The sequence below is a fragment of the Protopterus annectens genome, chromosome 11.part0 (assembly GCF_019279795.1).
Source record: "Protopterus annectens isolate FY-2018-M chromosome 11.part0, PAN1.0, whole genome shotgun sequence".
Lineage (NCBI taxonomy): Eukaryota > Metazoa > Chordata > Ceratodontiformes > Protopteridae > Protopterus > Protopterus annectens.
This window is the reverse complement of record NC_056745.1, coordinates 1,036,542,285-1,036,614,373: the sequence shown is the minus strand read 5'-3', so window position 1 is coordinate 1,036,614,373 and position 72,089 is coordinate 1,036,542,285.

Sequence of the window (72,089 nt, the reverse complement as noted above, 5' to 3'; positions counted from 1 at the left end):
AGTCTTGTTTAAATTTGAGAGTAGAGGGGATGCATACAGAAGGGTTGAAAGAAGGTGAGAGCGAGCTATGGCAATTTTAGCTGGAGGGGTTAGGAAGGCTTTTATTCTGTAAAGTGACCCTAGTTTTTTATTGATGGTTTTGATAGTTTGGTTAACATGTAGGTCAAATTTTAGATTATTGTCTAGGTTTACTATTAAATGTTCGGGACCAAACACCGAAACCATTTCGAAAACTCCGACGATCGACATTACCAACACCTCCACATCCATGCTACCAGTCGGATGGGGTTTGCCGCTCGCACAAGTGTAGTAGTAAACCTATTGTCTATGATGACACCTAATAGTTTTGTAGATGGGTCAGGGGAGATTATTGTGCCATCATTTGATTTTATGGTAAAGGTGAAAGTGGTAGACCTATGTGTTGGTGAAAATAACAGCATTTTAGTTTTTTTGGGATTTAGGATCAGATGATGTTCAGAAAGCCAGTTTTCTATTGGATTAAAGGTGGTCTGGGTAGCTGACCATAACTCTACTGGAGATGTGGCTGAGCAAATCAGAGTAGAGTCATCAGCATATTGGATACAGCTGACTTTTGGGATGACAGTATAAAGGTCATTAATGAAGATGGAGAACAGCAAGGGCCCTAGAATAGAGCCTTGTGGTACTCCAAGGGTGTTAGGTAGAAGGTTAGAGAGTTTGTTCTGCCAGAGGACAGCCTGCTGTCGACCATTCAGCTAGGACTGAAACCATTGGAGGGCTCCAGTATCTAGTCAGAATGTTTGCAGGGTGTGGATTAAAAGTTGGTGATCAACCATATGGAATGCCTTGGAAAGATCCAAAAAGAGGGCTGAGGATATATAATTATTGTTCATAGGTTCATAGGTTCATACTAGGCTATCTGCCCTAGGGCATTTATAAGCCTAGCCAGAGTGTGTTTGGCTTTCGCCACCCATTTTAAATGAATTTTGCTATGCCCTTTTTCGAGGTTAGTATACTGTGCCTCTGTCTAACAGTGACACAGAAGTGATACCTGGGGTAAACCTACGATCTCCCATCCACTTATCAAGATTCCTCTTGAAGAGAGTCAATGAGGGACTCTGCCTAACCTGGACTGGGATTTTATTCCAGAGTGGAGGGAGCCTCTGGGTTATGAATCTGTCCCTCCAGCATGTCCTATTTATTTCAGTGCTGAGGTTCAAGTCTCTCAAGTGCATAGCTCGATGGGATTTGGATTTTCTGAGGTGCAGCATGTCCATTAATTCTGGGTTGGACATGGCTTTATACATCAGGCACAGATAGCTTCTGAGCAGACGGTATGCCACTGAGTAGAGCTGGAGTTTCTTTAACCGGGCAGCATATGGCATCTGTTTGAGCCCTTTGATCCTCTTGGTGAGGTACTTTTGGGGTCTTTCCAGTTGTTGCAGATGTCTGGTAAGGTACATCCCAAAAGGGGCACTGTACTCAATTATGGGCCTGATGAGGGATGAGTAAAGAGGCACGATGATCTCCCCTGATCTAGATGTGAATCCCTTCATGATTAGGTGGGCTATATAAAATGTTTTTCTAACCACTTTGGCCACGTGGTTGTCAAATGAGAGATTGCTATCAACTTGGGTCCCCAGGTCCCTAATTACTTCTTCCGTACTTAATGGATTACCACCTATGTGGTAATTTGTGGGCACTTTGATTTTGCCAAAGGGGATGACTATACACTTTTGGCGTTTAGCTTGAGGCCATGGCTCTGGCACCAGTTGTCTGTTTCTATGAGGCCCTTTTGTAGGATGCTTGTGTCGGCTGGAGAGTCGATTATGGCGGCTAGTTTGCAGTCATCTGCGAACTTGTTCAGCCACAGTCCTTCCGTGTTGGCCTGTACCTCCGGGAAATATATACCAAACAAGAGAGGTCCCAGGACTGAGCCTTGTGGGACGCCACTTGTAACTGGTTTGGAGTCTAACATGGCTCCAGCAATTCTAACCTTGTGGGTTCTGTCCTTGAGCCAGTTTGCAACCCATCTAGTGACATAGGGGTTTATATTTAAGCTGGTGAGCTTATCTATAATGCCCGAGTGGGGTATTGTATCGAAGGCTTTTGCGAGGTCCAGGTAGGCTGTGTGGACCACCTTCCCCTTGTCAATGGCCTTGGTGACTGTTTCAAAGAAATCAACCAGGTTTAAGAGGCAGGATCTGCCCTTAACAAAGCCGAACTGGGTAGGATCCAGTGTCTGTAGGTCCCCAATATCTTTATTTATAAGGTCCATGATGATCCTTTCCATAGCTTTGCAGACCAAGCTAGTCAGGCTTATGGGGTGATAGTTTCCAGGATCCGTTGAGGCACCACCTTTGTAGAGAGGGACCACTGTTGCTGCATGCCACTCTTTGGGTACATATCCTGTAGTAAGGCTGAGATTGAACAGTAGTTTTATGTTTGGGTTTAGCTCTTCTTGGAGTTCATGTAGGACGCAGCCCGGGACACCATCTGGTTCCAATGATGCTGTGTTTTTTGCTTTGGAGAGGGCGGCTCTTACCTGAGCATCTGAGATGTCAGGGGGGCAGCACTCTGCTGGGATAGATATTTGCCCTTTTGTTGGGGAGGGGGGGAGAAGTTTGCGCTGAACCTGTCAGCTAGGATGTTGGCAATGTCTGTGGGTTCGGTGTATTTTTTGTCATTTTGGACTAATTCTGAGCATATCTGGGAATTCCCACCCAGGTTCCTAACATATCTAAAGAAAGCCTTGTGATTATCCTTAGTGTCCTGTGCAATTTTTCTCTCGAAGCTGGCCTTAGACGATTTTATGAGTGCCCGAAGTTTTTTGTTAATACTGATTAGAGATGCCTTCCCTTTTTGGGATTTTGCTCTATCGTGTAGTAGTTTCCTCCTTCTATTGTATAGTTTGTTTATGGCTGGAGTACACCAGGATTGGGTCTTGGTTTTATTTGGGATTGCATGATCCATGCATTCCTGAAGGTGTTCATAGAATGCGTTTATAAAGGATTCTGCGGTCTGGGCCGTATTTTCCACAGGCCCGGGGGCTTTGAAGGATTCCACCTTGGTTTTGAGGAGTGTGAAATTTGCTTTAGAGAAGTTTTTCACTGTGGTTTTCTGGGCAGGGGGTGGGGTCGGGATGTGAATATCCAGTTAGATTAGTTTATGGTCTGATCTCACCAGTGAGGGATACACTTCTGGTCTGGAGCAATGATGTTGGTGATGATCAGGTCCAGTATGTTTTCCCCTCTTGTGGTAGTGGTAACAAGTTGTTCCATAGCATTTGAGTTTATAAATTCTAGGAACCTTTGGGCTAGGGTGTTGGAGCTAGAGTAATGCTCCCAGTCTATGTTTGGGTAGTTGAAGTCACCCAATATAATGGTGTTTGGAGAGACCTTCATATTTTCCAGTGTTCTCAGGAAGGCCAAGTGGGGTTCTTGTGTTTGGGAGGGTGGTCTGTAGCAGGCTATAAACTGGAAGGCAGTTTTACCCACTATTAGTTGCACATGGATAGTCTCTGATGCTTCGCGCTGTGCCACCAACCTGGAGTTATGGGTATCTTTGACGAATATTGATACTCCCCCTCCTTTTGTGGTTTGGTCCAAGTTTTGGGACTGAAAAGCATGGTATGAGGTATAACCTGGTAGTGCTGGGGTGCTCTCGGCAGCCTTGAACCAGGTTTCTGTTACTGCACAGATATCGATGTTCTCCATGCTAAGGAGAGTTTCGAGTGCATGCATCTTGAGGTTTAGACTTCTGGCGTTGAGTAGCATTACTCTTAGTTTCTTATCCCTTGTGATACCTATGGAGGTGGGCTTGTCTTTGAGCCTTGCCTAAAAAGGCACTATGGGGTGGCAAGAGCCTTTGCCAATATCCAAAGCCCAGGGGTGACAGGTGCAAGTCAGTTCCTAGTGAAGCATTATGGCTTGTCGAAAGCATGTCATCCCAGGCTGACAGGCATATGATCCCCTTTGAATGACACCAATAATTAAGCCAATTGTTGAAATTGATCATCTTGTCTTCATATTGTGGCATCATTCTTGGTGAGGGTAAGATGCTACTCAAGGTCAGGGTCATACCGGCCAGGAATACATGCTCAGAGAGCTCCTCTGTGTCTCTTTTCATGTAGTCCAGGGAGGTACGTCTCAGGTCATTCACACCAGCATGGACAATGACTGAGTCATATTTGTACTTGCCTTGGAGTGACCTGAGTGCTTGTGTTATGTGGCAGATCTTAGCATCCAACAGGCAGCTCACCGTGACCTTCTCCTTGTTCAGCCTGGTGAGCGGGACGTCAGTGTGCCTGACGATAGAGTCACCTATTACAAGTGTATCAGGTGTGTTGTTTAGCCTTAAGGGCTGTGACTGTTCGGCACACTGGCTTTGTGAGCTATGTGTTGCACATGTTTTGTTTTGGGGTAGCGGTTGCTTGGGTGTCTGCTTTGGAGGTCTCTGCTGCTTAGGCAGATTTTTATTTAGAGCCTCCGATTATGTTTTTTGTGTGTTTATGTGTTTGGTTTGCTGTCATGGTAGGTCTATGTGAGACTGGAATTGTAGTGAGTGTGGTTTCCTTCTCCTCCTGACTGGTTACGCCAGTACTGAGTTGAGAGAGCTTAGCCTCCAGTTTGGCTATATGGTTGCATCTCTCACATGTGTTGGAATTTGTTGGGAGGAGGAGAGGGTTGCCTGTGTACGTGAGGCAGTTGTAACATTGCCTCAAGATTCCCAGATTCACAAGCTGGACCGGAGAGGAGATTGACAACTGACCTTTGGACATGCTAGAATAGTATTGGGAATTCCTTTATAATTGAAAAAAGGGCCAGTGGGGAACAAGGTACTCAAGGGGAGTTTGTGAGGGTGTAGTGCTTTTAATTATTTAGTGCTGACTTATATAATTGCTTTAGTAAGCAAGTGCCAGGCTTTAGAGTAGGAATAGGGTGTTTATTATGAGAACTAGATCAGTTCTAAGGGAAAAATGTGAAGAGCAGACTTTGTGGAGCCAAGAATGGTTTAAACCTAATTAATCTGCCTGATGCTGCGCTATGTGCAAAATCGCACAAAGCCGCGCCAAAGCGGGTTTTATACAGGGGGACTTGAAAGAGATAGAAATTGGCCCAAAACGGCCAATAGACTACCAGATTCTTGTGCTGGGAACACTCCTCCAGGGATAGATAGGCTGCTCTAAGCTCCCCACTGCTACTGGTGAACAAAGAAGCCTCCCTTTATCCAAGGAAGGAAATGGGCAACACAGGAACTTTCCAAAAGTCCAGAATACAGCAAAGCCTGTATTTGGACTACTCTAGGTCAGGAAAGATGGGAAACAAGGATATTTTTTTTTCTTTTTTGCAATAAACAGCAGGAAAATGCAATAAATATGTAACACAGGCTAGTGCACTTGAGTGTGTAGCCTCAACAGGCAAATGCAACAAACAGGACAAACTTTAAAAGTGCATGTGCAAAAACAACTTTAAACAGTTTAAAACAGTTCAAGAAGCAGAAATACTTGCAGTTTAGCTACATCGGACAGTCGCCCAGGTAGTAGCAGGAAAAAAACACTTTTATCAGGTCAGCAGTCGCTCTTTTAGTCTCTCTGCTGCTAGCACCACTCTGCAGGACCACGAGGAGCTTGGCTGAGTAGTAACAAGCACAAAAAACGCGCCAAAGCAGGTTTTATATAGGGAGACTTGAAAGAGCTAGAAATTGGCCCAAAACGGCCAATAGACTACCAGATTCATGTGCTGGGAACACTCCTCCAGGGATAGATAGGCCGCTCTAAGCTCCCCACTGCTACTGGTGAACAAAGAAGCTTCCCTTTATCCAAGAAAGGAAATGGGCAACACAGGAACTTTCCAAAAGTCCAGAATACAGCAAAGCCTGTATTTGGACTATTCTAGGTCAGGAAAGACAAGAAACAAGGATCATTTTTTGTTTTTTTTTTTTTGCAACAAACAGCAGGAAAATGCAATAAATATGTAACACAGGCTAGTGCACTTGAGTGTGTAGCCTCAACAGGTAAATGCAACAAACAGGACAAACTTTAAAAGTGCAGATGCAAAACAACTTTAAACAGTTTAAAACAGTTCAAGAAGCAGAAATACTTGCAGTTTAGCTAGATCAGACAGTCGCCCAGGTAGTAGCAGGAAAAAAACAATTTTATCTGGTTAACAGTTGCTCTTTAGCCTCTCTGCTGCTAGCACCACTCTGCAGGACCACGAGGAGCTTGGCTGAGTAGTAACAAGCGCAAAAACTGTGCCAAAGCAGGTTTTATACAGGGGGACTTGAAAGAGCTAGAAATTGGCCCAAAACAGCCAATAGACTACCAGATTCTTATGCTGGGAACACTCCTCCAGGGATAGATAGGCTGCTCTAAGCTCCCCACTGCCACTGGTGAACAAAGAAGCCTCCCTTTATCCAAGAAAGGAAATGGGAAACACAGGAACTTTCCAAAAGTCCAGAAAACAGCAAAGCCTGTATTTGGACTACTCTAGGTCAGGAAAGACGGGAAACAAGGATAATGTTTTTGTTTTTTTCTTTTTTGCAACAAACAGTGGGAAAATGCAATAAATATGTAACACAGGCTAGTGCACTTGAGTGTGTAGCCTCAACAGGTAAATGCAACAAACAGGACAAACTTTAAAAGTGCAGGTGCAAAAACAACTTTAAACAGTTTAAAACAGTTCAAGAAGCAGAAATACTTGCAGTTTAGCTAGATCAGACAGTTGCCCAGGTAGTAGCAGGAAAAAAAAAAACACTTTTATCAGGTTAGCAGTCACTCTTAGCCTCTCTGCTGCTAGCACCACTCTGCAGGACCACGAGGAGCTTGACTGAGTAGTAAGCGCAAAAACCGTGCCAAAGCGGGTTTCATACAGGGGACTTGAAAGAGCTAGAAATTGGCCCAAAACAGCCAATAGACTACCAGATTATTGTGCTGGGAACACTCCTCCAGGGATAGATAGGCTGCTCTAAGCTCCCCACTGCCACTGGTGAACAAAGAAGCCTCCCTTTATCCAAGAAAGGAAATGGGCAACACAGGAACTTTCCAAAAGTCCAGAATACAGCAAAGCCTGTATTTGGACTAATCTAGGTCAGGAAAGACGGGAAACAAGGATCATTTTTTTTTTGTTATTTTGCAACAAACAGCAGGAAAATGCAATAGATATGTAGCACAGTCTAGCGCACTTGAGTGTGTAGCCTCAACAGGTAAATGCAACAAACAGGTCAAACTTTAAAAGTGCAGGTGCAAAAACAACTTTAAACAGTTTAAAACAGTTCAAGAAGCAGAAATGAATTTGCCCTTTGTGGGAAAGAGTCTTGGTTTTATTTCCTATGAACCTATGAACCCTATGAACCTAGAGTGGTCAAGCGGGCGTTGCTTGTATTCTGGACGCTGGCAGAGCCAACCCTATCTATCCCTGGAGGAGTGTTCCCAACGCACAATAAAATCTGGTAGTCTATTGGCTGTTTGGGATAATTTCCTACCAAGCTTTGGCATAGTTTTCTCTACTCAATAAGCTCCTCATTGGTCCTGCAAGAGTGAATTGCTAACCCAGCAGAGAGGCTAAAGAAGCTGACTGTCTATCTAAACTACAGAATATTTCTGCTTTGAACTGTTTTAAATTGTTTAAAGTTGTTTTGCAAAGTTTGACCTGTTTGCATTTGCCTGTTGAGGCTACACTCAAGTGCGCTAGCCTGTGTTACATATTTTGTGCATTTTCTGCTGTTTTGTTGCAAAAGAAAAAAAAAAAGAAACATTATCCTTGTTTCCCGTCTTTCCTGACCTAGAGAGTGAGTCCAAATACAGGCTTTGCTGTTTTCTGGACTTTGGAAAGGATTCCTGTGTTTCCCATTTCCTTTCTTGGATAAAGGGAGGCTTCTTTGTTCACCAAGTGGCAGTGGGGAGCTTAGAGCCGAAAAGCCTATCTATCCTGGAGGGAGTGTTCCCAGCACAATAATCTGGTAGTCTATTGGCTGTTTTGGGCCAATTTCTGTCTTTCAAGTCACCCTGTATAAAACCGCTTTGGCGCAGTTTTGCTTATCACCAGCCAAGCTCCTCATTGGTCCTGCTGGTGGTGCAGCAGCAGAGAGGCTAAAAGAGTGACTGCTAACCTGATAAAAAGTTTTTTTTGTTTTTCCTGCTACTACCTGGGCAACTGTCTGATCTGCTAAACTAGTATTTCATTGCCTGCACTTTTAAAGTTTGTGTTTTGTTGCATTTACCTGTTGAGGCTACACACTCAAGTGCACTAGCCTGTGTTACATATTTATTGCATTTTCCTGCTGTTTGTTGCAAAAGAAAAAACAAAACATTATCCTTGTTTCCTGTCTTTCCTGAGTAGTCCAAATACAGGCTTTGCTGGACTTTGGAATCCTGTGTTTCCCATTTCCTTTCTTGGATAAGGAGGCTTCTTTGTTCACCAGTGGCAGTGGGGCTAGAGCAGCCTATCTATCCCTGGAGGAGTGTTCCCAGCAAAATAATCTGGTAGTCTATTGGCTGTTTTGGGCCAGTTTCTAGCTCTTTCAAGTCCCCCTGTATAAAACCTGCTTTGGCACAGTTTTTGCGCTTGTTACTACTCAGCCAAGCTCCTCGTGGTCCTGCAGAGTGGTGCTAGCAGCAGAGAGGCTAAAAGAGTGACTGCTAACCTGATAAAAGTGTTTTTTTTTCCTGCTACTACCTGGGCGACTGTCTGATCTAGCTAAACTGCAGTATCTTTCAACTGTTTTTTGTGCTTGTTGCACTCAAGTGCACTAGCCTGTGTTACATATTTATTGCATTTTCCTACTGTTTGTTGCAAAAAGAAAAAAAACAAAAAATTATCCTTGTTCCTGTCTTTCCTGATCTAGAGTAATCAATACAGGCTTTGACTTTGAGTTCGTTCCCATTTCCTTTGACTGATGCTTCTTGTTCACCAAGCTTTACCGTTTCTCAAGTCCCCGTATAAAATCCACTTTGGCGCTGGCGTCCTCATGGTCCCAGAGAGGCGTAGAGGCTAAAAGAGACTGCTAACCTGATAAAATTGTTCTTTTTCCTGCTACTACCTGGACGATTGACGAAGCTAAACTGCAAGTATTGCTTTCTGAACTGTTTTAAACTGTTTAAAGTTGTTTTGCACCTGAACTTTTTAAAGTTTGTCCTGTTTGTTGCATTTGCTCGTTGAGGCTACACCGTGCATTGCCTGTGTTACATATTTATTGCATTTTCCGCTGTTTGTTGCAAAAAGAAAAAAAACAAAATGATCCTTATTTCCCATCTTTCCTGACCTAAGATAGTCCAATACAGCTTTCTGTATTCTGGACTTTTGAAAGTTCCTGTGTTGCCCATTCTCTTTCTTGGATAGGGAGGCTTCTTTGTTCACCAGTAGCAGTGGGGAGCTTAGAGCAGCCTATCTATCCCTGGAGGAGTGTTCCCAGCACATAAATCTGGTAATCTATTGGCCGTTTTGGGCCAATTTCTAGCTCTTTCAAGTCCCCCTATATAAACCCACGGCGCGGCTTTGTGCGATTTTGTGCATAGCGCAGCATCGGGCAGATCCGCTTAATTAGGTTTAAACCATTCTCAGCTCCACAAAGTCTGCTCTTCACTTTTTCCCTTAGATCGAGCATGTCATCCCAGGCTAACAGGCATTGGATCCCCTTTGAATGACACCAATAATTAAGTCAATTGTTGAAATTGATCATCTTGTCTTCATATTGTGGCATCATTCTTGGTGAGGGTAAGATGCTACTCAAGGTCAGGGTCATACCGGCCAGGAATACATGCTCAGAGAGCTCCTCTGTGTCTCTTTTCATGTAGTCCAGGGAGGTACGTCTCAGGTCATTCACACCAGCATGGACAATGACTGAGTCATATTTGTACTTGCCTTGGAGTGACCTGAGTGCTTGTGTTATGTGGCAGATCCTAGCATCCAACAGGCAGCTCACTGTGACCTTCTCCTTGTTCAGCCTGGTGAGCGGGATGTCAGTGTGCCTGACGATAGAGTCACCTATTACAAGTGTATCAGGTGTGTTGTTTAGCCTTAAGGGCTGTGACTGTTCGGCACACTGGCTTTGTGAGCTATGTGTTGCACATGTTTTGTTTTTGGGGTAGCGTTGCTTGGGTGTCTGCTTTGGAGGTCTCTGCTGCTTAGGCAGATTTTATTTAGAGCCCGATTATGTTTTGTGTGTTTATGTGTTTGGTTTGCTGTCATGGTAGGTCTATGTGAGACTGGAATTGTAGTGAGTGTGGTTTCCTTCTCCTCCTGACTGGTTACGCCAGTACTGAGTTGAGAGCTTAGCCTCCAGTTTGGCTACATGGTTGCATCTCTCACATGTGTTGGAATTTGTTGGGAGGAGGAGAGGGTTGCCTGTGTACGTGAGGCAGTTGTAACATTGCCTCAAGATTACCAGATTCACCAGCTGGACCGGAGAGGAGATTAACAACTAACCTTTGGACATGCTAGAATAGTATTGGGAATTCCTTTATAATTGAAAAAAAGGGCCAGTGGGGAACAAGGTACTCAAGGGGAGTTTGTGAGGGTGTAGTGCTTTTAATTTTTTAGTGCTGACTTATATAATTGCTTTAGTAAGCAAGTGCCAGGCTTTAGAGTAGGAATAGGGTGTTTATTATGAGAACTAGATCAGTTCTAAGGGAAAAAGTGAAGAGCAGACTTTGTGGAGCTGAGAATGGTTTAAACCTAATTAAGCGGATCTGCCCGATGCTGCGCTATGCACAAAATCGCACAAAGCCGCGCCAAAGCGGGTTTTATATAGGGGGACTTGAAAGAGCTAGAAATTGGCCCAAAACGGCCAATAGATTACCAGATTTATGTGCTGGGAACACTCCTCCAGGGATAGATAGGCTGCTCTAAGCTCCCCACTGCTACTGGTGAACAAAGAAGCCTCCCTTTATCCAAGAAAGGAAATGGGCAACACAGGAACTTTCCAAAAGTCCAGAATACAGCAAAGCCTGTATTTGGACTATTCTAGGTCAGGAAAGATGGGAAATAAGGATCATTTTTTTTTTTTTTTCTTTTTTGCAACAAACAGCAGGAAAATGCAATAAATATGTAACACAGGCTAGTGCACTTGAGTGTGTAGCCTCAACAGGTAAATGCAACAAACAGGACAAACTTTAAAAGTGCAGATGCAAAAACAACTTTAAACAGTTTAAAACAGTTCAAGAAGCAGAAATACTTGCAGTTTAGCTAGATCAGACAGTCGTCCAGGTAGTAGCAGGAAAAAGAACAATTTTATCTGGATAACAGTTGCTCTTTCAGCCTCTCTGCTGCTAGCACCACTCTGCAGGACCACGAGGAGCTTGACTGAGTAGTAACAAGCGCAAAAACCGCGCCAAAGCGGGTTTTATACAGGGGGAATTGAAAGAGCTAGAAATTGGCCCAAAACAACCAATAGACTACCAGATTCTTGTGCTGGGAACACTCCTCCAGGGATAGATAGGCTGCTCTAAGCTCCCCACTGCCACTGGTGAACAAAGAAGCCTCCCTTTATCCAAGAAAGGAAATGGGAAACATAGGAAGTTTCCAAAAGTCCAGAAAACAGCAAAGCCTGTATTTGGATTACTCTAGGTCAGGAAAGATGGGAAACAAGGATATTTTTTTTGTTTTTTTTCTTTTTTGCAACAAACAGTAGGAAAATGCATTAAATATGTAACACAGGCTAGTGCACTTGAGTGTGTAGCCTCAACAGCTAAATGCAACAAACAGGACAAACTTTAAAAGTGCAGGTGCAAAAACAACTTTAAACAGTTTAAAACAGTTCAAGAAGCAGAAATACTTGCAGTTTAGCTAGATCAGACAGTCGCCCAGGTAGTAGCAGGAAAAAAAAAACACTTTTATCAGGTTAGCAGTCACTCTTTTAGCCTCTCTGCTGCTAGCACCACTCTGCAGGACCACGAGGAGCTTGGCTGAGTCGTAACAAGCGCAAAAACTGTGCCAAAGCGGGTTTCATACAGGGGGACTTGAAAGAGATAGAAATTGGCCCAAAACGGCCAATAGACTACCAGATTCTTGTGCTGGGAACACTCCTCCAGGGATAGATAGGCTGCTCTAAGCTCCCCACTGCCACTGGTGAACAAAGAAGCCTCCCTTTATCCAAGAAAGGAAATGGGCAACACAGGAACTTTCCAAAAGTCCAGAATACAGCAAAGCCTGTATTTGGACTAATCTAGGTCAGGAAAGACGGGAAACAAGGATCATTTTTTTGTTTTTTTTCTTTTTTGCAACAAACAGCAGGAAAATGCAATAAATATGTAGCACAGGCTAGCGCACTTGAGTGTGTAGCCTCAACAGGTAAATGCAACAAACAGGTCAAACTTTAAAAGTGCAGGTGCAAAAACAACTTTAAACAGTTTAAAACAGTTCAAGAAGCAGAAATACTTGCAGTTTAGATAGATCGGACAGTTGCCCAGGTAGTAGCAGGAAAAAAACACTTTTATCAGGTTAGCAGTCACTCTTTTAGCCTCTCTGCTGCTAGCACCACTCTGCAGGACCACGAGGAGCTTGGCTGAGTAGTAAGCGCAAAAACTGCGCCAAGGCGGGTTTTATACAGGGGGACTTGAAAGAGCTAGAAATTGGCCCAAAACAGCCAATAGACTACCAGATTCTTGTGCTGGGAACACTCGTCCAGGGATAGATAGGCTGCTCTAAGCTCCCCACTGCCACTGGTGAACAAAGAAGCCTCCCTTTATCCAAGAAAGGAAATGGGCAACACAGGAACTTTCCAAAAGTCCAGAATACAGCAACGCCTGTATTTGGACTACTCTAGGTCAGGAAAGACGGGAAACAAGGATATATATATATTTTTTTCTTTTTTGCAACAAACAGCAGGAAAATGCAATAAATATGTAACACAGGCTAGCGCACTTGAGTGTGTAGCCTACCAGTTAAACTAAGCAAAAACAAACTTTAAAAGTGCAAAAAACTCAGAAATACAGGCAGGAATGCAATAAAACAACTTTGCAGAGTTTATTTAGTTAAAGAAACAGAGGAGCCTATATATACAGAAAAGCAGCTAAAACACACAAACACTTCAGATGCAGTGCAACCTAGAGCACTTGAGTTGTAGCAATATTAAGGCAATTACAGTTATAATAAATGCTCTGAAATATACTCTGTATTTCCAAAATGTTTGAGAAGCACAGTCAGAACACAAGGAGATTCAGGCAAAAAAAATGTTTTTTTTTTTTGAAAGGGAAAAAGGAGAAACAGAAGGCCTTATCCAATGTTCTCTCTGTATTAGGTAGAATGAGCTAATGACACTAGACTGGGAGGAGTGTCACAGATCAAATTTACAGTAGGGGCGGGCAACTGCAAAGCCACCAAGTATAACAGCAAGACACCAACTGGGAGGGGAGGTGGAGACAAAAACAATAGCCTACAGACAGTAAGCACTAATAAAGCCACAAATGAAAGTTTTTAAACAGATAAAGATTTGTAAAGATACAGAATGCTTTTAACTGTAAACAAATCAGTTACTTGTGCAGATTAGTTAATAGCAATAAAATACACTCAAAGAGTAAAAAGCAGGCAATAAAAGTGCTATATATTAATTGTTAGAAACAATAATCTGTATAAATAATCGGAAAAAAAAACCAGGATGCTTATATATCACAGCTAACAGTTGTGGTCAACAACTCTCATCCACTCTGCTCAGTGTGTATAGACAGAAACCCTATCAAAGTTAGGGCTTAAATACCAGAAGAACAACTTTTTTTTTTTTTTTACAAAAACACAAAAGAACCAGCCCCCACTAGCCAGCAGACAATTAACACAATCTAGCCAAGTTAAAGAAAGGCTTCAGCTAAAAACAATAGCCTACAGACAGTAAGCACTAGAGAAAGCCACAAATGAAAGTTTTTAAACAGATAAAGATTTGTAAAGATACAGAATGCTTTTAACTGCAAACAAATCAGTTACTTGTGCAGATTAGTTAATAGCAATAAAATACACTCAAAGACTAAAAAGCAGGCAATAAAAGTGCTATATATTAATTGTTAGAAACAATAAGCTGTATAAATAATAAAAAAAAAAAAAACAGGATACTTATATATCTCAGCTAACAGTTGTGGTCAACAAGTCTCATCCACTCTGCTCAGTGCTTATTGTTGCAATTATGGTTTATGGTGTTAGTAAAGGCTAGGAGGGCAGAAGTAGTGCTGTGATGAGGATGGAAGCCATGCTGAGTGTCTGCCATAAGGCGATTCTGGATTAGGTGGTGCATGAGTTGCCTGTGAATACATTTTTCCATAATCTTTGCAAGTCGAGAGAGTATAGCTATTGGCCTATAATTGGAGAATTCAGTAGAACTGCCTCCTTTGTGAAGTGGGATTACATAGGATATTTTCCAGATGGTGGGAATTTTAGCTTCTACTATGGTTCGATTGATTAGTATTGAGATGGGGTAAGCAATAGCATCAGCTGATTTTTGTAGCTACTCGGCAGGGAGTTGATCAGCAGAAAGTGAAGTGGGTTTTAATTTTTTGATCAAGGTATGGATAAGTGAAGTGGTGACTGGTTGGAAGCTGAACGTGAGTAGGTTTCTAGGGGTGCTACTTTCAGGGCCTATATATATATATATAAAACATGCCTCCTCACTCCACAACCCTAACCATCAAAGGCAGCTCCCTGTATACCTGCCTGATGTGAAAGTGAAAATAATGATTACAGTAATGTATTCTACTTTGTTCCTTCTAGACAGTACACTGCCCCTACACAAGCTATAGTAACCTTTTTTGTACACCTCTGAGGTCTGTGAGAAAGGTAAAATAAAGAATGACCGAATTGTCCTCAGCCCAAACAAAATCTGTAATGACCTTGTGTACAACTCTATGGTTTAATTGTGATAAAAATAAAGAAGTAATAACCACAAGATCCCCTCCACACACATAACCTACAGCAGCTTTCTGTACACACACATCTGAGCAGGGCTGGTTTTAGAATCGGTGTGGTTGAGAGCAGAGACCATTGTCAGCTTTATCCTAACAGGGTCACACCACAGCCCTGTTCAGGTTAAAGAGCATAATCAGAAAATTAATACACTTTTTTTCTAATTTTCCCCATCCAACAACAGCTTCTATGGGGCCCCCACACAGACAAGGATGATTAAGGGAGCTCCCTGTAGAGGAGTGGGGGCCCCCAGACTTCTTGAAGACTGAAATGTCTGAATGTTTTGTGATATACTTTATGCATTAATTTTGAAATATAATTACTTGTTAGTTACATTTTTTACTGATACCCAGAAGAATAATGTAAGTGTCCTGGCATTACTTACACGCACACACACACACACACACACACACACACACACACACACACACACACACACACACACACACACACACACACACACACACACACACACATGCCATAGCAATACTAGTTTTGTACAAGTTTTGTACTTATTCCTGCAAATAGCAATACATTGTGCACACTGGTACTGCCACACCAGATCAGTGAATGTTGTTTAACAGTCGTCAGACAACAGCAGGAAAAAGTCACTTTTATTTATCTCAGTGAGGATTAATACATACCTATGACTGTCTCTGATGTCATAGATCTTCCTTGATTTTGCTCACAATTTTGCTCTGCCCTTCGTAAAAAGTTTGATTTGCTGGTAATTATTCAGGATTACAGACAGTCGATAGTTCCAGACATTAAGACTTTTGTACTTTTTATTGTACAAAACATGCATGTTGATGCAAAAGATGTTTTTATATTAACTTTTTAAGGGAATTAGGGTAATATTTAAAATGTGTTCCTGCTTTTTAACCTTTATTCTGCTATTATTTTTTGTATTGTGCTGAATTCTTCAGCAAAGAAGTTGAGAGTTATAGTATCTGGTGTTCTACCAGTATTTGTAAAATTCCCAGAAAGGAACAAACATCTTTGAAGATCGGAAGCATCAGGTCTTTTTAAAATCCAAGGTTTGCACTCAAATCAGTCACTCTGGGCTTCTGATCTCTCTACTGCTTGCCTAGCTTATGTTCATTATTAGCTTTATCCTAACAGGGTCATACCACAGCCTTGTTCATTTTAAAGAGCATAATCAGAAAATTAATAATGTCTTTTCCTCAATTTCCTCAACCATCACCATTTTTCTGGGTTTTTTACATAGTCAAGGATGATTAAGGAGGCCCTTTGCAGCCACGGGTATTGCAGGTACTTAAAGCTGACTATATTGGTTTTAGTGGAGAGAATGTCCACCAGCAGGGTTTAACTAAGCCAGGGGCACTATGTCAGTAGTAAAATATTTAATGGAATTGTGAAGCCTGTTACTTGATAAAACACTGTCACTATAGTTATTACCTACCTGGTTTATTAATTATACAAGGTTGCTATACTAGCTTTTGTTAGTTTGACAGACATATTGCAAAATATCAAGATAAGATAACTTGCTGTGGTTGGGGGCTCCCAGCAAAATCAGGGTTTGCTGGTGCCTAAACCCAGCTATGGCCTATATATTCTCAGGGTGAGCCTTCAGTCGATCATCTCTGATCAGTGCTCCACCATGTTAAACAAAAATAAATAAATAAAACTATCAATCTGCAGTACACAACAGCTAGGTAGACCACAGTGATGCTACATTGAGAGAAATGTTAGAGTAAACCATCAAGAATTATCAATGTATAAGTATCACATTTCCAATACACTGAAGTTGTAAAGATTATGCATAAGCACTTTGTAAAGCATACAATCAACAATGTCAATGGCAAGCAAATACTATAAAAAAAATAACAAAATACCCACTTCGTGGAGAGGCGAAAAAACATTTTAATTAAAAAAATTAATTAAAAGCGAACATTCCCAACACAAACTCGACTAAGCACTTTCACCCTATGAAAAGGGCTTCATCAGTGTCAAGTTCTAAAAAACACAGCATCATTATATACACATATAAAATTAAGTTAATTGATTACTTAATCAATGACATCACTTCCTCATCCACCCTGCTCAAACCTTCTAATCCTACCTCCCCATCAAACTCTAACTATAATAGTGTTAATCATTTAAATACAAAACCGTGTACATATAATCTATATAAACATAAATAAAATGATGTAAGCATAAAAATAAAAATAAATTTATGTGTAGGTTTCCACAGTATGAAATGTATTTTCTAGGTCATAAAATGAACAAAAGGCTTCAAATAGCTTCAAATAACTTCATATAAAATACCCTAACACACCAATGCACTCCCTGGTGTGCTAAACAACACCTGCTCTCTGTTTAAGAATACCTGCTATGGAAATAAAGTCATTAATTTCAGGTTCATATTTAGCATTCAATCTCACCTGCCATTCAGTCTCTTTAATTTCAACTTCAAATTAGAGTCCCCCCTCTGTCCCTAATTTGACTTTGTCAATGACAAAACATAAACTTTTTGAAATTTGTGCATACTAAACTGTGCATATATAGGGAACTACTAGTTTTTTTTGTTTTTAATGTCATATACGTGTTTAGAGATCCTATCCCTTAATCTCCTAATTGTCTTTCCAACATAAAATGCTGGACAAGAAACACAGGTTCTCACATAGACCACTAATTTAGTCTCACAATTACACCTTCCAGGACACTGTAAGTTTCTGTAGAACCCAGGTATAGCTAGATGTGGTCCATCATTAATGTACCTACACCATCAACAAGCCCCATGTTTACTCATAACAGACTTATAGGTGTTAGGCTTGCTAACTGAACCCATTTCCAATAGGTCTTTCAGACTTTTCCCCCTGCTGTAACCATCCAGGCAAAATGATGTACTTTTATTTGTTAAATTGCACATTGTTCACTTAAATTAAGCAATCACTGCTGTATTCTTGCCTTATCTGTGATTCTTTTTGAATTTTAAACTAAAAGTGCTGTTCCTGTCCCTCTTTGCTGCTGTTAGACTGATTGGACTAGAAATTGCCTGCTGCGAGGGACTTCTAGACAGTCGTTTAAGTTATTTGTGATAGCACTGCACTCGTGGGAGTCCTTTTGTTATATTTTTACGTTAAGAGGACTGGGATTACTTATCTTGAGGTAAGAGGTGTTTGCCTGGTCTGTCTAAGTTGGGATTCACTCCAAAGGGCTCAAAGTGTAGTCATTTTATTGGCAGGAGGGCTCTGTAGTCAGGTTTCTGCATTTTCATCTATTTGTCTTATAGCAGGAGGTGTTTGCCTGGTCTATCTGAGTTGGGAAACACTCTAAACAGCTCATAGTGTGGTCATTGTATTGGCCAGAGGGCTATGTAATCAGGCTTGTTCATTTCTGGTAAAAACTCTACACATTTGAGTGGCTGTGTACTCATTTACACAGAGCTCAGCAAAATGTGACATCCTAGCCTGTGTTCCAGAAGTATTTTACTTGCATACTGTGCCATCAAGGCAAAGATATTTACTTTTGTTTGTTAATTCACACTTGGTTAACTTATATTAAGTAATCACTGCTGATACATTGCTTTATTTCTGCATTTTTCTGATTTTTGAACTTTAAAAGTATTTTTGCTCTTACTGTTGCTAAATGAACAGTCTGGGATATACCAATGATGCCCGGTGAAAAAAATTTCTAATGTCCACAACTCACAATAAGACCATTTAAAATGACAATTTAGCACTTTTATTCCTTCTATATCAGGAACGTCATCAGAACTTATAAAATACATCCATTAAAAAACTTAAATACATTGTAAAAAAAATCACATGCTGAATAAGATCCAGTAAAATTGCAACAATAATTAATTCATCTACATCCCTAAATATTTAAATTTTAAAGCAGAATTAATGAACACCCAGTCATTTAAAACTCGAAAACTCATGGCATTGAATTTCAAATGCCCTTTGAGTTCATTTCGATACAAATGCTCATCAACAATCTAACCCCTACAATCACTTATTAATTGCTCTAACAGTATAAATGTAAATATAAATTTGTGATCACCATTGTGAAGATACAGATGCCTATATAGAGCATTTGTAATTTTTTGTTCTTCATATCCAGATTATGCTCATACAATCTAGACTTTAGTTTCTCACTCATCATCCCAATATAAAATGCGGGACACATGCATCAGCTTGCTAAATAAACAACTTGTTTTGAATTACAATTTAAATGCCCATTAATTAAATATTTTTTACCATTTAAAGTATAACTGTCTGTTTTATATATGGACATTGTGAACAATACCCGCACTTGAACAGGTCCCTCTCAAAACATTTAAATTTCATAACATACAAAAATAGAATAGAAAGGCAGGACACTGCTGTCGAACTCCGTTTAATGAATGAAATAAATCCACAGGTAAGCGCTTTCGGGAATACCCTTCTTCAGACAATCAAAATTTCTTAATAGTCAAGTTTAAATACATAACAGGTAATGGCTTAAAATTCAAAAGAGCCAATCAAAACATTAAAACAATGATAAAATCTTAATAAAAGACACGCCTCTTTTGTAATGCTGGTTTTAAAGGGACCTGGTCATTTAAACCAGGTTCCCTATGTGCCTGTAATTCTATGATCCAGCGTGACTCAATAGACTCAGTAATTGCTTTTATATCCCCTCCTCGTGCACCTACTGCAACATTCGCTATAGCTCTAAACGTAAAAGTATGCGTGGGATAATTTTCAACGTGTTTATACAATGCATTGTGAATATCACAATTCCTTATGGACCAAAGATGTTGTAGTATCCTAACCTTAAACATCCCATTAGTCATGCCCACGTAAAATGAGGTGCATGTTGAGCATTCAGCTAGGTATACAATGTTGGGTGTTCTGCAATTCGCCCTACCTTTAAACTCAAAGGACCTGCCACTAATGGGGTGCATGAAAATATTATTATTTTTATTAATATAAGGACATGCCTTACAGTTTCCACAAGGTGTACTTCCTGGTTTATTGAAGCATTTCAATCTAGATGGTCGCATATTCACCTCACCACATAATAAATCCTTCAAGTTTTTGTTACGTCTATAACCAATGTTAGGTGTTGGTCCCACTATTTCCCTTAATTTTTATCACCCTCAGAATATTCCAATTCTTACCAATAATATCCTTTATATCTTTGATGTTGCTATTATATGTAAAATAAAGTCTGGGGTTTGTAGAGCCAACTCTTGGGTCTTCACCTACACACATCTCACTCTTATTGCATCTTAACCATGGCTTATACCTATCTTTTCTTTCTATCTCACCTTTACTCACTACTTTTTTAACCAATTGCTCATTATAGCCTTTGTTTTTAAAGTTTATTTTAAGGCCTGAAATTTCCTTCTGAAAGCTTGATTCGTCCATACATAACCTTGAGGTCCTGCATACTTGCCCCTGAACAATGTTGGAGAACAAAAAACGGGGATGCATACTATCATAGTTTAATAAACTATTCTTCCAACATTCTTTTCTGTGCAATTCTGAGGAAAAACCTGTATCAGTCAATATTAAGTTTACATCTAGAAAGCTTATTGTATGATCAGAGAATGTCAATGTAAACTTTAAAAATGTGGTGGTAGAATGTATGTAGTCAAGAAAAAGTTTTATGGAGGGTGAATCACCCCTCCATAAAATAAAAACATCGTCTACAAAACGACTATAAACAATAATGTGTTTTGACCAATGTGCATTCTTCAATACAAAATTTCTCTCCCAAAATGAAAGAACCAAGTTAGCATAGGTGTTGGCACAGGGGGTGCCCATGGCAATCCCCTGTGCCTGTCTGTAAAGTTGTTCCCCACCTATGAACACATTGTTCTCCAACACTATGGACAACAGTGTTTGTACCAAACTGATCTTGGAAGGATCTTCACCTAGCTCTAACATTAACTGTCCTACGGCATCTATGCCATATTTGTTATTTATAACAGTGAAGAGACTCTCCACATCCAGGGTAGCCATCAAGAGTCCTGCCCTAGAGTGTTCCAAATTAACATCTCTGACCAACTGTAGAAAGCATTTGGTGTCCTTAAGGACATTCGGTAACCTATCAAGCAATGGTTTTAGCATACATTCTAACCATATGGAGGCATTTTCAGTGACCCACCCTCTCCCTGAAACAATGGGTCGTAAGGGTGGGTCCTCCATAGATTTATGTATTTTGGGCAATGCTTTCAGCATAGGTGTAACAGGTTTTTGAATCTTTAAAAAAGCATATAAATCTTCATTAATCATAAACTTCATTAACAAATCATCTAGCTTCATATGTACTCTATCAATAATCGATTTTACAGTTAAAGGATTAATCTTCACATACACACTGTCGTCATTCAACATTTGTTGTAGCTTAGATTTATAAAACATTGTATCAAGTACTACAACTGCTCCTCCTTTATCGGCACCCTTAATCACCAATTCTTTATTATTAATCAATCCTCGTAGTGCCTGTTGCTGTGGAATTGTCAAGTTAAAATATTTACTATGGCTACTTGCCCTAAAGTACTCTTCCAAATCCCTCTCACAGCTATCAATGAATAAGCACATAGCAGGAGAAAAAGGGGGTACAAAACAGCTAGGTTTTTGAAGTTTCACCTTTGATGTTACTTTGTTTTCATACATAACTTTTAACGCTAGATTTCGGCAAAATAGCATAATATCTAAAACTGTTTCATTAAACATACCCGCCCTTCCAGGTACAAAGGATAAACCTTTGTTTAGTACATAGTGTTCATCCCTGGTTAAAACATATTTAGAAAGATTAAAAACAATATTATTATTGCAGGTATTATCAGTCAAAAAGCAGTCCTCCTCCTTTTGTCCTGTTCCCTTCCCTCGCTTAGGGATCTCTTCCATGCTCCTTTCTTTTTTACGGGAGCTGGAAGAGTCAGTAAAAAACTTTGCCTACCTGCCATCTGCTTAGGTCGTGCTCCCAGAGATAAACCTTCTGGGCCAAGGAGGGCATTGCTACTATTCTCTGCATAGTCCGTATCACCCTTTTCAACGCCATGTATTTCTTTTCCAACAACACTTATTTTGGACGTTGCCGTTTGCAACAGAGATGGAAAATGTTCAATATCAGAGATTGCTGGTGTCGCTGCTTGCGACAACGTTGGTGAAAGTTCAGCGTTAAATCCACCATGCTTGGTGGCGACTATGGCATGTGTAACATGCCCTCTATGTGTATTGCTGGGCTCCCCCGATGTCATCACCGTGTTATCCGTGGCTTTCCTGGCAGCTGCATCCATCCTGGTTACGTCGGACATGCCCTGTTGTCGTCGAGCTCTGACTGCATCAGTGGTGGAAGCGTTCTGATGACGTGGCCAAACAAAGATACGCCCTGTGGAGAAATCCGAGTGATCTCTCTTCAGTTTGTTGATCTTTTGCTCACGTAATTTCTCATTAGTCTCACTAAAAGAGAAGTGAAGCTCAGAGAGACGTCGGTGATGGGCAATATCAGTGTAGTCTCTGTCTAATACCAGTTGTATTTCCTCAATTTCTTTTCGTAGATTAACAACCTCTGGTGCAAAAAAGTTCTTTATAATGTCCATATATTTAAAGCTTGTCTCAATATTGAGAGATTGCCATTGTGCTAAAAGTTCGGGATAGCGATCCCCCTGAGTTGGCATGCACAATATGCGCATGCCTCTGGGAACAATCCCAAATGTTTGGCAAGCATCCAGATGGTATGTCTGCCATGTAAGCCTTTGCAGTCTTCCCATTTTGTAGCTGAGATCTCGACAGAGATCTTCAAAACTTTTGTCCATTGCTACTGGTACTTTATTTTTGGTATGTCCTGCTTTATTAACAGTCAAGCCCAGTTCTAACAACGGATTCTGTTGTAGCAAGGAAGTCAAGGAGCTACTTAAAAGATTGTCAGTTCTATCGAATCCTTCTTTTTCACCATTAGCTCTAATATTAGGCTGTTCAGCCCCCAAATTCGCCACAGCATGCATGGTACAGAATAAAAAGGAACACTAATGAAACAAAATACCGTACCAATGCCAAAGTCCTCCAAACAAATAGAAGGCAGACAGAAATAGAATAGAAAGGCAGGACACTGCTGTCGAACTCCGTTTAATGAATGAAATAAATCCACAGGTAAGCGAATACCCTTCTTCAGACAATCAAAATTTCTTAATAGTCAAGTTTAAATACATAACAGGTAATGGCTTAAAATTCAAAAGAGCCAATCAAAACATTAAAACAATGATAAAATCTTAATAAAAGACACGCCTCTTTTGTAATGCTGGTTTTAAAGGGACCTGGTCATTTAAACCAGGTTCCCTATGTGCCTGTAATTCTATGATCCAGCGTGACTCAATAGACTCAGTAATTGCTTTATATCCTCCTCGTGCACCTACTGCAACATTATATAGCTCTAAACGTAAAAGTATGCGTGGGATAATTATCAACGTGTTTATACAATGCATTGTGAATATCACAATTCCTTATGGACCAAAGATGTTGTAGTATCCTAACCTTAAACATCCCATTAGTCATGCCCACATAAAATGAGGTGCATGTTGAGCATCCAGCTAGGTATACAATGTTGGGTGTTCTGCAATTCGCCCTACCTTTAAACTCAAAGGACCTGCCACTAATGGGGTGCATGAAAATATTATTATTTTTATTAATATAAGGACATGCCTTACAGTTTCCACAAGGTGTACTTCCTGGTTTATTGAAGCATTTCAAACTAGATGGTCACATATTCACCTCACCACATAATAAATCCTTCAAGTTTTTGTTACGTCTATAACCAATGTTAGGTGTTGGTCCCACTATTTCCCTTAATTTTTTATCACCCCTCAGAATATTCCAATTCTTACCAATAATGTCCTTTATATCTTTGATGTTACTATTATATGTAAAATAAAGTCTGGGGTTTGTGGAGCCAACTCTTGGGTCTTCACCTACACACATCTCACTCTTATTGCATCTTAACCATGGCTTATACCTATCTTTTCTTTCTATCTCACCTTTACTCACTACTTTTTTAACCAATCGCTCATTATAGCCTTTGTTTTTAAAATTTATTTTAAGGCCTGAAATTTCCTTCTGAAAGCTTGATTCGTCCATACATAACCTTGAGGTCCTGCATACTTGCCCCTGAACAATGTTGGAGAACAAAAAACGGGGATGCATACTATCATAGTTTAATAAACTATTCTTAATGTCCATATATTTAAAGCTTGTCTCAATATTGAGAGATTGCCATTGTGCTAAAAGTTCGGGATAGCGATCCCCCTGTGCCAACACCTATGCTAACTTGGTTCTTTCATTTTGGTAGAGAAATTTTGTATTGAAGAATGTACATTGGTCAAAACATATTATTGTTTATAGTCGTTTTGTAGACGATGTTTTTATTTTATGGAGGGGTGATCCACCCTCCATAAAACTTTTTCTTGACTACATACATTCTACCACCACATTTTTAAAGTTTACATTGACATTCTCTGATCATACAATAAGCTTTCTAGATGTAAACTTAATATTGACTGATACAGGTTTTTCCTCAGAATTGCACAGAAAAGAATGTTGGAAGAATAGTTTATTAAACTATGATAGTATGCATCCCCGTTTTTTGTTCTCCAACATTGTTCAGGGGCAAGTATGCAGGACCTCAAGGTTATGTATGGACGAATCAAGCTTTCAGAAGGAAATTTCAGGCCTTAAAATAAACTTTAAAAACAAAGGCTATAATGAGCAATTGGTTAAAAAAGTAGTGAGTAAAGGTGAGATAGAAAGAAAAGATAGGTATAAGCCATGGTTAAGATGCAATAAGAGTGAGATGTGTGTAGGTGAAGACCCAAGAGTTGGCTCCACAAACCCCAGACTTTATTTTACATATAATAGTAACATCAAAGATATAAAGGACATTATTGGTAAGAATTGGAATATTCTGAGGGGTGATAAAAAATTAAGGGAAATAGTGGGACCAACACCTAACATTGGTTATAGACGTAACAAAAACTTGAAGGATTTATTATGTGGTGAGGTGAATATGCGACCATCTAGATTGAAATGCTTCAATAAACCAGGAAGTACACCTTGTGGAAACTGTAAGGCATGTCCTTATATTAATAAAAATAATAATATTTTCATGCACCCCATTAGTGGCAGGTCCTTTGAGTTTAAAGGTAGGGCGAATTGCAGAACACCCAACATTGTATACCTAGCTGAATGCTCAACATGCACCTCATTTTACGTGGGCATGACTAATGGGATGTTTAAGGTTAGGATACTACAACATCTTTGGTCCATAAGGAATTGTGATATTCACAATGCATTGTATAAACACGTTGATAATTATCCCACGCATACTTTTACGTTTAGAGCTATAGCGAATGTTGCAGTAGGTGCACGAGGAGGGGATATAAAAATTACTGAGTCTATTGAGTCACGCTGGATCATAGAATTACAGGCACATAGGGAACCTGGTTTAAATGACCAGGTCCCTTTAAAACCAGCATTACAAAAGAGGCGTGTCTTTTATTAAGATTTTATCATTGTTTTAATGTTTTGATTGGCTCTTTTGAATTTTAAGCCATTATCTGTTATGTATTTAAACTTGACTATTAAGAAATTTTGATTGTCTGAAGAAGGGTATTCCCGAAAGCGCTTACCTGTGGATTTATTTCATTCATTAAACGGAGTTCGACAGCAGTGTCCTGCCTTTCTATTCTATTTTTGTCTGCCTTCTATTTGTTTGGAGGACTTTGGCATTGGTACGGTATTTTGTTTCATTAAATTTCATAACATCAAATCTCAAAACACTGAGACCATAACATCGAAAACCCAAAACATCTAAAACTCGTAACATTGAATTTCATAACATTGAAAATGTATGACATCGAGTAGTGTATCATCAAACATATCTGTTAATCTTGTGGTATCACTATAAGAGGTTCTAGTTTTTATTTAAATAGTTATTATTTATATAGTGTAGGAATTTTTACTATTTATATAGTGTTTATTTTGCCACTTTGTGTGTGTTTTTAGGCCATACAGGTAAGTGGTTTAGACATTATGTGTACATTCTTTATGGTGATCATGATACAGTGGGGTTAGGAAATTAACTTTTGCCCACTGTAGTGTGATCTTGGACTTGGTATATTTAATTTATGGGGGGGGGCAGAGTCCCCCACATGGGGTGCAGGGGGGCTTGCCTCCTGCATAAATGTAGTAAAAATTGTACTTGTTAGTTTGGTGTTGTTATAGGTGGAGGGGATATTATTTACATGTGCTTTGTAGTTTTTAATGTTGTGATGCAAAGTTTCAGTGTTCTGAGTTTTCGATGTTATGAGTTTTAGATGTTTTGGGTTTTCGATGTCATGGTCTCACTGTTTTGAGATTCGATGTTATGAGATTTTAGATGTTTTGAAGGGGAACCACTTGAACATGCCCCTTTTCCTACTACGTAACCAAACAGAAGATAATTGTGTTGTTTCTAACCAAGCCTTAAAAGATGTATCCATCCTGTATACCATGATTAGTCGTTCTCCAAACCTAGCTGAACTCTCGCTATCATTCCTAAAAATATTCCAGTTTTTGATCAATACTTCCCCAATAGCTTGACTATCTAAGTTAAAGGTGCTTATAAACAATTTCAGTCCTTTAAATGTATCATTTTGTGCAGTATTACTACCTGCAATCATAACCTGATTGCTGTTACCATCTCAAGCAGAATTCAGAATCGGGGCATAAGTACCTGCATTATGTTTGCTGCAGTTGCCTTGCCTTGAAATCACCTCAGTAAGGGATTTCTAGCCAGTTGTTTAAGTTGTTATGTAGTTAGTGGTGCCCTGTACAGAAACAAACATCTATAAGCACATTTTCCCTACAGAACTGTCCATAAAACTTTACCTTGTATAACAGCAACTATAGAGCAAATACCTTGTGCGCCAACAAGATTAGAGCAGCTAGTTTTTGAGCTGAGTGGCAATACCATTAGATTTAGAAAAAAAATAGTATTTTATAGCCACCAAAGCTAGCAAAAGTTTGCATTGTTTTAGCCTAGTCTGCCCCAGTAAAGTGCCAGTATTACTTTACCCCATTAAAACATTCTTAACAACCTTCTGTAAACCCCCAGTACATCAACCCCTTTTAGCTCACTAATTAAAGGACTGGACAATACGGGTATGCAATTTCCTAACCTCTTTGTAGCCAGCCTGGTGGAGGATATAGGTATCTTGAGACAATGTAGCAATTGTCTCATTTTTACCAACAACCATTTAATTCTTAAAGTAACAGATACTGTATGTGAAAGGTGTACTCACACAATGTCAATGGAGGCTAAACTCTGAAATAGAAGCACACACCAGATTGTCAAAAACACACATACAACACCCACCACACATAGCACACATGACACATACAGACCAGTGTATGCTGAGACACTTCTAAACAACACAGATCACCTAGATCTCCCATTGGAAAAGCTATTCCTCAGAAAACACAAGTCAAAACCTAACACTAAATGGAGACCCAAAAACAAAGCCCTTAAGGCAAGCTAACTCGCTTTTCAGGACTGTAGTCATAGGGGCACTCCACTGTAAGACATACTGATACCCCTCTAACCATGCTGAACAAGGAGAAAATAATGGTTAGTTGCCTATCTGGAACAAGGATCCAACAAGGTTAGCACGCACTCAAGTCATTTCATCACAGGTACCAGTATGATTCCTTCATAGTCCATGTAGTTGTAAATGACCTGAGATGTATCTCTCTGGACTATATAAAGAGAGAAATTATGGACCTCTCAGACTACATGTCTCAGGTTAGCAGTGAGCAGCATATTGCCTTTACTGAGGATGATGCATAATATGAACAAAAGGTATTTGATTTTAACAACTGGCTGAGGTTCTGGCATCATTCTAAGGGGAGACAATATTTGTCAGCATGAGAAGACATGGTTAACAGACTACGCCATGTTGCCAAGGATGGTCTGCACCTATCCCCTCAAGGCTTTTGAATACTGGCTAAAACATTATCCACCTCCATAGTGCCTTTTTTTGGCAATGCCAAATTGACAAACCTACTGACATTGCAAAATCAACGCAAAAAATTAACCTCAAGGTGTTACTGCTCAATGCTTGGAGCCTCACCAAAAAAGTACTCCCTCCAAGCCCTCCTCACACCCCAGAATATAGACATTTGTGCAGTTACCGAGACATGGCTTTAAAGTGGCAGAGAGTACCCTAACAGTGCAAGGTTTCAGGGCCTTTCACACTTTTAGACCAGTAGCTGCACTGGCATGGGCTAAAGGTGGAAGTGTCTCAATATACATGAATAACAAGCATACATATAGATTGGTTAAACAGGATGACGTACCAGAGTTTCTCCACATACAAATAACCATAGATAAAATCCCATACCTTATTTGCAAAGCCATGGAAAGAATTGTCATGGAAATAATCAGCAAAGACATAAAAGATCTCTAGACACTGGATCCTTCCCAGTTTCACTTTATCAAAGGAAGGCTATGCCTACTGAACCTAACTTCTTTTGAAAGGTCACCAAGACAATGGACAAGGGTAAAGCAGTGCATACTATCTACCTTGATATGACTAAAGCATTTGATACAATACCCCACAGAGGCTTTGCTAACAAACTTACAGAACTAGGCATAAACCCTTTTATAATGCACTAGTTAGCCAACTGGCTCACAGGCTGGACCCAATAGGTCAGAATCAATGAAGCCACCTCCACAAAGAGGCTGGCCCCAGTGAAGTCCCTCAAGACTTCATGAATGGGCCCACTCCTCTTTGGCATCTACTCCTCAGACATCAAAGGCAATGTTAAAGGCGGCTGGCTGACCAAGTGTGCAGATGATTGTAAGCTGGGAGCACTCATAGAATCCTACCAAGTCAAAAACACCCTACAGGTGGGCATCCCCCACCATCCCCATCTTCTTCCCAGTCTGAATCTTTTTTTTTTCAGTATTGTGGTACCATTATTGTTCCATACATAACTATCACAACTCATCTGTGTTTTCTGAGCCTACTTTGCATCTTCCCCTTGTGGGGGTTGCCTAGACAGATATAGAAATGCTATAATTTAATCATCTGCACCATGTTTGTTTATTCCACTAATACTCCATGGTTGTTTTAATGAGCTGAAGTCAATAAAGCTGTGCCTATCACCTTTGGATGTTTCTGTGCTTTTCAATTCCCCAGTGAAATCCAAGCCACCATAATGAGTTGCCAAAGACTATTGTGAAAAAAAATTTCTGCTGTAAGCCATTAATGCTTTCATTACAGAAGCAGTTAAGGCAATACTTTCAAAGTAAAAGTGCAGTTCTTTATCATCATCATCATCATTTTCTAAATAGGTTATCCTGGTGAGGGGTTGCTGTGGTAGCAAGCTAAATAGGGTAGGCCAGACTTCTCCTTGACAACAGTGTCCAGGTCATCCCGCATGACCCCAGTGTGCTCCCAGACAAACTAAGAGATATATTCCATACACTATGTCTTTTGTATGCTACAGGGCCTCCTGTTAGTAAACTGTACCTACTCTGGGAGATACCTAGAAGACAACCTCACAAAGTGCTATAACCATCTCAACGGATCAACGGACTACTGTCAAAATGGAAGAACAGTGAGTGTATTTTGAGATCTTGTTGAGCTGCTTGCTGTGTCATGAAGAATGAGTTCAGCTACCCTGTGAAGGGACCTAATTTCTGCTGCCATTATGTGTGATCTCATTCTTTGGATCACTACAAAAAGCTGATGACCATAGGTGAAGATGGGAACAAAGTCTGCTCATTTAACTTGGGATATGAGGATCCTGCATTTGAGGAAGGCACTGTTTTGGATGACTCTTGAATTGTTGAGCAGTCATTAAGCAGTTGGTACACTACCGCTACACAAATAGCTTGTGAGGTTAGGCTAGGGTTTTTGTAAACTTTTCAGATATCCTTCTGTTTAAAGTTACCTTGCATTACTGAATAAAAATTACAACCTCCAGCCATGTGTTCCTTATTCTAATTATATTAGTTAGGTGTGAAAGCACACTACAACATGCTAATGCAAGCTACATCTAAGTGGATCACTCATATGTGTTATAGGTGACAACATCCTCAATTGTGTATACCAACATTTTACTCCTAACAAATAATATAATTTTCTGAACAAATATTCTTAGTGGTAATGTACCTTTAGTATTTTATATTTGAAAACTAGCACATAAATACATGTAACCTTATTTTGATGCTACTAATAATATTTGTAGCATTGAATAATTACTGTAATGAAAAATTATTGTGATATCACTGTTGCAAGTGTTCTCTCCACTTCCATGGATGTGATATAACAAATGAGGTGCAGTCGTCTAATTTGTTAATATGTGAATTGATTGGTTTGACAGGTCTTGGTTTCTATTTTGTAAAGTACTATCATACATAGTGAAGAATGTAGCATCAGAGAGGTGCTTCAACATTTAGGCACTGTGAGTCCTGATGACACCATTTCAACAAAAAAGGATGGTAGAGGATCTCCATATACAATTTCAAGAGAGATTTGGAATTAAAAAAATGTAAAGTGAGCATAACAAGATCATGCTATAGTTATTTAACCTGATTTTTATGTTAAAGTTAATAACACCAATGTTGTAGATCAACGTTATACAGTACATGCAGATCAGGCAGTGTCACAAAACTCAATAGGATAACACAGACACTACACATACAAGTATTATAGTTCAGAATACCCCAAAACAGAATGATGTGGCTGTACAGATTGAGGTTCTGGTGTAAGAGCTGAGAATAATGATTAAAAGGACATTATGAATGTTGATAAGGGAAGTATGTGAGTGAAACAGTGTCACAGGCAGTGATTCTTCTCATTTCAGTGCTACAGAGTAAGTGTATTACCTTTATTTGTATTTAAAATAATGTCATAAGTACTTATTATTGATTCTGGACAGGATTCATTTCCCCTTTATATTTATTTTAATAGGACAAATTCCAGCCTATGAAAAATAACCTATGAAAATGAATGTATCTTCAGAATGTATGAATTCTCCGTTGTATAAGCTGTCCCACATGCCTTGCTGCCAGTACAGTGGGTGCAGAATGCATATGTCGTCTCCAATTTGTGGTGATGCATGCCTGTCAGTCTGGCCATCACACAAGATGGGTTGGTTAGCTAGAGTAGGGCTGACTGGGTACTGAAAACCTAGAGATATCTATTGTGATATTTACATCTGAATCAGTCTTCTCCCAAGCTATCAATATTTTCGGACACAGTAATATTGTAACTCAGGATTGTTTTCTTTTTTCAAAAGTCTTAAATCATGTCATTCATAAACAAGGTTTGGGAATGTGCAGAACATAATATTTTAAGTAACATAACTCCAGTGCACGCAGGTGGAAATGTTAGGTGTTGCTGTCCCTGTCATGCTAAGGATGTGGTCACAACGACAATCTTTACTGCCAAAAAGAGAAAAAAAACAACGTGAAAGTCTTCAACTTTGGCCACATTCTATTGCAAATCATCCATGCTGGTGTGCTTCAACAAGTGTTGAGAATGGCATGATTGCAGCACAGAAAGGGAAAGAATTCTGTGGCACATTGCAAATATTCATGTTAGCCATGGTAGACTTTTTAACAGCTGCGAGCATGGTCTCCTTTTGGACTGAAAATGACTCAGAACAGGTAATAATATTCCATTTCCAGGTCATGGCTGAAAAGGTTCCCCAGTCCAGCTCACTTAACTGATTAACTAGCTAACTAATCAACTCAACAAAAACAGTCATCGTTTTTTTCAATCTGAGTGCCAAAAGAGTTCTTTTAATCAGAGTATCTAGGTACAAGGCCTTTCAGAAATCAAACACATCAAATCCCACTGATAAAGCAGACATTGCTCAGAATTTCTGGCAAAGTGCCATGTGTTGGCGCAGTAGTAATTCAAATGTTAGACATGCATATTCTGCAGTAACAAGACATTAACGTATATAGACTCTTAATGTGGTTACCTAAGCATGGTATAATGGTATATTATAATAAACACAGCATCGATGAACTTTTCTCTCAGAAAGTGCACAGAGACCATTACTTAAAATGTTATTTCATGGCTGCTTCCTTATATTCTTTTGCATTACAGCAATCCAGTTTGCTTTCCAGGTTCAACAGCACATATCCAACTTGCTCTAATTGGGGAAAACAGCTTTCTTAAGAAAGATGAAACTAAGTTGCCAGCAGAGGAACAGACATCACCCATTGACCTGCATTACAGAATAGGGACTTACTCTACACTTAACTCCACACATATCTTTTGCACTGCCATGTGTGCTCTGTAAATAAGTGGCAGATCAAAAAAGTATTTAAGACATTGATTTGAATAGCAAATTTTAGAAAGTATTTACACATAAATGTGCATTCATTGCCTTGTCTGCATATTCTTATGCTTCTCTGCTTTATTCCTGTCTTTCAGTTGCATTCAGTCACTGGTCATCGAGACTGCCACATTGAAGACTATTGTAGGCCTGCACTGATGAATGAAGATGGTGAACCCCTCTAAGAAATGTCATACCCCCAAGTATACAAAAGGGAGATTATGTGGTATCAGAGATCAAGGTGCCTTGCACATATAGTAAATGTACATAGCAGGTGCTACACTGCTGTTTATATGTAAGTTTTGCTGCTATGATAAATTGTAGTAGGATTGTAAAATAATGTCACTAGGAACATAGAATTGCAGACTGAGCACACCTGATGTCATAAAGTATTACTATTTATATGACAAAACTGCACAGTTATGATACATTGTGTAGTCAGTGGTGGTACTTAACCAATAACAGACATGTTACTCTGTCCTAATTGTTTGTTGGTGACCAGTTGCTAATGTAGTTATTTGTTATGCACCTTATTGGTAACTGTAACTCTAGCTTATTTTCATATTTCTGCAATAGATATGCAAATGAGTATTAGTGTTACCCTTGTGATTTACACTCTCTGAGGTGTGGGCCATAGATTAAGGAATGGAATGCAAATAAAAGTGTTTTGTGTTACATCAACAGGCTATACCCAATATATTCTACATCATGTTATGGGGAGGTATAGCTTACTCAGAATACAGTGAGAAGCAGTAGATGATGTGACTTCCGGTGTGGTACTATCACCACAATATTTATCTCAGGATATTGCAGTTCAGCAACAGTAGCATATTCAATGTTCTTCAAAAGTGTGTGGTATGAACTAATAACCATATCATGCAAACAGTAAATGTATGTGTATATTCCAGTTGTCAAGGTGTTACATCATCTACAGTGAGCTGCAGATACTATAGCAATAACCCATGCCTGGGTGTTGGTAATGCTGGATTTACCCATGGTTGGTGTGGTTTGGTCACGAGGGCAAAGCCCGAGTGGCCAAACAAAGCCAGCCGTGGGTAAATCCAGCATTACCCACACCCAGAAGTGGGTTATTGCTATTATACAATGACATTATTTAAGAAAAAAAAATTACTTTTCTTAAATAATGGCATTGTATAATGTCTCCTTGCTGCCCTTCTGCAGCTGTCTGGTATTCTGCGACAGTTCTGATGTACTGCACATGTGTATGCCTACGCAGTACATCAGAGCTGTGGTCAAAAGCAACTGAGAAAGCAAGATATCCTTGCTTTTTACAAACTGTTTTGCTATGTTAAATGGGTTTAACATAGCGAGACAGCTTTAAAAAAGCAATGGAGAATCTCCGTTGCTTTTTTTAAAGCTGTATCGCTATGTTAAACTCGTTTAACATAGCGAGACAGTGTAAAGCAATAGAGATCTCGTGTTCTCAGTTGCTGTAAAAAAAGAGTTATAGTAATGGAAAAAGTCCGGGCGACCGGACCTTTTTCCATTACTATAACTCTGATTTACAACGTGCACGCTGACCAATCAGCGTGCATGTTTTTGAATATTAATGGGGGGGTTGTTGTATAATTATTTATTAATAAGTACAACATAATTAGTATGTAGTTCTACTGTAAATAAAAAAAGATACTGAACATCCCTGACCTCAGTTATTGCCCATTGTAAGCATTCTTCATTTATGAAATATTTAGAAAATTAAACTCGTTACTTGCATGTTTAAATCCCCTGTCGAATAATGTGCAAAATCAACTTGTAATGTCATGTTGTAGAGGAATAAGTCATCAGATTACTTGCATTCAGAGATACTGTCCAGGCCTTGCTAATCATGTCATATTTTGTTATAGGAGTTATGTGTCCTTGTTTAGTAGCATTTATAGTTTTTGCCAAGATAAAAATGGATTTGAATACATCAACAACATATCTGTATAATAATTCATCTACAGGTATTTAAGTGTATTTAAATCCACAGTACTCTTTTAATAAAAATTTTTCTTGAATGGTTGAGATTACTCATGTTGGAAGTATTTTTGTACTCTTGAGCTTAGCCTATCACATACCCAGATTACAGACTGCCAGTATGCAAATTAATGCTACTGCATGATAAAAACACAGTTATCATTGCTGAAACTTGAGGGTTGAACAATTAAGACTACATGATAACATCTGAAATGTATAGTTCTCTATTGCCATTGATTTTGCAGAATATCCCTGGAAGGAAGGAAAGTCATACGTGGCAGTGGTTGCTAGTGGCAATTCAGATGAAGATATAAGTATTAAAAAGGAATTAATTGACACATTTTGGTTCAGATAATGCTGAAAGAAAGTACTGTAATGGACAAATATGTATCGTGGAGTGATATAATTAAACGCTTGCGATTTAAGTTGTCTAATTTAAAGGTCCTAATAAAGTTCAGATTTAATGCTGTTGCTGACATTGCAGTAGAAAACCATGTACTAACAGGTAAATTTACTGAGAACTTTAACTAGAGTACTAAAAAGAAGTCATGAATGGACTATGTAATTTCTGACATGACTGTGCAAATTAGAAAAAGGCTGTAATTACAAATAACACAATGAAGTCGAATACAATGTTGTTGAATTTTTGACAGGCTGTTGTTGAAATGTGAATGCCATTAATAAAATGTTGAATGAAAGAGGTGGGCTGCAGAGGTTGTGTTAGATATCAAACTACTGAGATTTGTCATCTACCTACTGTTTGTTATATTAAAGAAAATGGAGGCAAACTAGCTTACTAGGGCAACTAAAGATGTGCCTTTTTAAAAAAAAATATTTATTTATTTATTTATTGAGGCAGCTTTCAGCATCTCATTAATTCCTGCCTTTTAGATTATGCAATCAGTGTGAAGAGAAAGGATATGCTAGAAAAGATTGTAAATTAACTTGTACAAAGTGCAAAATAAATGGTCGTTTGCAATTTGACTGTGCAGAACAATTGGGTCAGGGTAGATTCTTAATTGAATTCCAAGTATCTAATGAAAATGTTGAAAGAAATGAGAGCTATGAATGTGATTGAAGAAAATGAAACTGAAGAATGTGAAGGAACTATTGAAAATAGTTTTTTTTGGGGGAGGAAGATGGGGACTGCACCATGTTATTTGTATGAACTGAAAATGTTACTGTTGCTACAAGTAATATGTATGGTGTGCATTAACCTGACTCAGATGAAGGAAGAACAGTGGTATAGAAGGGGTTGAAGTACAGAATGCTGGATCTATAGCAATGGAAATATGTACAATGGAAAAAACCTTAAAAGACAAAGAAAAGAAGATAAAAGTAAAAGAACGTGGTACCTCTGCTGTTGTATCAGTGAATGCATGTAATATAGATTGTGACTTAACAAGATTAGTAATTCTTAAATGATGTAAGGAAGTAAGGAGTGATGTTATTTTTGTGATTAATATAAGACATCTTACTGATGAAAAAAAGACGGCAATTTGAAATATTATGGAATAAAATAATATTGCACATATTTGGTGTAGATAGATGTTCTGATTTGGGAAGTTGTGTTAGATGTTAAACTAAAAATAGGGTGATTAGCTTAAAAATAGTTTATGCATATGCTAATAATGAAGAAACCTATTGGAAGAAATAAAGTAGCTCACTGCAGTTGATATAGAAATAGTAATGACTGAAATTTGTAATTGTGGCTTTATGAAAGAAAAATGGAAGCTAGCTGAAGATTTTAAGATCTGTAAAGAAATTGTGAAAATATGAATATGAATCTAGGAAAGAAAGAACTTTTGCATATTATAAAGATAGGTTAAAACTGAAATAGATTTCTTATTGTTATAAATTATGTCAAAGGAAGTTAAAAGATAAAGATTTAATATGTTTCACAGATCATTGTAGTATTTGGGCTGTGCCAAGTACTAATGCAGAAGTAATTAGATTAAACAAGGGCATAAAACAAGTGAGCTGTTGATTGACTGGTGAAGAGGATTGGACAGGGTTAAGAAGTTATGTGAAGATCATTGCAGTATGGGTGTTTTTCATAATAATTGGACTGAAGGGTGGATTATGCTTAAAGGTAAATATAAGAAGACTATATGGAGAAAGCAAAGTAAAGAAATTTGTTGGGAAAGGGGATAACAGAGTATAATTTGAAAGTCTGAATATACATTGTAAAATCAAGATATATTGTGTCATAGAAAGGAAAAAAAGTCTTTGAAAAGTAAAGAAAGAATTGAGGATTTAATTAAACATCAAAAGTTCTCCAGAAGAGGAAGAAGAGGTAGTACCGTCTTTAGAAAAAGTTGTAAGAGACAGGGACATTTGATAGAGTGTTTAAAAGATAAAAAATGAAGAAAAACATTCACAAAGAGAGATTATGGTGGTAGCAAATCCACTGAGACAAAATATAAAGAATTTAAGAAATGGAAGGTCAGGAAAGTTTGTGAGGTGATAAGCTTGATATAGAGAAGAAATAACTGAAAAGAACAATGTGCTGGGAATGATGTGTTAAATAAATGATGGATGATGGATTTATAGCAAGGAGATTGTTAGCATTTTTATTAAAATTATATACAAGGAGGGGGATAAGAGAAGAATGCAAAACTGAATATCTATAGCTCTATGCAATGTGGATTATGAAATACTCCTGAAAATATTGCAAGTTAGGTAAGGGAAAGGGTTAAAATAAAATATAAAAGGATATATGAAAATGAGGGAAATCTGGTTATAGAAACATTAATACTAACGAAAGATTTGGTAGATGTCATTGTAAAAAGGTGGGTGAGGTTAAACTAGTGGCACATATTATTTTTAAAGTTTATGATAACCCATGCAATAAACAAATCTGGAATGTTCTTGAAATGTTATAAGCATTAGGAAAATGTCATATATTTGTCACAGACTTTGTATGGAAATTCATGTGTTTTATGAAATGGTTAAATGTGTAGATGAGGAGGAAAATTAAAATGGGAAAAGGAGTTAGGCAAAGATGTCCCCTAAGGGGGATATTTTTGTGTAGTGATGAATGATGATGTGTGTTCATGTGGGGACAGTTTAAGAACTGAAATATGCTAACAGCTGAGTCTACAGATTTGCCATGGTTTTTGATCAATACTGATGATATGGTAGTTGTAACAAAAATAAAATATTTGGATGGCAGACATAATGAGTAAAATTGAGATGAGGCTATAAGAGGTGGGCTTAGGTATAAGTACAGAAAAAAATAAAAGTTTACAGGATAAGGTAAAGACTGATGGGTTTATATTTCAGAGAAGGAGATTAAAATATTAAGTGTTTCCTTTGGATAATGTGGGATAAAGCAATACAGAAGGTGAAAGACAGTTTGTTTGTGAAAAACATTTAGATTGTCTTTTAAGAAGAAAGTTTATTTTAATTAATGGGACTTTGTTGGGGATGGCAATATAAGGTGGGCAGTAAGGGGTGCTAACCCTAACCCTGCTTCTTCCCCCAGTCCTAACACTATACTTTACCTTAATAAAAACCTTCCTGTAACACTGCCACTGCATAAGACTCACTTGGAAACACAAACACACACTAACAGCACTACATGTTTCTCCTTACCTAACCCTTACCCTAACCCTGAAATACACACACTCACACACAAACATATAACACCTATCCTGACTCTAACTCAGTAACACACACACAACCACTCAAACTCCCCCAATCTCTACTCCCCTGCCTTGACAAAACACAAAGTCAACTTTTGGACCACTCGACTATCAGTACTATCGACATTAAACAGCAACCCTGCATTTGTCAGCTAAACATGTTTGACAAAATGCAGGGGACCCCCATAGATATATATATATATATATATATATATATATATATATATATATATATATATATTAGCTTTGAACTGTGAAAAAGTGATACTGGATATTGTTTTTCCTTTACTGGTGGTCAAGATTCAACCCAGTACAGTATCTATTATATATACTGAGAGAAAGATAAAAGAGGATTAAAAATGTTACAGCAGTGGCTTGTACATTTATGCAATTTTAAAACTGATAAAAGAAAAACAAGGAAATGAGGAAGATTACTGGATGAAAAATATAGGGATTATTGGGATAAATGTAACATATGTAAAAGGAAAAAGAACATTATAAGAGATGGTAAGGTACTTGTGTGGCATGGATATTAAAAAATGGAAAGTAGTAGAAAAATGGTATTACAAAAGAATAAGGAGAAGTTTATTTAGGAGATGATTATAAAAGCTTAGATATTAGGAAAACAGAAGGAATAAAAAGTGGTAAAGTTCTTAAGAAATTTATGAGTAGAATGACTTGATATGGTGCATGTCTTTAAATAGGTTAGAATTAAAGATGAACATAAAGCATAAAGTAGTTGGCAGAAAAATGTAATGCGGTTGGGTGCAATGAGGAAACTATATTGCATTTTTTGTAATGTAATAACAGTAAGGGTTTGGGATAAAGTGTGTAAGTGTGCAGGATGGATGAATTCAAATGTACAAATATGAGCCTGATTCCTAATGCCGATTGTAAGAAAAAAATGGGATGAAAGGGTCAATAAAATAGCTATTAATGTCAAGTCATTTATTTCTACACGTCTTTTGGGTTTTAAATACCATGATAGGCATGGACCCCATTGCTAAGTCAAAGTATGATTAAAGTTCATGAAATTAGTATAGTTTCAGTCTTTGATGTTAGCCAGAAGTGCTTTTTACAGCATCTGCAGTGTGCCAAGTAATGACTTCTTCTGCTACTTATATGGAGTTACATGTATCAGTAGCATATCTAAATAAGACTGTAAATTCTTTTTTATGAGATCTATTGCTCTTACTACAATAGAACTGTCTAGGTATTCTTCTTCCACATTGCCCTCATTTCTGCCTACAAATCCTGTTTTTTATGACTTTGTATCTCTCTCTGTACGTAAGTCACTGTAATCACGGTGTGTAACAATTTCAATGATCAATGCTACTTTTGTTTTCTTTTCACGGATTACTATATCCGGCTTTTTAGCATGTATATTTTGAACTGTTGATAATGGGTGATCCCATGTGATATAAATATAATCTTCTATACTGCTTTGTGGCTCATGTTTCCAATTTTTCTCAGCTACTTCAATACTGAAATGTTTGCATAATCCCCAATCAATAGTCTTGCCCCATTATTATGCCTTTCAGTATACAGGACCTCTGCCATTAGTGTATCACACCCAGCAACAAGATATATGACTGTTTTACAGAACCTGCATTTGTCTGTTATTCCCACATGCTCAACAGTCTTTGTAAACCAACACGCACTTAGTCCACTATCTTGGGCTGCCAGTATTAACCTTTCATCTTTTGGTTTAAAGACGTCAACAACAAGCCTTTGGCTATATGGAAGGGGACATGTAATGACATTCTGTATAATATAAAGTGGGATATGTGTTATTATAAAGTATGTAAAGTTTTGGTTGTGGCAGAAAATGTGTGGAGATTATATCTGGAAAAGTCAGTGTTTCTGATTGTTTTTATATATATTTTAAATATAGCTATTTATATGTAAATATTTGATGAAACTTATATATTGGTTGCTTTTTATGTGTCTAATAAAAAAACTGTACTTTTTTTGATAAATGCCATGGGATTTTTCACATCCATGTGAACGGCTACTAACGCAGACGGAAGGAGCCTTTGTTTAACATCTCACTTGAAGGATGGCAGACTCAAGAGTGCACTGCACAACTGTATGCTGCAAGGCAGTGTCAGCACTGGAAAATGAATCCAAGAACATGGTGTAGGAATAGAACTTCTGATCTTCCAGCATCAAATGAGACTGTGCTACTGGTTAAGCCACTGACACTGTCAACCACCCAGACTATAATATGGTAGTATACAAGATAATAGCACTGCAAGCTTAAAGGATTTTTTTGTGAGGAGCATACTCATTTGTTGTGCTATAGTACACAGCATACAATTTAAAACATAATATTACATCTGCTTATTGTTACTGACTAACACAATACAATGAAATAATTTGGCAAAAATCTTTATGTAAGCCAGTACCTGTGGTGGCATACAGGAATAAAGCCCTGACTACAATCCAGGTGACCTGAAACTGATTACTGTCTTTTTTTTAACAAGAAACATCTGTATTAAATTATCATGTATGACATAGGCAGTCATATATTTATATAAATGAAAATAAACCATATTGATATCATTTTAGCTGCAAACATTATATATCACAAAACATGTTGACATAATTGTAGTTGCAAACATTATGCATCAGTTATAATCTAGCCAGTCATTGTCAGTTAAACATTACATAGCCCATTCAAATCCTGCCTTCTTTTAAACCTCATTCCTCCTCTGCATGTATTGTTTCCACAATTCCCTTTTTTCCTATGTATTTTGCTCCTAATCTTAAGATTCCAATTCCATTTGTTTTATCTCTGTTACTATATTCACTACTTCTATTAAAGTTAGTTTAGACATTGATTTCCATTTTCAAGTATTTTTTTTGGCAGCCACCATAGTTAGACTCAGCAAGGCCTTACTATGTCTAGGCAATCCTAATGCTGTATCATAGCTCAAAACATAATTTCCTTAGTCACACCAATTTGCTCACGCAGTATCTCTGACAGAGCAGCCTGCAAGGAAGCTTTAAAGTCTGCCAACTCATTACACTTCCAGAAAATATGTTCCCAGTTACCTCTTTCTTCCCTATCAAATATCTAACATTTCCTATCTACCTGTGGAAAAATTCTTTGAAGTCTAATTGGGGTATAAAATACCTATGTAAAATACCTATGTAAACACTTCCAAGCAAAGATCCTAAATCTTCTAGACTTTGTTGCATATTTGGGAGACATACATATATCCCCACACTGTTTCTTTGTGAATTGCTTATCCAATATCTCTTCCTAATCCTTTCTAACCTCCTCTGATCAATTTTTATACATACCATGCAATAGTTTGTATGCTCTACTAATTATTCCTTTTTTAACAGCAGCTTCTGTTCTAGATTATACTAAAAACTCTACCATTGCTCGTCTTTTGCTTAGGATCCCCCTATTTCTTTCTGGTTGCCTATACTCTGATATCATTCCTTGATAGGGAAGGCAATCTCTATCCTGCAATCCAAATACATTTTTGGCCTCTTCCCATTCTATTACCTTTCCTTCTCTAATTATTTGCTCCCAATACCTTGGTTCTTTTGCCAGTTTTCTCCAATAAATTCCAGCCCCCTTTTGCCCATTGGCTGCATCCCTAATTAGAGTCATCCCTATTGGCAGAATCTTCTTTCTCCATTCCCATGTTGGCTTAGTTCTTAGAGTACTTTCTCCTACTTAAAAAATCTAAAATTCTGCATGGTTATTGTTATTCTTCTTAAGGATTTGCATCCAAAATCCAAGTGTCTCCTTGTTTCTTGAGCTCCCACCCCCATTTCATCATCATCCCTTTCCACTTTGAATTATAGGTTTCTGCTTGTGCTATATACAGAAGCCGGGTCTATATCATGTCAGCAAAATGGAATTGCAGTGAATGCCATTTCGCCAACACATATAGACCAAAATCAGAAAAGAGCGAAAGCTCAGGTCAGAGATTTCTTTCCCAGGGAAAGAAATCGCTTGGCCTGAGCCATGACATTGCCCTTTACCCGACTGTAGTGCGAACTTGGAGTTGGTATATTTAGATAGGGGGATGTGGGGTGTGGGGCCACTTTGTAATGTTTTAAGTGGTATGTTGTGTTTTGTTGGTTCAACGATTTTCCTCTATGGGGAAAAAAAATCGGTGACCTGAGGTTTTGCTCTTTTAAGATTTCGGCCTATATGTGTTGGCGAAACAGCATTTGCTGTAATGCTGTTTTGCTGACATAATATAGAACCTAGGAGCCTTAACTGTGCAGCTTGGAAATATCCCTTTAAATTGGCTAATCCCAAACTGCCTTGTACAATTGGAAGAATCAGCTTATCCCATGTGACTCTTGCCGTCTTCTCCTCCCAGATAAAATCCTTCAGCTCTAATAATTGTTATCCATAACTTCTCCTCTGGTTGATAAAAATATGCCTGACCTGTGTATAAAACTAAAGGGGCTAAAAACATTTAAACTGCTTGTATCTTGCTATCTATATCCATATAACAGAGCTTCCAGTTACTCAGTTTTTGTATTATCATTTGTTTAGTCTCTTCCCACATATCCTTAGCTACCACACCAGAATCCTTGTAATCCATACTCATAATTACTTCATTTTATCATGTACCCATAAATATGGATATTGCTGAACCAATCAACCTTATAATTTTATCAGGGGAATGCAAATACCTCCAGTGCCCTGTTCATAAACTCCCAGCTTACTCTGTCAAATGCTTTTTCTACATCAAGACCCACCAACAATAGTGGTATTTTCTTACACTCAGCTTCCCTCTGGATCATCAATGCTCTGTTAATGTTGTCAAATGTTTGCCTCACCTCCACAAAACCACATTGATCCATGTCTATCAATTTTGACATCACCTTTGCCATTCTTTTAGCAATTTTAGAGACAAACACTTTATAATCATGGTATAAGATTGAAATGAGACAGTATGAAGCTGGATCTAATGGATCTTTACACTCTTAAAGTATTACAGCCACTGCCACTTTCTTCCAGGAGGTCGGTGCATCTCCTCCTCTTAAAATGCTGTTAAACAAAACCTTCCAGCTCTTTATCAGTTTTTGCCCTCTTATCTTCCAAACTTCCACAGGAACACCATCTATTCCTGGGGACCTTCCTACTGATTAGTTATACACCACCATTTTTAACTCATCTCCTCCTATCCTTACTAAGCCTCATCTACCTCTAACCTTTGAGTATTTAATACTTATATAAACATTTCCATTTGTACCTTTTCTTGATCTCCATATTTCTCTGCTTTATACAGCCTTTCATAAAATTTCCAAAATATTTCTAGCACCTCTATAGGATCTTGTTATCTTCCTTGTTATATGCTCCCTAAGCTTGGCAACAACCCTTTCTACTTTCTGTTGCCTGAGTTGTTGCAGTAAACATTTTTGTGCTCAGGTATTCATATAAAAAAACAGTTTCTTAACAGCAATTTTTCCAGACTCATGCATATTATAGAGATATTCCTTTATTTCCTGCCTAGCACTCTGCAATTGCTCCTCTTCCTTTTCTGTGAGATTCCCCCTATTCTGCAATACTTTAACATTTGTCAGTTCCTCTAATTAATTCCTGTTGCTTCTTAACCATATCTCTTTTTTCTTTATTTCCACCCTGTTTTTTTAAACTCCACTTTAATTTTATCACATCCCATAGTTACATTTTCAGAAGAAATTTCTGACTTCTCTACTAACTGCTGAATAATTTCCACTACCCATTCCTTAAATGCCTTTCTTTTTAACAGATAGGTCGGAAAGTGCTTGTGTCTCATTTTTATTTCATTACCCTGCATTTTTATTTTAGTTATTATTGGCACATGATCTGAAATAGTTATTGGATGCATATCAAAACTTTCAGTTAAATGCACATGTTCCTGTGAAATGTACATCCTGCCTAAAATAGCCCATTTTTTGTATCTTTAGGAATAATATGTAAATTCACTGCAAACTCCTACTACCAAATTCACATATTCCATGCCAAATATTTTCATACATTATTTTCAAAAATCTACCCTCATTTGTTATATTTTCCCTTCTGTCCCCCCCCCCCAAACACACATTCCCTGCTGCAAATCAAATTCCAGTCCCTACCTATAAGTAATATTCCTTGCTGAAAACTGATTATTTCTCTCAGAAGTTTCTTAAGTTCCATTATAGCAGTTTTAGGTGGAATATAAATACATGCCCATGTAATCCTCCTCGCCAGTAGCCCCTTAGTGCTAAAAATCTATCATTATTATCTTTTTTAACCTCTTCTATCACTATTGGAGCTCATTTTGCAAATTAATATAAGTACTCCTGTTTTCATTTGTCCCAGGTATTCTGCTGAATAACCATCCTGTAAACCTTTATTTATCAAAATTACATGTTCATTTCTTTCCATAAGTGTCTCCTGTAGCATAACTATTTGAACTCTACATTTTTTAATATAGTTCACTACTCTTTCTTCTTTGTATATATCTGTGAGACCATTAACATTTAAAGATAACATTGAAAGGTTAATTATGCTATATTCCCACCTTTTATTTGTAACAGCTTTTTTGTTAAGTATCTAGTTCAAGCTTTTGTGTTTGGAAGGTCAACCTTTTATACAGTTGTTTCTTGTCATATCCATTTGAGCCTTTGTTATATTTTACAAACCGTTTTGTTTTATTGAAGGACCTCAAACAAAAAATACACATAAATACACCTCAAAAACCTATCAACTTAATATTAACACACGAAACTATGTACATCTTCAAATATTGAAGTTTCACCTTATATAATAGGAGCAATTGTCCCAAACTAACAGCCATGCTCACATACTTTCATTAACGTAAAAATGAAGGTTATCTATGCTAAAATGCATGGTGCAGCCTATGTTTCTACTAAGTGCTGTCTGGTTTTGTCTCATCTTTATTGGTCTCCCAGGATGAGAAAACAATTGAATGCTTTCAGAAAACATTATATAATAACCATTGAAAGAAAACCATTAAAAGAAAGAAGTATTCTGTTTTTATTGCTCTTTATTAGATTGGCTCCATGGAAACATGAGAACCAGATACAGGGTTGCTTCTACAAGTATTTATTTATTTATTTGCTAGAGGACAAGTTTATTATATTCAATGGTCATTTTTATTTGCTTTCTCTTAAAATGTTTTACTAGATAAAGCCAAGAGCCTTAATCCAGTCATTCCCAAAAAATAATAGAATTAGAGGACAGACAACTCAGGGAAACCTGAGATTTTCTGCTGTACCAGAGAAGCTGGAAAGAACAGACTACATTAATTTTATGAAAGCACAAATAAGCAATTGGACTGGTATTTCACAGCAGAAGTTTGAAAAGGTACAATGTGTGCCATGAGAAAGCAACCTATACCCTTAATAGTAAAGATGCAATTCTAAAGACATGATTCTGACAAAACTGTGGCAGAAGGACAAAGTACTAAAAGTGAAAAATAGTAAAGTGTTTGTAGAAAATGATTACTCACTGTACATCAGGCAGAAGAGGAGGGAATTTATTCCACTAATCAGGGAATGTCGAGAAGCAGGTGTGAGATTCAAGCTGCTGTTCCCAGCTATCATCATAATATTTTTTCCTGGAGGGACAAAATCACTTTTTGATGCAGAATATGCTAAGGAGGAAATATAAACATTTATCCAACAAAAAGTGAGCTGCATAAGGAAATGATTGGAAACAAACAAAGAACTGGAACTGTAAGTGTAACCGGTATGATAAACAGTCTTTCATTATATGTAGACCTAAGTGTACTTGTAAATATTAATTTTGTTCTACTGCAGGATTTGAAAATTGCTGATAGTAGGGGAATATGTGTGGAATTTAGAATTTTGGCTTTAACTGAATGTATGTCATCACTGACAGAGAAGAGAGTTTATGTGCAACTAGAGGAAATCTACACAATTGCCAGCACAAAATAATAAGTAGGTATGAACCATGATGAGGGAAATTAATGACAGGAAACATAGATAGTCACCTGGCAGTGTGAACTTTAAATAAATCCAGACATTAGAGATTTATACTTCTTATTGTCCAAAAAAATGCATGTCAATGCAAATGGTGTTATTCTATTAACTTTTTAAGTGAATTAGAATAATATTTACAATACTGCGGTGGTGGTGCTGTGGTAGCATTGTCGCCTCACAGTAAGACGTTGTCCTGTTCGATTCTCAGCTAGAGCATTTTCTGTGTGGAAACATGCATGAATGGGCGTACCTTCGTTGAAGGTTGTGCGTCAGGGCCGGCAACTCGGCACGTAAAAATCTACTGCCAATCATTAGCAGACCGAAGTTCCGCTGTGGCGACCCCTAACCGGGAAAAGCCGAAAGACACAATAACAAGAGTAATATTTACAATGTGCTCCTGATTTTGAGCCTTTATTCTGCTATTATTTTAGGCACTGCACCAAATTCTTCAACATAGATATTGATAGTTATAGTATCTGGTGTTCTGTCAGTATTTATAAAACTCCCCAAAAGAGAAAACCATCTCTGAAGATTGGAAACATCAGCTGTGCTTAAAACCAAGGTAAGCACTAAGATCAGTCATTCTAGGCTGCTGATTTCTCTAATTCTTACCTTGCTTGTATTCATTATCAGCTTAATCCTAACAGGGTCATATCACAGCCCTTTTCAGATTAAAGGGTGTAATCAGGAAATTAATAATTTTTTTCTCCTCATTGCAGCATTTGTGGGGCCCCCACACAGTCAGGGATGATTAAGTACCTCCCCACATCGACAGGTATTTTAGGTACCTAAAGGTGGCTATGTTGTTAGTTTTAGTGGAGAGAATGTCCACCAGCAGGATTTAACTAATCCAGGGCACACTATGTCAGTGGTAAAATATTTAATGGAATTGTGAAGCCTGTTACTTGATAAAACACTAAACCAGAAATATCTTTGAATTTTAAAGGAGATGTAAATAAGAGTCATTACCCACCTAGTTTATTAGGTATATAAAATTGTTGCACTAGCTTTTGTTGGTTTGACAGACATGTTACAAAATATAAATATAAGATAACTTGCTGTGGTTAGGGGCCCCCCAGGAACAGAGGGCTGCCAGCGATCACAGGGTTCGCTGGTGCCTAAAGCTAGCTATGGTCCAGCAGTGAGCAACGGAAGGAAATTTTGAGATTTATGATGTAGTGGGAAGCAGAAACTACTTGATATGTGTCAGAATTTAAGACCAAGTTATTGCTACAAAAAGAAAAAATGGTATGTCAGCTAACTACATGATCTGAAGCAGAGAATTGTGTTAAAGAATGAAAGAAAACAAAAAAATCCTTGAGCTGAATGAGTGGCTAGTAAATTTTGTAATAAAAATATGGAATGGTGTTATGCTATTCACCTACTACTATTCATTAAAAATGCAGTAGGAGTTGGCAATGCAAAATCAAGCAAATGCATCATTGCAATTCATTAAGAGAGTTTAGGGAGAGGCAAAACATCTAGAAGCTTATAATGCTTATGAATTTCAGATGATAAAATATTGACTAAGATATTATGGTACAGAATCAAAACCAGTGATTTCCAGATCATGTATGATCATCAGTATTCTGAGATTAAGAGGCATAATATTTTAGATATGTGTTCTGCTGAGTAAAATTCTTCCAATGGGAAGGGAGAATATATTTAAAGGTTGGACTTGGATTGGAGACTCAGGTGAGGTATGCAATCATATAGTGCACGCACTTCAGGTGTTGGAAGAATAATCAGTTCTAAAGGTGATGGGCTGTTTTCTAGAAGATGCAAAAGACTAAGGAAATGGTAACAAAGATTTTGAAAAAAAAAACAGATATACCCACGAAGGGACTTGGGCAGTGCAGTATTCCTGTCTATTATTTACTGTGAACTGGATCCTACTGTGAAAAGAATGTTGCAAGATGTACCTTTTAAAGTAAGCTACAGAGCATTAGGATATTTTAAGCTTACTAATGTGGAAATTATTTTCATGGGAGGATGGGAGAGTGAGAGTGAAGATCTTTATGACAGTATAGATAAAGCCTCCTTTTGGCTATAGAGGACTGTAGTTCAGTAGGGATAAACAAAAGCGGGGGACATTGACCAATGGGAAGAAAAATAGGCACAGAATCAGATATTGTTGAGGAAGTACATGGTTTGGTATTTAATGTAAGAAACCCTGAAAAGTATAACTGGAAAAAGAAATGATGCTCAGTCAAGAATAAAGCACTACCGAAGCATGAACTACCAAGAAGGAAATGATCTAGTGAGTCATACCACTTTTCTCTTATGTTAGCAACAGTTACATTACCACCTTGTATGGAAACCAAACTGTATAGTTTGTTTACAGGGTGCTGTATGTTGTGAGATTATAAGGAACAAACAAGGACCACGCCAAACTAGTAAAACTAAAAACACAAAGTATCCAACAGTTGAGGCTGAACACAATTACAGTTAACCTGTTTATTGAAAGAATAAAGCACTTTTCATTGTCGTGAAAACGGCAACTTCATCAGATTCATACAAATGAATTAATTACAAATTTAAATAGGTAGAAACTCATATCACATGACTACCATCAGCTGACATGTTATACATATCAAGAAGGCACTAAAAACTTATATCTCAGTGACTTCATTAAACAACAAACAAAGAATCTTGAAACATAACATACAATCTCTTAACCAGCTAAACCCTCCAATAAAAGGATAAAAAAATCAAGATAAAAATAGTCCGATGTGTGTATACACAAACAGTTCATTCTTACATTAAACATGAAATAAAGTAAACGTGTCACCACTAGGTGCACTATATTCATTTCGACCAATAACTGTTAATATGCAGAAAAATAAACTCAAAATAAATTAAGATACCTTAAAATACATTAACAATATCAATTTGTTGACTCTCCTCCAGTTCTATGTGTTAATATAGTAGAAGTAATACTATTAAGTAAAAAATATATATTTATATATTTTCACACTTACTAGTACTCAACCATCTCAGATAAATTTCCAGCAAGTATAGATGTATAATGGAACCCCTCACAGACTACGTATGTGAAAATTATACATAATGGACACCAACTTATTAATCCCTAGTAAAGACTAAGTAAGAGAAATGTGTATGAACCATAAATACTCTCTTATTTTATCTATTTAAGCTCTTAAGTTTTAGTCAACAAGAGATGTTACAAGAATCATTTAAACCAGGGCTTACAAAAGCATTTAGTCTAATCTGCCATGCTAGCTCACGTTCTTCTAACATCAAGTTAAATGGGCCTCCCCTAGGGTCCGTACACACTTGATCAATAGCTTTAAATAAAAAACTATGATTATGATTAGTAACAAGATGTCTAACTAAGGGACTCTCTTCGTTTTTTCTTTCAGTTGCATAAGTATGTTCATAGACCCTGTCTCTTAGCCTATGTTCGGTCTTCCCGATATAGAAAGCAGGGCAGATTTGACACTTTGCTACGTATACCACATGTTTGGAATTACAGTGGAACTTGCTCCTCAATTTGTATCTCTTGCCATTTATACTAAAGTTTTCCCCATTTCCATAAATCTACACATTCTACAACACCCACATACGGTCATCCCAACATGTTTCAAAAAGGAAAATAAGTTTTCCTTTCAAGCAAACTTTTAAGGTTAGCACCTTTCTTAAAAACAAGTTTAGGTAGCTGACTAAATTTATTAGTCAAAGACCTGTCCACTGAAATGAATTCCCAATTTGTATACAAAATGAGCCTAACCATGTCGGAGTCAGTACTGAAGGAAGTAATGAAACTTGTTGTGAATTCACTACTGGTTCCCCTCAATTTGAGTATACTCCAACAGTGAATGTTCACAAGAAGTTGCAGATGAAGCAACTCCATTGTTACACATATCCTCTATTAAACTCTTATTAAGTAGAGGTCTTATCTGACCTATATTTCTTTTATTAGTGACTTCTACAATTAAGGACTGAACTAAATAAGAAGGGTAACCTCTCTGTTGAAACATGTTACTTAAATGGAGACATTCATCACTAAAGTCAGAATCTAATGAGACCATCCTAGCTGCTCTGATAAGTTGTCCCTTAACAATGGACCGCTTTTGATGGAAGGGATGACAACTTGAAAAGTGAAGAAACAAATTAGAGTACGTCTCTTTTCTGAATATTTTAGACACATATCTATCATTAATAGTGTCTTTACTTAGTCTACAATCCAAGTAGTCAATACAACTTGTGCTAAAGTTAAATGTAAAACTGAAAAATTCTGTAGTAGAATTTAGGTAAGAAACAAATGCTTGAGATTGCTGTTCATTACCTTTAAAAATGACGAAAATGTTGTCCAAAAATCTTGTATAAAACATGAGGTTCACCCTGTGGTCACTGTTCTTAAAAATGAATTCATTTTCCCAGAATGCCATCACAAGATTTGCAAAACTGGCACCACAGGGTGAACCCATGGCTACACCACGTTTTCATAAATAAAACTCGTTGTCGAACAAAAAATAATTGTTGGTAAGAATAATGTTCAACAAGACTTCTGTGGTGTAAATCTCATGTGTTGGAGAATTTTTTGACTTCAGCATCAGACTGACCCACTCAATGCCCTTCTTGTGTGGGATTGATGTATAAAGATCCCTCACGTCAATGGTTAAAAAATTGTGGTCTCGACCAAAGCCTAAGCTGTTAATTTTTTCCAAAAATGACCAAGAGTCTTTACAAACCTGTGGTTCTGACAGAATATACTTTTTTAGGATCATATCAACCACTTTAGCACAAGGGTACGTAATGGAACCCTTTCCATCAATAAGCGGTCTCATTGGTGGGTCATTTAGGTCTTTATGGACTTTAGGGATTCCAAATAACACTGGGGTCTTAGGCCAGGGGAGTGAGATATAGTTGAAAGTGTCAATATCTATCATTGACTCAATAAACAAGTCATTAAAATAGCCTTTTATACGGCCATATGCAACATTTACTTCATTCAGTGAAGCTTTAGAATATGCTTCACTGAGCAACAAAGAATGAATTATTTTATTGTAATCAGCATAATCAAAAATAGCTAACCCACCACCTTTATCAGGTTTTACCACTCTAACAGGGGATGATCTTAAAAGATACAACATCCCTTTTTCATATGGGGAAATATTGGCCTTCATGTCAGGGCCACCCATTTTAGAATCTGTTAAAAAATGTCAAAAGTCAAGCTCACACACCTGTTCAAATGTTCTCAAAGTTTGATGTAGTGGTGGGTTAAAAGTACTTGGAACTTGCAAATCCTGGTTCGATTTGACAGTATTACCAAAGAGACTCATTAAATTCAACTTTCTCACAAACAACTTTAAGTCAAAGACAAGTTGTACTAAATTTGAAGGTCTACTAGGAACAAAAGTATTGCCCTTTGCTAACAAGTCAATAAGTACAGGGTCAATTCTCATAGAAGAGTAATTAAAAATTTTAAAGTCCCCTGTTGAGTTCAACAATATGTCAACCGTCATGGTGTCATCTTCACCTATCTCCTGAACCTGTTGTTTCGTTTGTTCCTTTGGTTCTTTTGGTTGCAGTTGAAATTCTTTTTCGGGATTGTGCCTGTATTTCTGGCCTCCTGAAAATTTTGGTTTACTCTATTTCTACCATTACCATTTTGTGGAAGATGTATTTGTATTGTAATTTTGATTACGGATCCGTTCACTCCATCTTACAGGACAGTCATTCGAAGCTACGTTCACAGGGTCTAGGCTGTCTAAGATGTTAGTGTCAGTGCCCTCACTAACCGAACGTGAAGGCAGTGTGTTAACATAAAGAGCAGTTGATACCTGTGCACTGGATGGCTTAGGATATGCATTACCAGTGTCATATGCATTTCTGTCCCTATTCATTTTTTTAACTTTGTTTAATTTAAGTCTCTCCAATAGTTGGTCGATGCTGAAGAAACACCTTTCGTAGTCATATTTGTATCTCAAAAAATCAGCATCTGAAGTGATCTCCGTGTTCAATACGGAAACCTCTTTAGTCAATGTCTCAATGTGTATTTTGTAATGTTTAATCATGAGATTCATTAAATCGAATCCCTGTTGATCGAATAAAGTTATTAATTCTAGATGGAAAGGTGAATCCGCTATGAGCCCAGTAGGATATTGATGAAATCGTAGCCCCTTCAGCACTATATGTTGTTCTAAACATGAGTTGAAATACGTAACTTCAAGCTGAAGTTTCTTTAATTTTAACTGTTTAATATAGAACAGTTTCAGTCTATCACAAAGTGACTGCGAACTGACCTGTTGGTTTGAAGAAGAACTAGCCGGTCGCTCCTGGATGGAACCATTACCAAACCCCAATTTGGAGGTATTTATAATCCAATCGTTAAAAGTTGGAGCAACAATAAGTCCTGTTCTCTGATGGAACCCAGTTCTAAATTCATCCGGGTGCCGGTATACATAAGATGATTCAGGTGTTCTTTGAACTGCTGGAAGTAAGTCTCCCACAGTTTCTTGAATGCCAGCTGTATTATGGGGGTTCTTAATAACAGATGAAATCGGTAGACAAGGTCCAAGTGTACGCTGCCCCACTCGTGTTGTAGGGTTCGCATTCATCTGCCCATTGTTGGCACCATACGGTTGTCCATTCTGGCCAGAACATTGTTGTGATAAAGAAGAATCCACTTTATCTAAATGAGAGGAGAGTGAGTCCATATTCTGGTTCATTGCATTTAGAAGGGAAGTGAGGTTCAACAATTCAGACTGAAGCTGTTGCGAATCAAACAGGTTCAGGCTCGCCGGGCTGTTGGATAATTCAGATGCCATAAGGAACAAACAAGGACCACGCCAAACTAGTAAAACTAAAAACACAAAGTATCCAACAGTTGAGGCTGAACACGATTACAGTTAACCTGTTTATTGAAAGAATAAAGCGCTTTTCGTTGTCGTGAAAACGGCAACTTCATCAGATTCATACAAATGAATTAATTACAAATTTAAATAGGTAGAAACTCATATCACATGACTACCATCAGCTGACATGTTATACGTATCAAGAAGGCATTAAAAACTAATATCTCAGTGACTTCATTAAACAACAAACAAATAATCTTGAAACATAACATACAATCTCTTAACCAGCTAAACCCTCCAATAAAAGGATAAAAAATCAAGATAAAAATAGTCCGATGTGTGTATACACAAACAGTTCATTCTTACATTAAACATGAAATAAAGTAATAGAATGTGTCACCACTAGGTGCACTATATTCATTTCGACCAATAACTAATATGCAGAAAAATAAACTCAAAATAAATTAAGATACCTTAAAATACATTAACAATATCAATTTGTTGACTCTCCTCCAGTTCTATGTGTTAATATAGTAGAATAGTGTTGTGAGATTATATCCAGAGTGTAGACAAGTGACAATATCTGCAACCGTGGTAATGGACCTTGTATACAGTTTTTTAAACAATAAGCTTGGCTGGTAAGTCTAGGCTGGTTTAGAAAAACAAGGGCAGAAAATGAGGAAACAAAACTATAGCAATCCTCTGAATCCAAATAAATAAAAATCTATAAACTATGTAAGAATACACGTACCATCTTTATGTTCACTGAAGAACTTTAAAAATAAGGCAATGGAAAATAACCAAGGGCCCATTTCCTGAAGGAAATAAACATATTAAGTCTTGTATAATGAAGGAAAAGAAATACATTGTTAAAGGTAGGCTTGGTATTTAGAAATAATTTAATAAGGGGTGTTCAGTTAATGAATAAGATAGCTATTCCTAAGTATACATGAGATGTTAACTGCAAGGTCTATTTATACAAATGTAATGTGAGAGACAATCAAAAATACAAGGCTGTGGAAGGAAGGACTTGCTTAAGAACAGGCTTTAGATTAATTCTAGAAACCCAGCACCCAGCACCATTGTTTTCAGCTTATGGTTACTTGTTTAAATTACCCGAACTTGAGTTAAAGTTATTTTAGTAAAATAGCCCAAGGTGGCAGTTGCTTGTTTTACATTGCTTGTTTCACATTGGATCGAGATTTTAGTAAGTACACGTTGGTCATTTGTGGCTGACCTGAGGCTGCTGCACCTTGGAGAAGGAATGTCACTAATTATTCATTTTCCATGATGCAGAAAGCCTAGAGTGTGAATAATAAAGTGAGGGAGTATGGAGAGCAAAGTGGAGAGCATGGGGGTTCAGGGGGCTTGCCCCCTGTAAAAGTTACTTCTGTAGGCCAGTCTCTTGCTGATAAAGTAGCAAGTAAGTGCTTTAACAGAATGTGTGTACAGAATTACATTAATGAGATTTTGTAGCCAAGCTGTTGTGATGTGAGCTTGGATATGCTTAGGTGGGGTAGTGAACCTCATTGTGTTTTCTTTCAAGATCTTTTGTGAGAATTGCTTCAGCTGAGGATATCAGATTGTTCATGGCTACTCTAAAATGAAAATGTATATGATATAGACATGTTAAAATGACAGGATAGGAGTAGCATTTTTTTTGTTTGTGGAAGAAATTACATCAACTAGACATAGGACAGAGAAAGTAAGTGTAGTTGGCATACCTCTCAACTCTACAGATTTTCACAGAATGTCCAGAGTTTTGCCTCATATCTTTGGTCCATTTTTTCATAAAGCTGTGGTTTTCTAGCAAATCATTGAAGATTGAAGTCAGAAGTAATGACAGATATTTCAGTTTCAGGTGTTATGCCCTTTAGAAAATTCATGATAATGCAAAACCAATTATTCTATCAACTTTCTACATTTGTAAGAACAATATTTAAAAAGTGTCCCTATTTTTGTGCCTTTGTCCCCAATAATTATGGCTTTGTCCAGATTTTTTGCTCTGAGAGGTTGAGATGTATAGTATTTGGTTAATTGGCAAATCCACGGGTAATGTAATTTCAAATCCATGGGTAATTTTATTTAATTCTTTTATTAGTTAAATGTTTTTGTTAGAAAATTTTAAACTTTTTTTATTTGTGGGCCTGCATGAATCTTTACTTATTTGTAACTGCATGCATTTTCCTTTAGTCTGTTGTTTTACATTCAAATAGTTAATATCTGCTTATGTATGTTGCAACAAAGGGAGACTCTGCCAGCACAGCTATCTGGAATTTTGTAAATAATTATATGTCATTTGTGAATATCAACATGATCTACATAAGATGTTTGTGTTACGAATGTATTAGAACTGTATGTCATGTGTATATCAAGCTGATGTGTATGTTAAAAAGGTATTTTATAAAGTGCTTGTGCTTAAAATGTAACCAGAGTGTGCCCTGCTGGAAGAGAGCAGACATGTGCATGCACTACTGTAACTGTTTAAATGTATATATTTTAACAGTGGAAACTGGAATACAGAAGGTTAACTTCAGAAAAATAACTGAACTCAAATTACTTTATGGCTATGCAATAAAAGATATCTTTCAGTTTTCAGTGCATCCAGAGATGGAGCCTGTGCTGAGAAACTTGCTGCATTGTATTTGGAGTGAATGAATTACTACCTTTGAAAGTATGAAGGAATGCAATTGTTTTATGACTTCCAGCATCTGCTAATGATCTGAGGTCTATGTATTTTCACAGGTAGATGCTAAATACTGTGAAGCTTCCACCAGTGGGGGTTTCACCTGGGATAAAGTCAGATGACAGGAAATTATGTCATTCTGCAAGCTATCCCAGCAGTAATAATTGAGATATTAATTTGAGAACTCTCTGAGAGAGGGCATTCTGTATTCTGTCTTGGACTTGACAAGAACCAATCACCACCTCTGCCTTGCTCTGTAAGTAAGTTTCTAGGGTATAGTAACTCTCTTAGATATAGTCAGGAATATAGCAAAGTTTAGTTTAGATATTTTTCTTTGTTTATTTGAGACTGCCCTGCAATGTTGTTTTAAATATTTCCTGTGATTTTGAAATCTGATGTCACTGTGATTATATACTGAGTATTTTCTTGTTTTTTTATTATTTATTATTAAATATATTTAAAACCTTTCATTGTGGCTGATATGTCTAGAGATATTTAAGTTTTGAGAGTACTTGCATATATATTTGATGACACTGTGTGGACCATTCCTAATAGCCTTGCTCTTGGTCCAACTACTATTTGTATTAATATTACACTGTAAGATTGGACACCCTTTGTTAAGGGCCTCAAAGTAGCTGATAAGGAGTTGGCTGGTGGCAGTGATAACTACCTTATAGTCTGGGCAAATGGGAGGATAGCTAGTAAACCTGTGTCAGCCTTTCCCAGGTGTGTGTGTGTGTGTGTGTGTGTGTGTGTGTGTGTGTGTGTGTGTGTGTGTTTGTGCATGAATCAAAGTTCAAAGAGTGTGTGTGTCAGCTATCTGGGCAGGGACTCAAAGCACTGGTTGGACAGATAGGGTGCTGGAGTTCTTGGCTTTGCCACTCAGATGAGATCTCAACTCTATAGCTGTGCCAGTGGGGAGTCTTACTGGGGATCTGGAGAAAGAGGGAGAAAGCAGCCCCAGACTGACTGTGGTGTCAGTGTGTTTTTAAGGGAAACTGCACTTGATGGAGTGAGCTGCATATGGAAATACTGCATGTGTAGTTGTCATCCTTTCAGTGTATGTCCCCCACTGGTGCCAGTGGTGAGGATTGAGGATGCTTGATTACTGGTCCAGTGGTGGGTCATCACATGTGCTAACAATAAAAAAGTTTTTGCTTCTCATTTTGTAAATGGTATCTCAAATTCTTTTACTTTCTGCTAACATCAAGCAACATAAGACAACTTGCCTCATCAGTACAGTATCCTTTTATGTTGCCTTTATGGGTCTATATTATAACATTGAAGTCTTAAAACTTTGAATGTTATAATATCGAACCATTTCGATTGAAAGACAATAAAAAAGTTTTTGCTTCTCATTTTGTAAATGGTATCTCAAATTCTTTTACTTTCTGCTAACACCAAACAACATAAGACAACTTGCCTCATCAGTAGAGTATCCTTTTATGTTGCCTTCATGGGTCTATATTATAACATTTAAGTCTTAAAACTTTGAATGTTATAATATCGAACCATTTCGATTGAAAGACTATAACATCGAAAACTCAGAATAGCAAATTTTGTCCCAGGGAAAAAATTTGCTATTCTGACAAATATACACACAACACAAGCACACCAAAATAAATAATCCACACACATACACCACAAAACCCTGCACTAAACCATACATGCACTACTAGCTATCCACTTACCTTAACCCAACCTTAACCCTAAGGTCCGTAACTACCGCACACTCACCTTACCCGCTCCCTAACCCTAAGGTCCCTAACTATCGCACACTCACCTTACCCGCTCCCTAACCATAAAGTCCATATCGCACACTCACCTTACCCACTCCCTAACCCTAAGGTCCCTATTGCACACTCACCTTACCCGCTCCCTAACCTTAAGGTCCCTATCGCACACTCACCTTACCTGCTCCCTAACCCTAAGGTCCCTAACTATCACACACTCACCTTAACCCGATCTGTTCACACACTTACCTTAACCCGGTCCATAACCTTTGCTCCACAGTCGAGGAAATAGCGAAGCTGCAGAAACGGCCCACCAAATACTTTTCCTAGGAAAGTATTCGATATTCTGCAGCTTCGCTATTTTCAGCGTTCGGTGCATAGGGTTCGATATTATAACATTCAAAGTTTTAAAACTTCGATGTTATAATATAGACCCACCTTCACAGGCTCCTATTTTTTGGCTATGATCACAGTACCATCCTTAAAGTAGAACTCACAAATTAAACAAGAAATAAGTCAACCACCTATGACTAAATCATGCAAAACAAAGCAGGTAAAACCAAAACTGTACTTGTAAATATAAAAATCATCTCTCCAACAGCTGAGTCTTCATTAAAAGAAAAAAAAAATCATTACATGTCAAGTCTTCCTGTTCTAAAAAAACACATGTCGTGACTTCAGGGGGGAAAACCAATTACATATGCATGAAAAACTCTTTTTTTCTGTTGAGAGGAAGTATTCTCAAACTGAGAAAGAAGCACTTGCCTAGACTTTAGGAGTTAAAAAAAATCTATCAATATGTCAGGAGTAGAAATACCAAGTTGTTTACTGATTATAACCCCTTATTAACATTGTCTGATGAGTATGAGTACCTACAGTGACAGTAACAAGAATTCACAGATGGGCTAAAATATTGTGCATCTTTAAATGCAAAACAGTACAGAATTTTGAAGAGACGGGGTAATGATGTCTGCCTAGCATTCTCTTACCAGAACTTTCAGGTGTTATAACAGGAGTCAAAGAATATGTAAAAGCTTTTACTGATGAATATTTAAGAACATTTAATTTAATTTAGTTTAGTTTGTTGATTTAATTGAGTAATTGAACTGGTCCTTCCCAGACCCTTACATTTTAGCCATGATTTAGGTCATGAGAAAAAGGATAAATATGACACATATATAAAACTTATCCAGCATGCTGATTACGCTCCTAAATCAAGAAAACATATAACCTTGTTGTAATGAGGTTCATATCTGAGTACCTTGCTATAACAAACTTGTCATAGAGAAGTTCACGTGTATAAACTTTGTTGTTAGTGAGACTTGCACTGCCACTTAAATAGCTGAACCACAAAATTGCAGTGAAAAACTTCAACTTTGAAAGCTACAACCCACTTCATGCTGCCACATAAACAACAAATGTGTGGCAGAGCTCAGTAACAACTCCTAAAGCTGTTGATCTTTGATAAGAGATACACTTTGCTTCTATGCACTTTGAATGATAGTGCAAAGGGTGTAATGGCTTTTGAACTTTTTGAACATGTTATTACTCCCATACCGTTTTTAGCTTGCAGTGTTTCAAGGCAGCTAAAGCTCCCCTTGTAACCTAATGAATTATGAGCAGGTCAATCATAACTTTTTGTTAATGTGGTCAAGAAATGGTTTCAAGAAATTTGTTCTCACTGTGAATTTCTTGAATCCATGTCTTGACTGCATTAACAAATTGGTTACGATCAGTGACTCAGTCATAATCCTTTGTATGGACAACTTAGTGTAGCCAATCAACAAGCATGCTTTGTGGAGATGGATGGAAATTAAAGTATCCAGAAAAAACCCATACAAATGGGAACCAGAAGTTTGGATTTGATTCTGTAGCTGTAAGGCAAAGATCTTACCACCGAACCACATTATTTCAAGTGATTTTGTGCCACATTTAAACAGAATATAAAAGGAACTGTCAAAACTATTACACAATTTGTAATAAAAAGCTGCCAACAGCAAACATTTGATGAGACTCTGACAATATTCCATACTGTGAAGAGCACAAGCGGTTATTTCAGGGAAGAGGAAAAGCACAGTATTGAAAGATTCCATACAGATCATCCTGACATTGTAAAAATGAAAACATTAGCTGGAAAGTGTGTTTGGTAGCCAAAGCTGGATGAAGAAATTGAGGAAAATGCTTATATAAGCAGCTTTGCATCCCTGAGAATATCTAGGCGGATGGTGGAAATATTACAAACTGATTCAATTGAACCTTTTATGAATAGTGTGCTTATGATAGTGGTGAATGCATATTCAGATTGGATAGAAGCAAGTTGTACTCCTGAAATCTTGTTTCAAGCTATCATGCTCATTTCAGGTGATGTTTTGCTGCTTACTGAGTATATTATCACTGACAATAGAACACAATTTATTGCAGAAGAAGTTTGTTGGGGGTATTTTTATCTTTAAAGCAGCTGATGTTCAGCTGCATCCCGATGCCTCTTCTCAATCTCTGGATCTGCCTAGATCTTCCCTGAATTTGTTATACTAGATTAAGGCTGGTGAGGAAATTGAGGTGTTCAGGTGCAGCATCATACTGCTGCCTAAGGAGTATTTAATGCATTTACCCCACCTCTGTACATACCCTGTAACAGCCCAAGAGTGGAACATGCGATGGGCAACAACAATGACTGCCCCTCATTTCCACAGAGGGCTGACTTTCAGCAGAATGCCATGCTCACCCTTCCCTTAGGAAGCACTTTGCAGTTCTTTTCCTGGTCTCCATCAGGGAAATTAAACTGCTACAGTGGGACCTGAGTACATGCCCCTCTTTCCTGCTCTTCAAGACAGGCATACCCACCCTCCACTTGCTAGTGCCTCAGTCATGTGATAGCTACTCAGACCTGGTTCACCTGAGCTGTAGTCAGGGTTTTCTCCCGCTACACCACGGTGCTGGCAAGTCCTTCCACAACTGCACCAGGGCATTCTTCGAGAACTAGGTTGGTAGATAAATTCATGGAAACTTTTAAAACAAGCATGAAGAAACTGTCAAATCTAGTGTTGTAAAATGGTGATAAAATTTTATTTTTCCCGCACTACATTATGGAACAACTGAGAAATTAATGACAAGAAAGACATACACAGAATTAATTTAAGTAGACATATCATAGACTGATTGGACTTGATAAAACTAAGCTCAAGTGGAATGACCTGAAAAAAAAACAGTAATTGCAAAACTTACCGAATGACAAACATGCAAAAGGCAGATCAGTCAACTGAGAAGACTCAGTGTAAATCTGAGATATAACCAAGGAGGTCCCAATAAATGCCTGGAGTTATCATGGACTAAATAAACCCAGTTTTCCATCAAGCTTAAAGACCTGATTCAAATATTTCTTACAGGAAACATTCTAACTATCTGAAACCTAGAAATGCAATGGTTAAAGACTACAACACTTAGGTTTGTAGGTGAGGATCTTAAGAATTCTACCCTTACATTCCCATGGTCATTTTAGCCCTTATATTTTGTGTACAAATAATCCAAAGGCAGGCAGAACAGGGATATGCTGAGATGTTGACTTGCTGCCCCATCCATGAGGGGACATGGGTGATAAACTGGAATGAATTTATTTTCCATAGATTCAGCCAAAGTGAGTTTGAATAGAGTAACAGACATACTTGCTTTTTATGGAGTTGAAGACAGTTCCACAGGAGAGGTATTCAATGTGATGCATACCTGTCTCTTCAACATGCCCTATTTATGTTGTAAAAGATATTTAGATCCCTTCAGAGGGTGTTCATGCTACCGTTAAACTTGTGAAAGTGAAATAGGTCTGAGAGAATAGGGTCTCTTGAGTCTATATATGCCTCTTAGTAGTCTGTATTTTACCAAAAAGAGGGACAAGACTTTGAGATGGTCTGTATAGTTTTAAGCCCTTGATTTTTTAGTGAGAAAGCATTGTGGCCACTCCAGCTGTGGCAAATGTACTTAGCTATAAATAGTGATGAAAAAGTAAACTTAGCTACCAAAATATGTGACAGAGGCAATGAGGAGAATTAATCATTTTCAAGTCCAGACCTGTTACCGTCCTCTGCAGAAGAGACCATCATGCAGGCTAGTGAGTCTGATGTGTCAGTAAACCAAGTACTCCTGCACAAACAGAGAAAATTACAGATGGATAGGATGCCACCTCAGCATGTTACTTATTGGCTAGCAAGGGCAGATATTTTGAACCTATGAAAATGGGGCTGGTTGTGTTCCACTACTCTAAAAACTACCTCTTCAGTAGTAGTCATATGTGTAATGACACAGAGATGCCATTTTACCCCAGTAAATTATTAGCACAGGTGTAAGCTAAAAAGAGAGTAGAATGGTATATTAAGTAGTGCATGCAGCTCCATAAAATCAAGCCCTTCTACCCATAGGTAATAAACAGGAGTATAAAACCCACATGCTGCCATCAAATAATATCCGAAGAGTAGGGTTAGGGTTATGGTTTCCCAGTCCACAATATGGCAAACCTATCAATATGTGAGCGGTGACTGGCCTGATGTGCATACGGTAAATGCACACTGCTGCCAAGGGTAACAGCTAATATCTGCCACACCTAAATGTACTTTGTATTGCACAGTTACTGATCATTTATAGTCCTTAGCTCCCCATGATTAAACTAATCATAGACTGATCTCAGTGTCTTCCAGGGCTATCTTACCAGCAGTTATTGATACTTGCCCAAAATTATTCTACATAAACACACACACACATCTTCCAGAACATACAAATGACTGTTTTCCATAATATAAGTCAGCCTTTAAATAGTTGAATTGCAGCATTTAGCTCTGAGCAGTCACTATTCAATAGGTGGATACCATATAGTTAATAATACCAGTTCGATGCATAAACCCTATAAACAAATAACTTACTAGCCAAACACAGTTAAAATTTAATAGTAAAACTCTTTTTTTTTGGAATAATAAATAATATAATTATTTTCACTTGAAAAGTAATATTTAAACAGGAATAACCTTGCACAAGACTTTTAAAATAAACATTCTGAACAGACAGGTGACATACAACAAACTAACTCAGCTGGTCTGGACCTTAACTAATTTTAGCTGCAAATATACTGTACCTTATCTATCACTAGCTTTCAAGATCAGTATTTAAAACTAAACAAGACTTGCAAATATTCTATATACCTAATTGTTCGTTATTTCTAGCAAGAATGCTTATGTGTTTTTGTATGTATTTTCTTCAGATTGTAATTGTTCTCACTTGTTTGTAGGTTTATATTCATTCTGTTGTAGCTGCCTTTGTCCTGGAAAATATCTGAATAGGGATCTTGGGCCAATTAATTCTCCCAGTTAACAGACAAATAAATAAACTGAATTTATAAAGTTCTTACAGTCAAATCTTTTTGTGCCTGCTTCAGTAGGTAAATTCAGAAACTTCCCCTGTTAACAATGTCGCTATTTAGTTTCAGTTCCTACATTTCTTTCCACAGTTACATACTTCTGGGTGAGTATCCCAAAAATGTAATATCCCTTGACCTAGAGTAGCATCTTCATCGTGCATATCTGTGCAGTCAAACTGTGTCCACAGCAACATTAGTTTCAAACTGCAGAATATTTCCAAAGAAGCAGATTGTTAATTTTTCATACATTTTAAATAGCATGTATTTATTAAAAGGCAAGAATAAAAAATTGTTTTACTTTTATTTATTAAAGAATTGCTTATATCTTTCATCATTCACTATAACTTCAATGCAGATTAGTTCACTTCTCTTGTGTATTTTTCTGAAATAACCCTATGTGAAGTGACTGCATATGTGGATAGTTTGTGTCTTGTAATAAATGACTTCAAACTGTGCTTTTCATCTCTGAAAGAACATTTTTCAAGCTATACAATAATATCTAATGTCAATTTACCTACTGCCATGCTTTAGTGTTGTAAATGAAACCTATGTAGAGTATTAATAATCTTTTTTGCAGATAACAGAGAATATCTTTCTTTTAGGCTTCTCAAAACTTTCAAGCATCGTTAAGTGAGAATGATACCTGCACTTACACACACGCGCATGCGCACACACACACACACACACACACACACACACACACACACACACACACATACACACATATATATATATATATATATATATATATATATATATATATATATATATATAGATATAGATATAGATATTATTTATTTATTTTACATTTGTTGACCGGGCTAGTCTAACTGGATATATGTCCATTTTCAGTAGAGGCCCGGGGAGAAAACTCAATGGAATAATACATGTTTATACAGCAATAGGCCATACAAGATTAGAATTAAAAAAAAAAAACAAAGTTAGACAATATATGCAATGTACAACTATGATAGAAGCAAACAAAGAGAAAAAAGTCCTAATGTCTTTAAACAAAGAAATAATAATAAAAATATATATATATATATATATATATATATATTTTACCGTGGTCATACTGTGTATATGAGATAACATTTCACTACATAGATATTAAGAAATGGAAAGTTATGAGGGTATAGGGTAAGAAAAAGAGACAGAGTAAGAGGGAATGTTAATCTGGGTTGGTGCAGGGGCAAACCCATTGACTATTGAGATGCATAGTTAGTTGTCTTTTAAAAAGTGAGAGTGTAGACAAAGATGTGATATCAGAGGGTAGTTTGTTCCACATTTTTCCAACAGAGTAGTAAAAGAGGCAGTCCCCTGCTGAGTTATTAGTTTTGGGAGTATAAATCAATAGTTTGAGGAGCGTAGCTGTTTCATGTTCTTGTAAGGTGTAACAAGGTTAGAGAGTATTGGTATTTTAGTTGGTTGGTGTAGAATTTTGTGAGCTATTAAGAGCTGTTGAAGTATTAATTTGTTGGTAAATTCAAGCCAACCTAGTTGTCTTAGGTTCAGGCAGTGGTGAGTTCGAATCTGGAATCCTGTAGCGAATCTAGCAATATTATAGTAGGATGTAGCAAGTTTCTTCAGTTTGCTTTTGGAGAGATTAGTATAGATGGGGGAGGCATATAGAAGAGTAGAGATAAGGTGAGATCCAGCTAAGATGGTTCTTGTTTCATGTGTAAGGAAGGGTTTGATTCTGTAGAGGGAACCAATTTTTTTGTTAACTACTTTTATTGTGTTGTTGATGTGTGAGTCAAAGCTTAGATTGTTGTCAACAGTTATTCCTAGTAATTTTGTTGTTGAGTCAGGAGAAATGAGAGTGCTATCAGTGGATGTGAGAGAGAAATTAAGTGGTGTACATGTACGGGTAGGTGGGAACAGTAACAGTTTGGTTTTCTTTTCATCACCGTTAGTTCATCAGACTAACAGTGAATGCAAAGAACATCACATTTAAAAAGGTTCACTATATCAAATTAACCAATCAACAGTTATGCTAGTAATTAGAGCCCTATTAATACTAAAAAGGCCATAGTTGCAATACCTATTATAAAATAGAAAATAACTACATTCATATCAAGTAGTAAACATATATAACATTTAAATACATTATATGCAAGATGCTTTATAAATAAAAACAAGAGCATAAATATAAATTTATATAAAATATTAATGTAAAATCAATCAATTAGATCACAGTACAACCATTTATAAAATGAATTTCAATGCTTAAGAACCTTTAAGAAAGGGTTTAAGGGATACTTTATTTTTAAGGCCTGGTGGCCTATCAGCTTGAAATTTCAGTATCCATTCCTGTTCTGAGGCTTCAGTATTATTGCTCAGATAGAGAGCAATGCGTTAGCTGTACATGTACAGAAAAAGGGACCTACTCATAGGTTTAAGTTTTTAGTGCTTGAGGTGGTCCCAATTAATAAGGGGGGGGGGTAATCTGAGCAATCCCTTGTATGTATCCTAATGTATTTAAATGTTATATATGTTCACCTACTTGATATGAATGTAGTTATTTTCTATTTTATAATACGTATTGCAGCTATGGCCTTTTTAGTATTAATAGGGCTCTAATTACTAGCATAACTGTTGATTGGTTAATTTGATATAGTGAACCTTTTTAAATGTGATGTTCTTTGCATTCACTGTTAGTCTGATGAAGAGGAAGGATTCCGTGAAAGTGCTTACTATATTTGGATTAAAGTTGCCTGCTGTGTGTGACCAATGTGTCTTTTTGCTTTTTTGTTACTTGGAGTTCTACATTGGTTACTTTATTCAGTGCTGAGGGATTTTCTGTTTTCTGCATACTTACGTGAAAGAGCTTCTTCGGTGAAAAGCACTTTCATGTAAGTATGCCCGGCCGTTTGGGTTTTAGTTGTTTTCTCACTTGAGCAAACGTCCTAGATCCATATATATATATATATATATATATATATATATATATATATATATATATATATATATCACACACACACACACACACACACACACACACACACACACACACACACACACACACACACACACACACACACACACACAGATATATGAAGCAGATGCTTGGTCGAATGTCCAGAATATTGAATGTTTGTAGCACTAGCACATTCGAACAAAGAGGCATTTGACTGAACAATTATACCATTATTTAATGCAGGATCACTTTACAGTAGGGATCAATGACTTTCCTCTTTCCCTACTGTATTACATTGCCAGAATTGGTATATACAATTAGCAGAGGCTGTGAAGGGTGCAGGGGGGCTTGCCTCCCTGCAAAGAACATATGTTTACTTTTTTTCATTTTTCAGTTAGCTGATATTTGAAAATTTGTGTTCATTCATTCGTTTGAAAATTTGGTTTTCAATCAAATGTATGATATGCACACACACACACACACACACACACACACACACACACACACACACACACACACACACACACACACACACACAGTGCCAGTATACTCTCTCAGCTTAATTTTCACTGAAATCCAAATGGTTGATGTAAGATGTGTGTATACCTCTTCACTGACTGATGGTAGGAGTATGACTGGGTAATACTGAAGCTTAGAATTTATATGTGTATAGTGTTATTGTTAGTTCTCAGAGTTCAACAAGATGGTGTTTGCTAATGAGACATCTACAAAACAGTAATTGCTAAAACTGCTGTGGGCTATCTGAAACTGTGATATTTGGCAACTGCAGAAGAAGTCTTCCATATACATGTTCTGAATGGAGGAAGGCCTGTGTCAATCTTGTAAAAAAGGAAGGAACAGATGCTGAAAGGCAGAGAAATGGAGGCCAGAGAGAGCTCGCTCAGGAGGAGTCACCCTGTGGCTGAAGGAAGCTGAAGTCTCAATGTAATGGGCAGGAGGGCAGGATAGTGATACAATTCCCCTGCAAGAAGTTTGGAGAAGCTTTGAAACCAAAAGAAGGCAGCTATCACTCTGCAACTCAGATAAAAGTCACATGGAAATGTGAACAACCCTGTCTGTTTGGAATATAGGATAGGAGTATGAACTTGGTTCTAACACCTTTCTGTTTAAAGGAACTGGAGTTAAAAAGCAGCATTTTGCTTTGAACTTGGTGTTCTGAAAATACATTATGCTATGTGGAAAGTTGGAATACTGTACATTCTATTATGGTTATTAACCTTTACAAGACCTTGAGAACTTCAGTTATTTCTCATAAATAAAGTTGTCTAAGTATCAGTGAAATGTGAAAAGATGTTTTTTATCAAAATGTAGAATAGAAATTCCTATACTGGAAAATGTAAAATGAGGGAGACAAGTTGAGTGTGATTTTTCTAGATTTTAGCAAAGACTTAATTATTTGTACCACATAAGATTTACAGAGAGTTCAGGAAAAGGCAGTAGGCCAAAATGCAGTTAAGTAAATCAGAAACTGACTATGAAGGAAGAAAAATAGCATGGTGATTAAGTTGGCTGGGCTAATGGTATGTGCAAGTGTTTTTTGATTTATTTGAAAACAGGATTAATTTATTCACCAGTGATATCAGGGTTGGGGCAGATGTGATGGATAAAGAAAAGATCTAGTGAGTCTGATGGAGTGGACAAAGAAACAGTAGCTAACTTACCATATGATGAGTGCTATCTATGCACTTTGAATGCAGTCATCTAAAAAGGGAGGCATGGCATTGATGGGAAGGTGGTGTAACCACTGAAGAGTCATTAACACACCAAAACTGAATAACCAGGAGCAAAGTGAGGAAGCAGTTGGAAGAGAAACCAAAATCATAGTGGAATCTAGGGGTGCTGATGTCATAATTTCACAAGACAGACATTTGGTGACACCACACCTGGAATACTGCATTTAGTTCTGGAGACCATTTATGAAAACAGAAATGAAACTGCTAGAGAAAGGGAAGAGAAACATTAATGAAATATTAAGAAGAATGGATTGGTTGACATGTGAGGACAGGCTGCAGGGGACTAGAATTTATGGAGAACAGAAGAGGCAAAGGTGACGTGTTCTAAGTATATAGCATAATGAAGGAAACGGTACAAAGACTACAACTTAGGACAAATAATGGGGAAGACAAGGGACAGGTGACAGATGGATAGAACTATATTATTAAGAAGACATGAGCTCAAGTGATGTTTCCACAGAGCATGTGGTGGTAAAAATACAACAGGTTATTAGAGGAAAGCATGAAACTTGAGATAACAGATAGCTTTAAATTATGTTGATAGAATAAACCTGAAAGTGAAGCAGTACTGAGGAGACAACTCCAAGGGGCTAGCTACAAAAGATGGACAGACTAGGTATATCTGCTTGTGCTCCTTATGCCTACATAACCATAGGCTCATAAGGACAGCAATGCTATAGTTTGCAGAACAGTATCATTTCAGAGAATAAAACAGTCTGTGGACTGCTTATGTTCTAGGCTATGCAACAGAGTATGAACTGTAATACCCAACACCATTTTATCAATAAAGTTTGCTGCAGCCATAAATACTGTAATTATAAAATTCATGTGATTGTTGTAAGTATAACATGGTATTGGTCTTCTATTTCTTTTTACACCTTTACTCCTGTTTAATATATTAAAAATAAGGGCTTTGCCAGTTTTATATTGAACCATGTCTTGAAAAGTCTTCCCAGCTCAAAGTTCAGATTATATTAATCTTTAACTTGATACTTTTATGACCTTGCTATTTAGTAATATGAGACTGAATGGTATAGGTTGTTGTATTATGTGTTTAGCTGCAGTCAATAGGTGTATCATGGGTGTGTGTTTACATATGTCAAATGTAAAGCTTTGCAGTGTTAAGGCTGAAAAATTAATCTTTCTGCAATGATTCTGCTGATAACTTTCTTATCTCTGGACTCTTTTGTGAGAACTATTTGAATCACCTACTCAGTGCTATACTGGCTAGTACAGGTGCACAAACAAATACTAAACTGGCTATGTTAAATCACACCTGAAATCACATGCTATGTAGGTGCTCCCATTGATTATCAGTCTGAATCATTTCACCAGTAATCTGCTGTTGCATGTACTTAAAATTGCATGTTTTCTTATTTTCCTGTCTTGTTCATCTACTCCAGTCTTTGTTGGCTTATGATGACATATTTTCTTTAGATATTTTTATTGCATCAAGAAACAGATCATATTTTCTGTGCCATTAACATAATATTACAATGACTGCATTACGAAACTGAGGCTTTTGACAGCACTTCTGCCCCTTTACTGATCACCTTCTGAGAGCTCCTTCATATTAGATACAGAACCCATATTCATTCTTCTTGAGGCAGAGGTTTCATAAAGAGCATTTAAAGAAAGAACAGTATTATCATCCAAAGAGAGATATATTTAGCATATACCATAAGCAGCTCTCTGTAATGGCCAACAGACCATCCCAGTTTTCTACACTGATGTGGACAAACACATGATGACACAAAAAAGCAATACTTGTATATGCCAGCCAACATTTAAGGCAGTCACAAAAACTGAGGACTCACATCAGATAAGATCCAGCCACCTGAAAATGTGTAAGTTCAAAGAAGTAGAAATGAAGGCAAAACTAGGGAAGAAACAGTGAACTATAAACCTTATGACAATACCTCTTAAAAAACACTGTACTGTGGGTTAGTCATCCCTGGTGTACTCAGTACATAGACTACTTGTGTAAATAAAGGCTACAAGTAAAATAATTATACTATATAAGGAGAATTAAGCTCAAATTCATACCATTAGAGTGAAATTGCCACAGTACATGGTACATGTTGCTATGATTCATTTCTCCCTGAACTTGCAAACTAAATAATGATAGTATGTAAATGATCCAGTTCTGGAGCTGAAGTAGCCTGAAAAGGTAACTGCAACTTTACAATACCACAAGTATCCTTCTTAAACAATGGCAGAATCATTTTTTTTTCTGACTACTACAGCTCTAGCACAGCTTTCAGTTCTTTGTATGCCAATGTTTTCACAAACATAATCCCTGAATAGGTTAAGTCCAAGCTATGTCTTTCAGTATGTTTACCAGATGAAGTCTGGTATAAGATCACTGACGTGGTGTGTTTTCTCACTTGATAACACCAGTGGCAGAACTAATTGACGCTGTCTTTTTTCAAAGGCAGCCACACTTTTTTTAGTACAAGGTTAGACAACCTTCCCTCATTCTGAGTCCCTAGAAGGGTGGTGGGGTAGTCTCTGACTGCATTATTGCACAAAATTTGCTGGCATACAAAAAAACAATTATTTTTCAGTGGGGAAGACAAGAAGTGCTGAGGATCAGAAGATGATAATGTCTCAATTACCAGACAACAAATACACTCCAAAATGCTGAGAGTTTAGCTTACTGTGCTGCAGCCAGTTATGGGCTGAACCCTGGGTTTGCTATGGACAATGCTAAGCAGTTGTTGGCTGTTCTGGAACAGGTCATCCTCAAGTTGTATAAATTCTTTCTGGAAAAGAGCACCTGTACTTATTTAACATGTAGAATTTAGTACATATTTTGCTATAAGTGCAGGTGAGTACTGCCATGTGAGCCAGTATATGAATGAACTTCATCTGCCTGTACTTAGTACCACACAAGACCTGGAAATTTATGTATTATGAGTGGTGGATTTGCTACAGAGCATAAACACTGGCAAACTAAAAAAAAAAAAAACTTTTTCATCTGCTTTTACTGTACTTGTGTTCTACCGACTTCATTTTACTTTTGCATCATCTTAAAAATACTCAATTGTATTTATTACTGCTTGGTGTAACTCATTCTAAGCCTTTGGGTTTAAACACTTGGGCTTCGGATCAGTTGTTTGGCACTGAGAGGGTTTGTGGTCTGCACTGTAGTGGCAGAACAGGTAGCTTACATCCTTCTAAGTTGGGAACTGCTGATTGAGGGCTCAGTGTCTGTTATTCTAAAAGTATATTAATTCTGGTTTAAGCACTTGGGCTTTCAGGCCAGTTATTTTACATTAAGAGGGTTCGTGGTCTGCACTCTTGTGGGAGGAGAGGCTGGACTCTGCCCTTCTGAGCTGGGAATTTCTGGTTAAAGGCTTATAGTGCATGCATATCTGAACTGCTTCTTACTGAAGTTGGTGCGCCTTGTTTGCTGTGGCATAGACTGGATTCGGTCCTGCTGGATCTAGCTTTGTTTGTGTAACTTGAGCACTAATCCAGACATTCTCTAAAGTATTCAATTGTATTTATTACTGCTTGGTTGTAACTTGATTAACGTGTAGCTATCATTCTAAGTCTTTTGGATTAAGCACTTGGGCTTCAGACCAGTTGTTTTAAATTAGGAAGGTTTGTGGCAAGCACTGTGGTGGCAGGACAGGTAGCTTTCATCCTTCTAAGTTGGGAACTGCTGATTGAGAGCCCAGTGTCCAAGTGTATTAGTTCTGGTTTAAGCACTTGGGCTTCAGGCCAGTTATTTTACATTAAGAAGGTTCGTGGTCTGCACTCTTGTGGGAGAAGAGGCTGGACTCTGCCCTTCTGAGCTGGAAATTTCTGATTAAAGGTTTATAGTGCCTGAATATTTGAACTGTATCTTACTGAAATTGGTACACCTTGTTTGCTGTAGCATAGACTAGATCCAGGCCTGCTGAATCTAGCTTTGTTTATATGCTTGTTGTTTGTTTGCTTGTTATTTCCCTGGAACGCTAATTCCACCTAATACACGGCTTCTCAGTGCTTCTGTGGATCACTAGTGATATCTGCATTGCTTACTGTACTTATTTCCTTGTTTCACTTGAAAGAAAGTTACTGTTCGTCGTTTTTGCATTTAGTTACTTGTAACACATTGCACTCAAGTTACCTGGCACTTGCTCACTAAAGCAATTATATAAGTCAGCACTAAAAATTAAAAGCACTACACCCTCACTCCCCACTGGCCCTTGTTTTCAATTATTAAGGAATTCCCAATATTATTCTAGCATGTCCAAAGGTCAGTTGTCAATCTCCTCTCCGGTCCAGCTGGTGAATCTGGGAATCTTGAGGCAATGTTATAACTGCCTCATCTACACAGACAACCCTCTCCTCCTCCCACATAACACAAATACTTGCGAGAGATGCAGCTATTTAGCCAAACTGGAGGCTGAGCTCTCTCAACTCAGGACTGGCAAGACCAGACAGGAGGAGAAGGCAACTACACACACCACAAAACCAGCCTCACATAATGCTACCACACCACTGAATCAAACACATAAACACACAAAGACATACTCATAGGTTCATAGGTTCATAGGTTCATACTAGGCTATCTGCCCAAGGGCATTTATAAGCCTAGCCCATAGTTATGTGGCTTTCGCCACCCCTTTAGTTTGAAAAAACTATGCCTATTATTTTGCTGTGCCTCTGTCAAGCAGTGACACTGAAGTAATCCCTGGGGTATATCTGCGATCTCCCATCCATTGGTCAAGATTCCTCTTGAACAAGGCCAGCGAGGTGCTCTGCCTCACATGTACCGGGATTTTGTTCCACAGCATAGGGAGTCTCTGGGAGATGAATCTGTCCCTCCAGCACATTCTATTTATAACTGTGTCAAGGTTTAAGTCTCCCGCCCTTGTGGTTCTGAGGGATCTAGATTTTTTGAGGTGAAGCATATTCATCAAATCTGGGTTTGACATGGCCTTATATGTCAGGCACAGGTCACCTCTGAGCAAGCG